The 60,948-nt window shown below is 32.2% G+C and overlaps 6 protein-coding genes across 16 annotated transcripts; 4 read left to right on the top strand and 2 right to left on the bottom strand.

Annotated features, from left to right (window-relative positions):
* The first annotated feature begins 509 nt into the window (after positions 1-509).
* On the top strand, positions 510-23,287 carry Far1 (fatty acyl-CoA reductase 1). Of its 6 annotated transcripts, XM_083102835.1 has the most exons (9): positions 511-698; positions 14,716-14,945; positions 17,699-17,756; positions 17,843-17,930; positions 18,014-18,256; positions 18,325-18,573; positions 19,747-20,096; positions 20,236-20,832; positions 21,243-23,287. In XM_083102835.1, exons 5-9 carry the CDS (start codon positions 18,044-18,046, stop codon positions 21,382-21,384), a joined length of 1,551 nt encoding a protein of 516 aa, XP_082958961.1. In that variant the 5' UTR covers positions 511-698; positions 14,716-14,945; positions 17,699-17,756; positions 17,843-17,930; positions 18,014-18,043; the 3' UTR covers positions 21,385-23,287. The 6 variants fall into 6 exon arrangements, with proteins under 6 accessions (XP_082958962.1, XP_082958965.1, XP_082958961.1 ...); XM_083102836.1 differs by lacking the exon at positions 17,699-17,756 and having other exon boundaries at positions 510-698; positions 18,026-18,256; XM_083102833.1 differs by lacking the exon at positions 17,699-17,756.
* A 1,689-nt stretch (positions 23,288-24,976) lies between these two features.
* On the top strand, positions 24,977-31,055 carry LOC145973445 (uncharacterized). Of its 4 annotated transcripts, none has more exons than XM_083102827.1 (5): positions 24,977-25,363; positions 26,506-26,980; positions 28,796-29,061; positions 29,141-29,491; positions 29,586-31,054. In XM_083102827.1, exons 2-5 carry the CDS (start codon positions 26,593-26,595, stop codon positions 30,204-30,206), a joined length of 1,626 nt encoding a protein of 541 aa, XP_082958953.1. In that variant the 5' UTR covers positions 24,977-25,363; positions 26,506-26,592; the 3' UTR covers positions 30,207-31,054. The 4 variants fall into 4 exon arrangements, with proteins under 4 accessions (XP_082958953.1, XP_082958955.1, XP_082958957.1 ...); XM_083102829.1 differs by lacking the exon at positions 24,977-25,363 and adding an exon at positions 25,834-25,911 and having other exon boundaries at positions 29,586-31,055; XM_083102831.1 differs by lacking the exon at positions 24,977-25,363 and adding an exon at positions 25,930-26,407 and having other exon boundaries at positions 29,586-31,055.
* Positions 31,056-31,865: 810 nt separating this feature from the next.
* Positions 31,866-37,581, top strand: LOC145973099 (CUE domain-containing protein 2). Its single transcript, XM_083102288.1, has 5 exons — positions 31,866-32,019; positions 32,560-32,649; positions 33,160-33,499; positions 33,563-33,736; positions 34,247-37,581. The coding sequence occupies exons 2-5, from the start codon at positions 32,561-32,563 to the stop codon at positions 34,505-34,507; spliced, it is 864 nt and encodes a 287-aa protein (XP_082958414.1). The 5' UTR covers positions 31,866-32,019; position 32,560; the 3' UTR covers positions 34,508-37,581.
* A 392-nt stretch (positions 37,582-37,973) lies between these two features.
* On the bottom strand, positions 37,974-43,403 carry Iswi (nucleosome-remodeling ATPase imitation SWI). The gene has a single exon (XM_083101927.1). It carries the CDS (start codon positions 43,196-43,198, stop codon positions 40,166-40,168), a length of 3,033 nt encoding a protein of 1,010 aa, XP_082958053.1. The 5' UTR covers positions 43,199-43,403; the 3' UTR covers positions 37,974-40,165.
* Positions 43,404-44,579: 1,176 nt separating this feature from the next.
* Positions 44,580-47,169, top strand: LOC145973004 (ropporin-1-like protein). The gene is made up of 5 exons (XM_083102107.1): positions 44,580-44,913; positions 45,861-46,119; positions 46,207-46,379; positions 46,452-46,697; positions 46,787-47,169. The coding sequence occupies exons 1-5, from the start codon at positions 44,658-44,660 to the stop codon at positions 46,918-46,920; spliced, it is 1,068 nt and encodes a 355-aa protein (XP_082958233.1). The 5' UTR covers positions 44,580-44,657; the 3' UTR covers positions 46,921-47,169.
* Positions 45,761-50,506, bottom strand: Gnptab (N-acetylglucosamine-1-phosphate transferase subunits alpha and beta). Of its 3 annotated transcripts, XM_083102105.1 has the most exons (8): positions 50,280-50,505; positions 49,516-49,937; positions 49,222-49,433; positions 48,858-49,106; positions 48,323-48,785; positions 48,039-48,210; positions 47,760-47,947; positions 45,761-47,628 (listed from the first exon to the last, which is right to left on the bottom strand). In XM_083102105.1, the coding sequence occupies exons 1-8, from the start codon at positions 50,430-50,432 to the stop codon at positions 47,319-47,321; spliced, it is 2,169 nt and encodes a 722-aa protein (XP_082958231.1). In that variant the 5' UTR covers positions 50,433-50,505; the 3' UTR covers positions 45,761-47,318. The 3 variants fall into 3 exon arrangements, with proteins under 3 accessions (XP_082958231.1, XP_082958230.1, XP_082958232.1); XM_083102104.1 differs by having other exon boundaries at positions 48,323-49,106; positions 50,280-50,506; XM_083102106.1 differs by lacking the exon at positions 50,280-50,505 and having other exon boundaries at positions 48,323-49,106; positions 49,671-49,907.
* Between the last annotated feature and the right edge of the window lie 10,442 nt (positions 50,507-60,948).

Below are 60,948 nucleotides of genomic sequence, written 5' to 3'. Positions count from 1 at the left end.
TATTCTGACGTTTCCCAGCAAACACCAAGTAACATTTATATAACTGTTAGTTGTAATTTCCCACTCAGCAATATAACTGTTACATGTTATATAACTGTTACATAACATGTAACAGTTATATTGTTGAGTGGGAAATTATAACTAACATTTATATAACTGTTATTTAGTATTAATTAATTAATTTATAGTAATAATAAATAATAATTTATAATTATTTAGTATAAGGTAATTAAATATATTATTTAGTATAAGTTAATTAAATTAATTATTTAATTTATTTATTTATAATAATGTATGTACATAGTTTATACATATAATCATAGTAGACAATAAGCAAACGACTCGTGTAATTTTGAAATCTACGGGACAACCCCCCCCGCGGCAAATGCCCAACCCCGATAGAGAGCAAGAGGAAAGAGAGGCCGCAGGCACGCGCGCGCGTGCGAAATGACACGAGATGCGCAGAGTCGAGGCGAGCTTATTCGCGCGCAGCGCGGTCGGTCCGCAGTTGGCCGCCCTGAGAGGGTATCTGGCAGTTCACCGAAGATGGCGGACTCGATTGGCATGCGAGGGGCATTTACGGAAAAGCGGCGAGCACGCGAAAAATCGGCGATTCTGTGTTAAAGCGACACTGTCAGCGTCATCCGCGCCCGGAGTGCGCGTCACGAGGCAGGAGGAGATTCCCTCGATCGGCTGAGGTAAGCGCGACATTGATTTTCACGGGATGCAAGACGGATGCGGAAGGCCGCTGTCGGCGCGGCGCCCGCTGCTAGGCTGGCCGCGCCTACTCTGTCATCGACTACTTCTTTCCCCCTGTACGTCTCTCTCGCCGTCTAATCCACGAGGTCCCGAGCACGTCTCTCTCGCCGCCGAATATCGCCATCCTCGGGATCCCGGGTTCATCGGTGCTCGCGTGCGAGCGCGACCCTCTCTGTCGGCCGAGCTCCCGGAGAGAAAAACTCGGAGCACTCGACGGGGTGGTCCGCTTTAAAAATCGACCGAGGTTGCGACGAGAGAGAGAGAGGCGCGAGTCTCTCCTCGCTTGCACGAGGAGAATATCGTCGAGCGGCTGACAGTTGGAAGTTTATCGGGGATTTTACCTCTTACGATCATAATGAGTCGCTCCGAGCTTGAACCCTGGGCGGAGCAGCCTCCCGAGTCACGCCGAAAATTCGCCTCGCCCTGGCTCGGTCTCCTTTCCCTTATCTCGCGTTTCGCGTAACAGACAAAACAGAAGTATCGCTTCGATTCGACGCCTTATCTCGATGCGACATCTTATCTAGATACACTCTCTCCTTGCATTTTGGTACTTATTACTTGCTGTCGTCTCGCAAAATTCATCGTTCGCTCTCGATCTCGTTGATTGTCGCGTTTCAAGCGTGATATTTAATTGTACCGAAAAATTATACCGACCCACACACGCTTCTTTTTTTCTAGCGCGTAATTATACGCTGCACTTGTCCCAGCAAACACCAAGTAACATTTATATAACTGTTAGTTGTAATTTCCCACTCAGCAATATAACGGTTACATATATGTATATAACTGTTACATAACATGTAACAGTTATATCGTTGAATGGGAAATTATAACTAACAGTTATATAACTGTTATTTGGTGTTTGCTGGGGTGGAAATGGTTAAATCGCGTCACGCACACCTCGCGAGCCGTTTATTCTTTCCAGTTACATGCTTGCTTATGTAGTTGCTCGCAATTTTACAATTAAGCACCACGGGTCTTTTTATCTCGAGCCAGTAAGTCTGCGGAGAAACCTGATCGATACATACTGCGTCACTTCCACGTTACCACCGCATGCCGAAATCTCGAGATTCGACTTGCATTTGGGATAAATTTCCGTCTTAATGTTTGCGTCCGTACGAATTTTCCCGAATCGCGTTTACGCCAATGAATCGGTTGATACGTCTTGGGAGATGAGGTTTCTCGAGTTGATGCGTTGGCTTTAAAGTAATCTAATCGACACTAACGTGAGAATGAACAATTTTCACGTGATTTCCGACTCATCCAGTCGTGCACACTATCGCTATGATCATTTCGCACTATTTTTCCGACTATTATATTATTAATAAACTGCGGGATATAATCTTGACACTGTAGAAAAAGATCTTGAAAAAGTAAGACTTTATATTATAAATAATTTTGTGACTATAGAATATATAGAACAAGCAAGAGAAAAAAACAAAATTCATCTACGACAATTGGAGTTTTATTTATTTCAGATAAAAATTTTACTCCGCTCTTTTTACGAAATTCCTTTTTTTGTAAAGTGAATGAATAAAATCAAGCTTATGATAGATAAATAGATAGAAAATTAAATTATTTATTTTTTATTAAAATTATTTTAATATTTTATAATATTAATTTTTATTATAAAATTAAATTATTAATTATAAATTTTTTTATAGATTGCACATAAGCTATTAAATTATCAGAAATCCTGTGTGATACTTTTAATAGTTTATTAATTCTCGTGCATAATCGCAAGTATGAAAAAAATTTTACTCCGCTCTTGTGAAACTTGTTTTATAAAGTATGGATAAAATAAAGTTTACGATAGACGATAAATTTTTTTATAGATTGCATAAATTATTACAAACTCTGCGTAATACTTTTAATGATACTTTTAATAATTTACCAATTTCTGTGTATCGCGAAAAAAACCACATATCTCAGACTTAACTCATTATAGATATTTGCACCCGACAATTGAAAATATATCCAGTGATGTATATATTAATAATTATGATACATTATACTATATTTATACAGTTTAAAATTCATATAAGTTTACTTTATAACTGTTTGCATTACAATGAAACTCAATCACAGCAAAGTCATCTGGAAGTTTTTGATGATATATATATATATATATATATATATATATATATATATATATATATATCATCATCAAAAACTTCCAGATGACTTTGCTGTGATTGAGTTTCATTGTAATGCAAACAGTTATAAAGTAAACTTATATGAATTTTAAAATAATGATATAATACAGGAGTTCCCCGATATTACATGTTATATTACATGTTACATTATTTTATTTCTAATTATATTGCGAAAAATAAAAAGATCTTTTTGATGATGTATAGTACAAATCATAAAAATGTGACTCATGTAATCTTATAATCTACTGCAAAGATATGCAAAAATTTCAAGGTAAATTTCATTATAATATAAAAATTATAAATTGTATACAATTAAATTTATAGAAATCACAAAATTGAATTAAAGATGTTAACGAACATAAGAGTCCTTAAATACTCTTTGGATATTCATTCATTTAATAGTAAAGTAAATAATTCTTCGTATAATATTATCTCATGGATTGATATCAATTTTTTTCGATGAACGATTTCGAAATTATTATGGATTAATGTTGTTTACATTTTCAATAATTAATGAGATTCATTCTATATACTTGTACTTGTATGATATTCAAGCACATTTTAATTTATTATTGATTATTACATCATATTTTTTGTACTTTTTTTCTTACTACAATTAATTAATTAAAATACGTCTCGTATGGTACTACAAAATATTGAAATTTAAGAAGATTTAGAACAATTGAGATTGCAAAAATAAAATGAAGAGGTATCGAAAAAAATTATTTAATGATTTTCTGGCGAGAGTAAACTTGCGTCAATATATCTTTTATTTGGATGTTAATTCATGATGTATGAATTAAAGTTTATTCACTGATGAAGCTGAATTTATATGCTTGCAGCTACATTAGTAATTATAACTATTTAATTTAATTTTTGTGTGACTTTATGTTTGAGCGAATGAAAATTTTTATGAATTTACCATTAAATCAGGATGATTTTCGATCAACGAACATTTATGAACAACAAAGATATTCTAAAGGAGCCTCTAATATATGCTGCGTTTTCCATCTAAGATTGAAATAGAATAACTTGTTACTTATCTTAAAACAGCAATCACATCACAATTTTTATGGAAATATCATTCGTATCACAAAAAATAAATATGTTAGTTCATGCATGATGAATTATTAGCACATTTTCAATTAGACAATATTTAAATGAAATTTTCTAGAAAATGGATTGGGTGAAATAGATTCATAGCAGACTTTCAATTTTCCGAATCTTTTATATATTCCTGTTCTTCGATTATTTTTTATTAAAAGATTTAATTAAATTATTATTCATCAAAGATTCTCAGGAACTTGAGAATTGAATGATTCTAAGGAATTTGACATTATTAAGGATTGGAAGGACATTTAGGATATTCTTGAATGTGCGTAAATTTACATTTTGAATTATTCATAATTTGTTGAAAAAAGTGGCAGTAGATTATACTACATTCTGTTAATCTTACATTAAATATAGTGAACGAAAACAACTATCAAATCAACTTTTACAAAATTAGTCGAATCGACAATCATAATGGAATATTTAAACACGATATATTTAACTTAAGAATAGCTATTTTCAAGATTTTATCTTGTGACAAGTTTTACGAAAAATTATTCTGACAATCAAGGATATATTAAAATAAATGGCCGATAGTTGGAACATTTACTAAAAATGTATCTATACGTCTGTACGTCACATAATTAATGATGTTTTGAATTCTTAAAATATCAGTTAATCTGTATAATTATTATTGCCTTATCTATGCAAAAAGTAAATATTCTACTAAAAATGTATCTATACGTCACATAATTAATGATGTTTTGAATTCTTAAAATATCAGTTAATCTGTATAATTATTATTACCTTATTATTACCTTATCTATGCAAAAAGTAAATATTCAAAAGCAATTAATTTAGGGACCTAGGTCTTCTAAGATTATTTGTTTCTTTCTAGGATTTGTTCTTATTTGTTTCTTAATGAGTTTTATTACTAAATTACTATAAATATTTTATATATGTGTGTAGAACAATATATCACAAATCAAAATAAAAGATTGTAATTATAAATGGCAATTGTGTTTTGGCGAAGAAAAATTGTCTGCAAATTGGTCAGAGAATCTATTAAAAAAATATTAGATAGTTTTAGTTTTCACTTTATATATTTTTTTAACTTTGAAAATAATATGACTGTACTTCGTAGTGACATGTATCAAATATTTGAAAAAAAGCAATTGAGTTTTCTTAATTCACTCAATTTTTGGCGCTGTAAAAAAGGTTCAAAAATATATAAATATGAAAAATATATTATACAAATAGTGTGCAATATTACCTCTTTCGATAAACTAGGGATTTTTATAAATTGGCAATTTATCATATTAGAAAGATTAATATCGTCTAATGATAAAAAATATTTACTAAAATAAAATTAAAATAAAATTTACTAAAATAAAATTAAAATAAAATTTGCTAAAATAAAATTAAAATAAAATTTATTAAAATAAAATTATGCTTCATAATGTGTTCTTTATAGTTTCTGACATATTCTCACATTGCAGCAGTCATATTATTTCCAAAATATAAAAATTTAAAAAAATATATATAAAGTGACCTAAAAATCGGATGTTTTTTAAATAATAGATTCTTTGATTGGATTCAATTTGGAAGCGATTTTTCTTCAGCATATGTCATTCAGTGCAAGTTTCTAGTTTTTGTCATCATGTACATCTTTGTAATTAAATCTTAAATTAAAATTCTATTAAGGCAAATTTTATTTGAAATTAGAAATAGTTTTGTTAATTTTTTAACTTTTTACAAAGTTTCATTTGCGAAAAATCTTTTTTCTTCAATTGTTTATAATTCAAAAATTACCATATTTCGATATTTTTGATGAGGGAAAATCGTTTCCACTTGGCCATAGATTGTTATTGAAAGATCACGATATAGTTTTGGGATGCCTGCATATCTTCTAATAGAAATTTATATCTTATTGTGTACTGTTTTTTTGGAAAAGATAAGAAATCTAAATAGAACAAAAACAAAATAGTAAATATAAAATGTAAGACTTGTAAAAATTTAATTGCATACCAAGTGATACATTAATAAAAGAACATTCGGCGTTAGCGTGATTTTATATAACACAAACAAATGCGTTAAGAAATTAATTATGATGTTTTAATATGAAGTCTCAATGGCCGTATTCTCAGCACAACTCGTTTGCGTAACGCATGTGTTATGTCAAGCGTTATGTAGATTGTATTTATGGAATAGGAAAATTAAGTATGCGTAAAATCTTGTTTATGTTATAAAAAATTACAAAATAGATTCACTGTTTACGGCAATCATGAAATTAAAATAAAAAAAATTTATAATTAAAAATATTTGCAAAGAAATGTAACAGTTTTTTCTTGAATCACATACACATAAACGAAGGACGCACTTTTCTTATCACTGTACACGATAAAAAACATTTTACATTTCTGTCGAAATTTTCTCGTGTAAAAATTTTTGTGTTAAAGTTTTAACATTGTTGTTGCATTATTTTGACTTTTCTGCGTTAATATTCATCTAAGAGTTAAAACACAATTAATATGTAATGAATTTTTGATGATATATTTTATATGTTAAAGTGAACAGATAAGTTGTGCTACTTTTCTGTCTATAACAGTTCCCACATCTGTTAAATCGACATGTTTCTTATTTATCGTAAAGAGATTAAAAAACAACAACTTTTTTAAACAACTACTTCTAAAAAAACATAAGAATAAATATTTTATTTTAATTAAATTTAACATTATAAATATGCTAATTTAACATAAATTTTACTTCCAGATAACGTTCAAGTGTTACATTTTTGTGTTCATTTTTCACATATTACTTGGATTATTTATTTACATATTTACCTTGTATTAAATTAACATTAAAATTAGAGTGGATAAATTGGGACATGTGAAACATGTTAAATTTTTAACACAAAATTTTTTGCTGTGTAGTATTAATAAATGGTTCTAAATTTGAGTAATTATTATGAGATCATAATTTAATTAATTGTCTCGAAACATTTGAATATTCTTATTCTGATTATATTTCTTTCATATGTGTATATAAATTTCTATAGTTTAAATTGCATAATTTGTAACAATACATCGTAAAATTTAATTATATAATTATTAGCGATAGGTACATACAGCGATAGATGGATATATTTTGTGATAACGGTGAAAAATTTATCAACTGATTAGATTGTAACAATGTTAATTGATAAAAATTAATGAATTGCGATTCAATTATTATCATACATTTCAATAATAACTCGGCAATAGCGATATTAATTATAAGTTACGTTAATCTTGATATTAGTCTTGATTTTTGATGATTAGATTATTATGTTAATACTGACATCCTGATTTTTTTTATAAGAGAAAAAGAGAATATGTTTCCGTTAGCTTTAAATAAAAAAAAAACACACAGAAATATAACATAAAAGTCGCTTTTTATCTCAAATATATTCCCGAAGACTTTACCATTTTTATCACACAATAAATTTACTATTGACATCAATCCAAAAATCTTTAATTATGAAAAAATAAGAAAGAATGATTTGTGACGAACAATTACTCGATTTATGAAAGTACTTTCCGGAATTGTTTAAACTTGATTGATGAAATAATTTAACATGCGTAAATCACGAATAATATTATATATCAATAACTTGAATAATGCAAAAGCGAAGGAATAAACTACTCGCTGCATTAAATACATATTTATTTTACGATCAACAAGTCATGGTCACTTTTTTCGGCATTCTTTTATATAAAAATGAAAAATCTGTCTGCATACGTGGTAATTCGATAGACACATCGTGGTGTGAGGCGCGGTACGGGATCGACTTCAGTAGTGGGAGAAAACGTTCCGTTCTATCGAGTGGATAGGTATAAGGAACTTGAGTTAGTTTCAGATGCGCTCAGTACATGTTTCGTTAGTCGTCCGTTAATCTTCGAAGGAAGCCAATTCATCTCGTTTTTACTCATCGCTAAGGGAAAGATATGTGAGTCTTCTTCTCTATCCTGATCTCGATAACGTTCTTCAGATGCCCGGTTAATCGAGAAAAATGATGGCTTTACGAGGCCGAATAGGTAAGCGAAAATTCTATTCGAGAAAATACATCGTATTAATGACGTTTGGGAGAAATTTAGAATGCTTTTCGATTAATAGAGCGCGAATAAACCTTCCACAGAAATTTATTGACGCGTAGATAAGACGATAAATATTTTTTCAATTATTACACACAACACACACATGTCGTAGAGCCTATTGTCATAACAAATAACAAGTGAAGGACTCTTTTCTTATTGCCTCTTAATATATTGTTACTCGAATGATCGATCACATGATTCTTTTACGCGAAAAAAAATGCACGATAATCTTTTTTTCTTCAAGATTATCCCGTGCGTTCTGCATGTGTATGTGTCATGTGCTGATTATCGGTCACAAAACTTGCGATAGCATGTTTGTGATTTGAGATTAACTTGGGTCGTGCGACATATATTATCGTTATGGTATTAAACACTTATCATATTTACTTACGGAAGTTAAAAGTGAGAGTACTACATTTTGTTGCTGAGAAATTTACAACTCATTAGGTCACTCAAAACTTGTTTCTCTACAATGCTCTCTGTGAATGAATTGGAGATATACATTTTTAAAGTTTAATGTACTATTGATATTATTCATGATATACGCTAAGCGTGATATTCTTGAAATATCTCTTTTTTCACCGCATTTGATATAGGGGTGTCCTAGACCACCCGTACACCCCTTTTCTTTCAAAAACTAAGCATTTTAGAGAAAAACGTTTCCGACAAAAATTGTATGGTTTTGAGGGGAACATAAGATGGTGTCATTGGTTTGACCTTGGATGGCATCGTTAAGGTGAGGTCAAGGACACCTTTAATTTCTTAAATGGAACCACCTATTTTTTATTGCATATTCTTATAGCTCATGTCGAGAGCTTTCCAAAACACTATAATTAAGTATTTTTCCCTCAAGTACTTATTGAGTTATGAGGCTTGAAATAATTTCTTAATTTTACATAAACCGTAAAATATCTAGTAAAATATTCATTTTTCGATTATCTTACCTTAATACTTTTATGTACAAAATAATGAGAGGAATCAATTGGTGTAAAGAAAACACATAGTTGTTTTTAAGAAAAAATATGTAATTGTTAATTGCAAATTACATATTTTTTCTTCAAAACAACTATGTTTTCTTTACACCAGTTGATTCCTCTCATTATTTTGTACATAAAAGTATTAAGGTAAGATAATCGAAAAATGAATATTTTACTAGATATTTTATGGTTTATGTAAAATTAAGAAATTATTTCAAGCCTTATAACTCGAAAAGTACTTGGTGAAAAAATACTTTATTATAGTGTTTTGGGAAGCTCTCGACATAAGCTATAAGAATATGCAATAAAAAATAGGTGGTTCCATTTAAGAAATTAAAAGTGTCCTTGACCTCACCTTAACGATGCCATCCAAGGTCAAACCAATGACACCATCTTATGTTCCCCTCAAAACCATACAATTTTTGTCGGAAACGTTTTTCTCTAAAATGCTTAGTTTTTGAAAGAAAAGGGGTGTTCTAGGGGTGTTCTAGTGAAAACGGGTGATCTAGGACACCCTGTATAATGTATTTACCTATTGCGATCGAAACTCTTGAAGGAAATTATATATTTTCTTTGTGATTTGTTCTTGAAATCTCTAAGTTTATTTATCGAATATACAAACATAACACACACACACATATTTATGTACATATATTCCTTTATTCCTATGAGAGTCACTCTTCCGCGAAATTATATCTACAAAAAGATACAAAATACTTGATTTATAAATTATGCATATACAGGGTGTCAGGGCAATCTCTTCCCAAAAAAAGCCCCCAAAAAATTGGTGTAAAGAAAACACATAATTGTTTCGAAGAAAAAATATGTAATTTGCAATTAACAATTACATTTTTTTTTCCGAAACACAATTGTGTGTTTTCTTTACACCAATTGATTCCTCTCATTATTTTGTACATAAAAGTATTAAGGTAAGATAATCGAAAAATGAATATTTTACTAGATATTTTATGGTTTATATAAAAATTAAGAAATTATTTCAAGCCTCATAACTCGAAAAGTACTCAATGAAAAAATACTTTGTCATTGTGTTTTGAAAAGCTCTCGAGATAAGCTACAAGAGCTTTTTTTTGAGAAGAGATTGCCCTAACATCCTGTTTATATTCATTTTAATGGTTTAATTGAATCAATTTTCGCATACATTCACTCTATATACTCTTTTGTTTTATACGTGCGTCCGCAATAATTAAAATTAATTCGTATAAAATCAATCAATTAATTGAGGAATAAAATCATGAATACATAATGATGCATTGTGAGTTATATTTATAGAAATATGCAAAGCCGTTTTTACTTTTGTAAATTTATTCGAAAGCGTTGTATATTTATAATTCCAAGTTGTAAATACAACTTGGAATTATAAATATACAACGCTTTCGAATAAATAATTAAGTAAATGATCAATTGAATGAATTTTTCGAGAAAGAATACAGAAGTAATTTGCGTGGAACGCAAATATACGTGTTGGAATTCTATACGTGCAAGAATTTTATACGTGTAAAGAAAAGAAGGACAATGAAATTCAGCACAGTATATGATGTGCAAATAGAATTAGTAATAAAAATAAAATGTTAATTGGCTGTGTCTCCAGCGCATAAAATATATATATTTTGTATCGAAATTTTCGAACCTAACTGGAAACGTGTCCTTCTTTTCTTTAGATTTTAATTATCGAAATTTTATATAAACATAAAATTTTACATGTACATGTGATTCCATTTGACACTTCGATATCTGCACTCAAAAGAAATGCTCTTGCAACTATTGCAACAATTTTCTAGGTACAAAAAATTGAAGTAGATTAATAAAAAATTAACCGAAGTAGATTAATAATTAACAAATGTTGCATGCATTTTGCACTTGATCAATCTAAATGACAGAGACAAACTTTGGAATTGCTAGTGAAATTTCGAAAGAAAATCTTGCTAGCCATGTTAAGGCTAATCATACTCATTACAAACATTCATACTCGTTAAAGTTTAACTGTGAAACACAGAAAAATCGTTTTTCACAGAAGAATCATTCCAGCTGTAATATAATAATTCACATTTATGCAATGCAATGATTAATATGGATATTAATGGGGTCATGAATTTGCAAGAAAACATTATTAAAATTTGTTGCTATAAATTCTACGTGTCCTAAACAATATTTTAGGACAGGCAAATTGTTATTATCATGAAAATCTATCTGTAACAACGAAACACTTTTTTGCAACGGAGAATGGCGCAATAAAGAATCGGTTCGCGATGCATTATTTAGCATCGGATCGCTCTACCACTCGTCCATGTCAATTAGATAAGAATGTCTTTCTAGTCGCGTCTTTCAGCCACGCTCTGATGCGTGGCATGCTTTTCGGAAGTCAATGTCCCGCTGACATACTTTGAGATGCAGCAAGCGGATGGAAGGCGTGCTATTGGCCGTTATTAAATGCGCGTTGCAACCGTGTTTTACTATCACGCGGTACAGGTATCCATAAGCAAACCTGTATATATTACGCAAAATTTCGCGTTTTCCAGAATTGAACAAGTTTCGATATACCTGAATCACCTCTCGGTCTACTTGTTATCAAAGAGTTATAAAGTAAAAAAGGCGCGTGGCGCGATAATTTTTCACACTTCTGGTATAACCAGAATAATCTTCTCGCCTCGAGTTTCAACATAATCGCCAAGAGATTTATAATACCTCCCGTCTTTCGACGCTCGCTTGTGGAAACTGTACAGTTTTCCCGCGTTGTAACTGTCAATGATAATAATGAGCGTATTCAGCAGAAAAAACCGTTCAGTAGCCACCCAACACAAAAAATTGCAGCAACATTGCTGCAATGTTGTAATATTGCCGCAATATTCTGAGTTTGCTGGGATAGCAATCAAATGTAATTGACTCTCCATACGGTACAGACCATTGTTGTTACATTGCAGCAATATTGCAATGTTGCTGCAATATTGCTGCAATGTAACAACAATGTCGACGAGAGAAATTACTTTAGACCCATACAGCACAGACCATTGTTGTTACATTGCAGCAATATTGCAATGATGCTGCAATGTAACAACAATAGTCTGTGCTGTATGGGTCTGAAGTAATTTCTCTCGTCAACATTGTTGATGTTGGAGTAATCGATGCTAGAAATAACAGTCAATCATCGATTATTCATTAACAATAACCGGTTTTTTTTCTGTCGAATACGCCCAATGAAAAAAATTTGCCAATTTCGTTGGCGAAAAGTTTCTAGCTCGTTTATCGCTCTTGCTTTTATTTCTGTTCTTGCAACTTTTCTGTTCTTTTGGTAAAAGGCGAATTCCGCAATCACGTATATACCGGTTTCCGCTTATTCACGCGGGGTGCCCGAGTTACGTGAGCGAAATATAAGGTACTTATCATCGGGCCATCAGGGAGGACACCGGAAAGCGGTGAGAGTAATGGCCGAAATAAAAGGGAAGAGTGAGGGAAGGAAGGACGTTTTCGCGGTCGCGGTTGCAATCATGACCATGGTCACGATCACGCTCGCGCTTGTCGGATTCGTCATGTAACGGGTTTATACGTATATACGTGTAACGGACTCCCCGGACGCTCGGTTTCTCCCGGTCGCTTCGTCTCGGAGTCAGAACAGTGACCTAGAATCCTCTCGTCCGTATCCGTTTCTATGTCTATGCTATACGAGTATGTTTATATATTTATATTATAGCACTTGTCCCTAACTACTTCAGCGGTTATCGATACGCCCGATCGAATTTGGATCTTGTCCTGTTAACGATTGCGAGAGAAAAGTGAACGGGATTGTCGAGGCGATTTGCAATACCAAAATGTCAAATCGTAAATCGGGATAAATGTATTATAGTTATATATTCTTTCCACAATTTTATTGACGTTTAAATATCACTTAACTTAATAAAATATTAGAATTGTAAATTTCTTGAAAAATTAACGAAGCAGTATTTCTTCTCCTTTTCTCGAATCATAATGTCTACGGTGTTACAACGGTAGCGCGTGTTCAAAACTCCGATGGTTACGTAAATGTCGCATTGTGAACCTCCGCATGCTAGTAAATTGTCGACAATTAATCGCACGTAGCGTGATGTCGACTGCGAAGAAATCGTGGATTATAAATGTATATTCACTTTTTTTTTTCAACCATAATTTCACGACGATTTTTTTAGTCAAACCACTTCATTACATCCTGCTATTTATTATTACAGTTCTTGTAAAAAATTTTTTATTGAATTTTTAATTCTTTTTATTCTCTCTTTCCTCATAAGGGAGGGGAAATGCAGTTACTAAGCAATTTATATAAATACTAACGCTACGTAAGATAATTTTGCATCATATCGCACCATGTTCGATATGCGAGAAGATAACAAATATTTCTCGCTCGTTCGTGGATTAATATACTTTGGGGCTGGTCAGAAATTCTGAAAGCAACAATATAATTTTGTCAATTCATTCCTTTTCATAGCCATAAAGCCGAATAGCCTCGTAACCCGTTTATGGTACGTTTATCACATTGTTCGCAAATCAGTTGGCAAGGCTTATATGCTCTTTCATACAGATTATCGATCTTTTGTTCTCTTTTATTACATCGCTTTAAAAAAACCAGCGCCCGATAAAATTATAAAAAGTTATTTTGTATATATTTTATTTACATTTATACCTTCTTTTATTATAATTAGTTTCTTCCCATATTTTAGACACATCAAAACAGATTTCAACGTTATAAAACTATGTGTGTGTGTGTGTGCGCGCACGCGCGCGCGTGTGTGTATTAATAATTACAATTACTGTATAACTTTGAAGTAATTCTTTATCATTAAAATATGGAAACAGCTAACTAATAAAAAAATTATGAATGAAAATAAGACATGTATAGATATTTTATACAAAAGTATAAAAAAATACACAAAAGTAATATATATTTATATATATATATTTTTTTTAAATGTAATATACTTTTTTCCATTCGATGATAACATGTTATAAAATGTTCTCAAAATTAATGAAAATGTCTAAATACGATACATCCGAGAATTGGAAGTCAAGTATTATTGATCTTCACTGCATGTTGGATGTGTCTAAATGAAATAAAGGTAGAATTCACTTTAGATGATCTATCTTTCGTACGAAATTCGAGGCAGAATATTCTATTTATAATTTTATACATTTTGTGTAATATGTCTCCGCTCAAGATAATTCGATGAAAGTATAATAGAATACTAAACAAAATATATACATCACAACATACACATATAAATGTATTAAGATATTTTCGATACACAAAATTATCAATAAAATTCTATCTTGATTTTTATATCAATTATAGATATGTCGTCTGAAATGAGTTCAAGTTTTATCAAAACCAAATAACACATATCCGAATATTACAAAAATATTTTTTGTAATAAAAAAGACAGAGGAACGCAAAATTTTATTACTTTTATTATTAAAAGTATTTTAACGTTAAACACAAACGTGTCGCGAAAAGAATTGAGATGTTTCTACTAACTTTTATATTAATCACGATATAAATCTGTATATTAATCGACATTGTATCTGTATATTAATCGACATTTGCGTAATTCTCAGGATTTTAAGAAAACTTTTTGTATTTTGTGCACTGTTCAGAGACAAGTTCATAACTATAAAAGACACGAAATGAATCCGGATGTTGGATTTAATTGTAAGCCGCTTGGAAGATCACGGTACGGTGTATACGTGTGTGAAAAAAGGACGACGCACCTATCGCAGACGTTCTATCATCGTTTTTGAGAGCCATTCTTGCCGCTTCATTTTTCAAGGATCGAATAATAGAAGAATAATCATTAAAAGAGAATTGGTCACATCGCATAATAAAGGTAACTAATAAATATCCTAGGTAACGTAACTGAAAATACATAAATAAGCGTACGTGTCGTATTCTCTATGGATTACATAATTTTTTTTGTTTTTGCCTAATCTTAGGTTTCGCTTTTATTCTTTAGAACGCGAGAGAAAGCAAAAGGTGAACAAAATTAAACTTAAAAAAGCAACATAAATATTCATTATTTATATTTCAAAGATAGCTTGTATCAAAACGAAATCTTAAAATCACCACACACATACACATATACAAAATTATATTTTAAAAGTATATTTTAAAGTATAATTTTCAACTAATTGGACATGTAACGATGTGCGCGTACTTTGTTCCTGATTAAAGGTACATTTCGCGAATACTAAATAAGTATATATTATTAATACACTATATTATATTATATTATATACTTATATTGCATTATATATATATATATATATATATATATATATATACAGGGTGTCCCAGGTATCTTCCGTCCAAAAAAAAAGGCAGATTCTCTGGCCAATTAAAAAACGATTTTTCCTCAGCGAAAATGTCGAGGGAGATCATTATTTTTTGCATATTCCCAATTTTTGTCATCATGTATCTTTCTAACTAAGCCTTAAATTAAAATTCTATTAAAGTAAACTCTACCTAAAATTAACTAAAGAATGTGACTTTATTAATATTTTATTCCCATAAGCCTTAGTTTGCGAAAAACCCTTTATTTTCAATCGTTTATAACTCGAAAACTATTAGTGCCGCGACATTTTCGCTGAGGAAAAATCGTTTTTAAATTGGCCAGAGAATCTGCCTTTTTTTTTGGACGGAAGATACCTGGGACACCCTGTATATGTATATATGTATGTGTGTGTGTGTATGTGTGTGTGTGTTTTATATAATTTATCACATTATCACATGACAAATATGTATAGTCCGGAAATAATGAAAAAGAAGAATATTTTATCAACATCCTGCTGAATCATAATAAAAATAATATTATGATAGCGGATTCTCATATGGATCTGAAGATATTACATTTTAGAGAGATATTGATTTTCGCACAAGTTTTTCGATACAGTATTCTAAGTTTTTAAATAGAAGATTTTATTTGCTTATTTTTAATTACATTTTTAATATATTATTTAATATATTTTTTAATATATTATATTTTCATGAAAAGTATTATTTTATTTTATTCAAACTCTTCTACTTTCAATCAAAATTTCTACCGCCCGTGTGCGATGCACACTTCGTACGCGCGGTCAAGACAGCTATAACTGATAACTTAATAATTTAAACAATTAAGTTAAAAATTAACAACAATAACGAGCTGAAATTGCATATCATATTTTCAGTTTAAAAGTATATAATAGTATCCGCAAGTACATACGTATGTTAATTAATACAATTATTATTAACATAAATTAATAATATTAGTTTATTAATATAATTATTTAACACACATATATAATATTAATTATTATTATAATTATTATGTTAATTTTCATAGTTTAATTGATATTAATTTTTATTATTATTATTATTATTATACTTAATTATTGTTATTTTAGTTCGTTATGTGTAGAAGCTGTACAATAGCAATTATTATTAGGAAAAAAAATTATTAATTATTAATTAAAATAAAAAAAATTTTAATTTTTAATATGTTATCTTATTATATCTTATGATTATTATACTTGTAAAAACTTTGAAAATCGATTTAAAACTTTGAAAGTCGATTCTGCTTGCGAATACCATCGCTGAAATATATAGAATAGCAATGATAATATTGCAAGAAAAAAACAAATAAGTGGATTAACATTTAGTATTAATTATTATAAATAATTATTATAAATATATTTTTATTGCTTTTATCGATGTAAATTTTTTTTCAAATAATTTAATATATTTCAAATATTTTTATAGCGTCATAATAATAAAAGCACGTTCATATACATTCGTATAATGCAATCGAACTATATAAAATATATTAATTAAATATTTTTAATTACGTGAAAATAAATTAGAGAATTGAAAAATCTAATTTAATGTGAAAAATCAAGATTTTATGATAATTTTAGAGTTAGAAACGCTTAAAATTAAATATTTATTAATATTAAATATTTGTACACTCCTGACCATAATTATGAATTAAAAATGATGTCCGCCAACAAAATTGATTTTCAAAGTTTTAAATTCTTACATATACATAAATAGTAATCACATATAATTTTATGAATAAACACAAAAAATTGAAACATTTTTGCAAGATAAAATAACAATGCAAAGATGCTACTTATGAATATCGACCAAAAGCAAAAAAATTTTTTAGATTGGCTATTGTATCTTTCATTAATGTATATTCATTGCAGTGTCACAGAATCAGTCTCAGAATACCTGTCATTAGTGATCTTATTTTTGCGTTCGCAGATGACTTTTCAAAATAATTAAAAATTCATTTCACAATATTTCCAGATCCATTTTGATATCGTGTTACAATCTGAGAATTAGATAAATAGTTTATAATTTGAGATACGTACATAATCTGTTAGGTACATAGATAGACAAACTCTATACGAAGTTAGAAAAATAAAAATCTTCGTATTACAACAATCATCCTTTGAGAAATGACATTTATTTATTTATTTACGTATTTATACGTCTTGATATAACAATTCTTAAAATAAAATTAATATTAATATTAATATCAATTAATTAAAGTAGAACCAACATTGTAATATTAAAATTACAAATTAAACATCAATCTAGAGAAAACGTACTTAATCGTTTACCATCGGGGGGGGGGGGGATCATCTACAATTTCCTTGTAAGCATTACATTCTATAATTTAATCGATTTCATCAATTTATAATCGTATTCTAATATATATGATTTTGGATATAAAAAATATAGAAGCACAAGGAAGCATAAGGAAGCAAAAAGACATAGGAGAATCCGAGGCATATTTCCTACCGGAAAGTAATTTCGTCAAGAAATTCGGGTAAGATATATTAATAATTTATTTGAATAATTAAATAAATTAATAAATATATTTGTCTATACTAAACTTTTTTTAATCCCTAGTACTTTTTAAAGGACGCGTTCATTCTTGATATGGCCACGATGGCTGGAGGGAAGTACACATCCGTGAAGGACTTTTACAGAGATAGATCGATTTTTATAACCGGAGGCACGGGTTTCATGGGTAAAGTTCTCGTCGAGAAACTACTGAGATCGTGTCCGGATATCAAGAACATTTATCTTCTGATGAGACCCAAGAAAGGCCAAAATGTTCAAGAGAGGTTGCAAGAACTCTTAAACGCACCGGTAATTATTTATCCTTATTTTTGCGTTTTTGCAATTTCGAAAAATTTAAATCATATTTCTTTCGTCAGTTATTTGAAAAATTACGACGGGATTCTCCGGGTGAGCTGTCGAAGATCATACCTGTGGCTGGTGATGTCACGGAACCGGAATTGGGCATCTCAGCAAACGATCAGGATATGCTGATACGATCGGTATCGGTCGTTTTTCATTCAGCGGCCACCGTTAAATTCGACGAGGCATTGAAACTCTCAGTCACCATAAATATGTTGGGCACCAAAAGATTAGTTCAATTGTGCCATCGAATGCGTAACGTGGAGGTAAGAGAAGACATATTTTCTTCATCTTTAGTCGAATCGCAACGTCGAGCCGAGATTGATTTACAGATCTTATAAATCAAAGTCGCTTAAGAGACTTGCATTGTCCATCAATCTTATACTTTACGAAAGATTACAGCGTCTTTTTTCTACGGAAGGTTACATCTCTACTGCATCGAAAGATACATTCTCGAGAATCTTTTGAATACTTCGTTTCGTTTGCTCATGGCATACGACGTCGATTTTTAATTAATCAACAGCTCTCTAATTCTGTCCAAGTTTCTGATTAAAAAATAGTGAATACATTCAGTTTGTATCTACATATTGTGAAAGGTAAATAGAGCCGGTTTATATACGGGTGTATTTGTATTTTGTGCACTTTTATTATATCGCGTTATTCAATTTTAAAGCATTCATCAATCGCCTAATCAATATTCCTGTTACGTGCTCTTTTTTTAAATTATAATTTAAAATTAGTCGGATTATGTAAGTACGTATATATTACATGTACAGCGCGCATAGATAAAGAAACATACACAATTTAAAAAAGCGTGCAAAAAACTAACGTACGTTCAACTCGTAAATAATGATATTCAATACATATTTTATTTTTGATAATTTATGAGTAAATTATGAGTAATTATGAGCAATTATTCAATCTATTTATTGATAATATTGCATTGAAAAATCTATTTCGATAATCTAGGTATATTATAGAATATAAAAACTATATACTTCATACACACACACACACACACACACACACACACACACACACACACACACACACACACACACACACACACACACACACACACACAATGATAGAAAATTTACAAATAATATATCTAATTAATTATAAAAATTATATATAAAAATTATATATTATTTTAATAAATTAAATTATAAAAAATAAGCTTATGTGATATATTTGATCCTTAAATAAAGATAAGATTAACGTTCACTTTTTCACTTGTTTCTAAACGTCTTCACTTTTATAACTTTTTTCGTGTACACACTAGATCTTTATACACATAATAGTTATTAGGAGTGCACGTTTAATCTGGTTTAATCGACGCACTGAAATGAAAGTCGAAAAACATTTACAATTGCAATTCGTGTTTCTCATAATTTATAATGAAAATAAACGCGATAAACGCAAGTTTTTAATCGCAGGCTCTCATTCACGTCTCGACGGCATATTGCAATTGCGATCGACATGATGTCGCCGAGGAGATTTATCCGGTGGCAAAGGAACCCGAACAAGTGATCGCTCTGACACAGTGGATGGACGATAAGATGGTTGAAGATTTGACTCCAAGTCTGATCGCTGGCCGACCGAATACATATACATTTACCAAAGCGTTGGCCGAGCGAATGCTTCAGCGGGAAAGAGGTTCTTTACCGGTGGCGATTGTCAGGCCATCGATCGTGTTGTCATCGTACAGAGAACCAGTTGCCGGTTGGGTAGACAATTGCAACGGGCCTACCGGGATTATTGCTGCTGCCGGAAAAGGCTTCTTCAGGTAACCTAAGGATCATAATTAATGATAATGCAATACACATCGTTATTTTGGTTCTAATATTGCAATCTGAGTAATTTCAATAATTTTCACAAATAGCACATATGATCGCTCCTATAAATCTTCACAATCTCGTTTATAGAACTATGCTGTGTCACAAGGACAAAGTGGCGGATTTGGTGCCTGTCGACATAGTGATAAATCTTATGATTTGCGCGGCATGGAGGACTGCCACGCATCGCACCGACACTATCTCGATTTACAACTGTTGCACCGGTCAGCAAAATCCAATAACTTGGAAGGAGTTTGTTGATCTGTCATTCAAATATAGCCGGCTACATCCGGCAAACGATGCGCTCTGGTATCCGGACGGTCGTTGTCACAGCTCCTTTATCCTAAATAAATTGTGCGTGACGCTTCAGCACACGCTACCCGCGCACATTTTAGATACCTTCGCACGTCTGAAGGGTTCGCGACCGATAATGGTCCGTGTACAGGCGAAACTATCCAAGGCTACCAAGTGTCTAGAGTACTTTAGCACGAAACAATGGAACTTTAGGGACGACAACGTGCGACGACTCGGTGAACAACTCAGTCCGGAGGATCGGGAAATATTTATGTTCGATGTCAAGCAGATCAATTGGCCGTCATACTTGGAACATTACATCTTGGGAATACGACAGTTTATTTTGAAGGAGAGTCCGGATACACTGCCAGCTGCTCGTTCACACATTACAAAGTAAGACATCTTTTTTTTTGCAAGTCAATGCAATTTCTCTATAGAAATCTCTTTCCTAAAATCTGTTGAGAGAGAAGTAAAGCAATATTAAAAAATCTTTCCAGACATTAGTACAATATTAATTTTCTCATTAGAATCTAACATGTTTATATTTTTAGAATTTAGAATTTACATCTTATAATACGTACTTATTTTTCTATACTTTTTTTCTCTTCTATTTTTTAAATAGTTTTTAAGTAATTATATGTTAATGTCCAGTAATTTACTTGTATTATTCTGCCATCATGTATTATATTTACATGTTTACAGAAAGCATAAGGACTTTTCTATCTATCTGTTTATTTCTCCACCTATTTATTAAGGAAAAAAATTCTGTCAATTTGATACGCTCTTACTTATGTCTGTTACAGACTATACTGGCTTCACAGGGCCATGCAATTCGGGATGCTGATAATAATGCTACGCGTTTTGCTATTACGCAGCGCTGCGACGCGAGGAGCTTTCTTTTCGATGCTGTCTATCGTACTTCGCATATGCCGCTTGATTGTTTGACGGCTCAGAATAGGCCCGGTCGATGATCGCGATCAGCCGATGAACACGAAGCGACCGCTATCTATGGAGCGTTATTTAAACGTACGATTTGTTGTTCGACCTCGTTGCTCAGTCTCCTCAACGATAAAGCGCTACCCTCATACCACCCATCGATTGGCCTTCTCGATATTAATCGTTGACGAGTAACATCATCGGTTATAAATATTCGATTCATGACAAAGCCGCGATTCGATCGCGCGCGACCGAATAAGATCTTCGTAATAAAATTATCTCCCGACGAGTACAAGTTCTTCAATTTTGCATATATCACAATAATAATTATTATTACTATTCTTATTCTTATTATTATTACATTACCAGTGTTATATTGTCCCGTGTAAACCGTCGCAAAATCAAATCGTCGGTTTCTATATAGTAGTGTGATCGTCATTGCGTGTCCCATTATGCTATAGAATGAAAAATAAACGCGCATCACCACGATTATTCCGTTATAGCGTCATCGTACATCGATACTTTGCACAACGTCAATTTCTAATAAATAAAAGCCAAGTTGTATCGGCATACGATTGTTGTTAAAGCGAGCTCGGTACGTCGTTAGACTAGCCAGTCGGTTTTCGGCAAATGGTAAGAGATGCTCGCTAATAACCATACATGTACACCTACTCACAAACACACACATACGTTCTCGCAACACGACGCATTGGGAATCCGTCGTGCCTTTATATCGTTGGTATCTGACATTCTTTTCCTTTTTTACTCTGTGATGTAAGATACTTAGATAGATATTTTGCTACAACCACGCGAAGACTCTGTGGTTATGCGTACAGAGATGAAAATTGCAATTGAGGTTTTAGAAATAGTAAGAAGGCCGATCACACACATGTAAAAAGAGTATCATGATAAGGGTATACGTTAGTTAGAACAAATAATATAGTGTGTTTTTTTTAGAACTGCCACTAATACGCGCCAAAATCTTAGCCGTATACGTTACGTGTCTTGTCCAGAACAACGAGAGGTCGGAGCGCGCAAATATTCTTACAAACTTGTCGAAAAGCTATCACATTCTATCTTAATGAAATTCTCTCTATGTATCTTACACATATTGTTGTCACAGGATTGACAATTTTGAAGGCATTGGCAACTCTTATCGGCCGGATCCTACTAAAAACGATAAAAACGCAAAAAATCAAAATCCCCGAATTAATTAATTGCTTAAAAATTCACGTGCGATTAAAACTTATTCTTAATTAATCGAGATCAAACGATAGTAGGTTATTTAGATATACAAGTCGCGATAATCATTCGAACATTCCCATACAGCACAGAACATTGCAGTAATATTGCGGCAATATTGCAATGTTGCTGCAATGTTACAACAATATTAATAATATTGCTGCAATATTCGGTGCTGTATGGGTTCATGCTCCATCCGTTGCCCGTGTCTTTAAAATGATTATGATATTACGCTTTGTATTATTTATTAAAATAGTTTTTTTTTTACATATGTATCGATTTTTTTCGCATGAAATAATTTATTACTTTAATCGGAGTGGGCTCTCCCCCCTTGCTCCACTCTCCTTATATGTTCTACGAGCATATCGATGAAATGTTGTCGGGCTTCGGGAATGAGAGAGATACACTTGAAGTAGAGATAAGCGTAAATGTAACAGAAATATCCACGTTAATTAGCAACGTAAGAAAATGACAAATAACTTTAATTTTGCGCCAAGAGTAAAAGAGGAGTAGTGCTACGAAGGTCACCATCTGCTAGTCTCGTCTGTATTGTTACTCGGTTACACAGTGCATATAAAAAAAAACAATATTTAATATATAATTAATTTAATTAATATTATACTCTATGCTACTATAAAAATTACATTAAAAATGATGAGTCATTACACGAGCCAGTTCTTCGTTGTTTTCCTGCTCGATATCCTTTCATATCTGACACATAAATTTTTATTAAATGTAGCGAATATATTGATGATCCTTGTCTTCACGCATCAAAATACCGACATAGAGAGACGGATGAAATCGATATTTATTTATTAATATCCATGTGTGTCGCTATTTATAATTGGAGAGAGCTCGCGATGCATCTCTCTCTCTCTCTCTCTTATGGCGTTTGATTTTTATATCGCAAATTTTTTAATATTTTTCAAAACAAATGTACTATGTATATGTATTTGTATATATATATATATATATATATATATGTTAGATTCTTTTTCCGATGAATCCGCACGAGATATTTTAATTTCATTTTATTATTATGATTATATTATTTATTACTTATTATTTTATTATAAGTTAACTTATACTTATATTATATTATTATTTTATACTTATATTTATACTTATTTTATTGTTAATTTATATTGTTCGTGATTACTAAACAAATTAATTGAATAAATGTAACAAATTATAAATGATTTTATTTTAATGAAGGTACTCTTTTTTAAATATTTTTCAAAACAAAATTATCAGTATTTTATATATTTTATACATTTACGTTATATTACGTATATATATTTATATTATATACTTTTCTCAACGAATGTATTTTTCTCATTATTAATTATAATCTATAATATTGTTAATCTATGTTATTCGTCATTGCTAATAAAAAAGTAACCATATTTTATTGATAAATAAAATAAAATTAATAATAGAATTAATATAATGGAGATGTAATAAATTAAATATAACGCATGGGCGCTCTCCTTTTTTCCGAATTTTGAAATGAAACGTTCCCCTCGCGATATATGAAACGGAGCGTGAATGACGAGATGGTTCAGTTCCAAAAATACGACGCTCTCGTTTGACGTTTCTGCTTATCAGAAGTTAAAGAGCCGAGGGTCCATTGTTGCACGCGCCTCTAAGAACCCGGCAAACACCAAGTAACATTTATATAACTGTTAGTTGTAATTTCCCACTCAACAATATAACTGTTACATGTTATGTAACAGTTATATTGTTGAGTGGGAAATTACAACTAACAGTTATATAACTGTTATTTGGTGTTTGCTGGGAAGTCTTACCGAATACGATACGAATGAGGATTCCGTATCGAGGCGAACGACTCTTTTATTCTCATCTTTTCCCAACGCAATATCATTTTTCTTTATTACATCGCGCTCGACCTCTGCTCCAAGCCCACAGCACAGACCATTGTTGTTACATTGCGGCAATATTGCCGCAATGTAACAACAATATTGCGGCAATATTGCAGCAATGTAACAACAATGGTCCGTGCTGTACGGGAGGGAACGAAAGAGCGAGTGGATTCCGATCGATCGGAATTGTCGGTCGACTGTTTTCGGAGCCGGATATCGTCAAGTCGGTTAGTAAATCTCCCGTGTAGCGGACATGTAGCCGGGAGATGCGAAAGCGAGAGCGAAAACGAGAGAGACAGGGAGAGAGCGCGAGCGAGAGAGAGGGAGAGAGAGAGAGAGAAAGAGGGAGCGCGAGCGAGAGAGAGAGAAAGCGAGAGAGACGCACGCGCGCGATAGCGACGCGGCCCGGCGACGAGACGGATACTATGCGTCGACGACCGGCGACGCCGTCGCACATGCGCGTCCTGACGCGCCCCTGTTCGTTCACCGATTTCGATTTTAGTCACTCCCGGGTTCGGCTTCGGAGAAAATCGTCTCTCGGCCCGGCGTAACGCGCGGCCACCGCCCGAATTCGTTCGCGACGTTAACGATCTCGCGGCGTTTAACGATACGGAAACGAGCGAGGGGTAGCGCGTGTCCGACGATCTCTCCGTCTCCGTGGGCTCCTCTTCCTCTCGGGAGGATATATATCGTAGAGGAAGAGACGTAGACGTAGACGAAAGGGAGAGTCCATCGCGTGGATGCTCTGACAGATCGCGTTCTGGCGATTCCGCTCGTCGTCGCGTCCGATCCGGAGTAACCGATCCGATTTAACGCGCCTCGGTTATCTCGACGTCGAGAGCAGACGAGGGGGTACTCGTGAGGTAAGAGTCGAAACGCGAGCGACGACCACGACGCTTCCTCCGCGACGGGAAAATCGATCGAACGTCTGGTGCGCCACGAGAATCGCACTGTCGGCGAGGATCGGTAGAGGGAAAAAAAAAAAAAAAAAGAACGACGTGAAAAGAAAAACATGTGCCCTCGAATCCGCGCGCGAATAGACACCCGCTTCCACGACCGCCCTGGCTCGATGTGATCGCGCGCACTTGCCACCGTCGCCGTTTTATAGCCGGTCGGTCTCTCGCGCGATCTCTTCCGCGAACGATAAACTCCCGTAGGCGAGTGCACGCGATGGAGTGGGTGCGCGAAACGCGCGCAGAGAGGGAATCCGGTCCCCTCTCCCGGGCGGGGGAGGGCGAGGGGAATGCGTTTGGCTCGCGTGGGCGTAGGAAAAAAATCAAGTGTAATTGTGCACGAGCGAGATCGCGCGAAAACGCAGCTGTCAAACCATGCTTTTCCTCGATACACGAGGAAGGGAAAAAAAGATGGCGCGTATGCACGAGAGAGCAACCAGTAGCGTAGCGAGTCTTATGTATTATCATTTTTTTTGTATCCCCCTCTCTTCGAGATGTATATATTTAGAGATACCTCTGTTCTTGTCGCGCAATTTTTTCCCCGGCATTCGAGCATCGATAAAATCGGCGAAAGAACGAAGATGCATCGAGGAATTATGTATTTGAATATAAAAGGATTTTTTCTAGACAAATAAGATTTTATTGATTTTATTTTATGCTCGGGGCTGCGTTTTTGTAATAACGATTCTTGCGTTGTGGTACATAAGTTTGTGGATATTTACTCTTCGAGATAATTCAGGATGAATTTTGCCCTGATAAAGATTCAATTCGTTGTTAATTTCGGTGTAAAATAAACGAGAGAATCTGGAATGTAGTCGCCTCTCTCATACTTGACAGAGAAGCATGTTCCTAAGAAAATACAGCGGCAATAATCGTCGTTAAAGCGATCGAGCACGTGCGCGAAACTTAACCGCGCGCGAACAGCTGATTTTGACAGTCCTCATCGGCGAGAACGTAACGCTCGATAATTTGTAAAATTATTAAGAAAAATGAATACTAAGAATAATAATGCGATTCGGTTTTAATCTTCCGGTATCTCTTTCGTTCCACAGAGCGAGAACAACATCCACATCGATTAATTTTCGCGGGAAAAAACGGTCGCGACGACCTCTACGGACGACATCAGGGAGAGTCTCGCGATGAAGCAGGAACCGGAGGACGAGGAGGACTGCTACTTCGACGAGTCGAGTATGCCGTCGACGTCGCCGCCGCCGACGGCCCTGCTCCCACCACCACCGCCCCCGCCCGCGCCGCCCACGTCGTCGTCGTCCGCGTCGTCGTCCTCCGGCCGGCATGTCACGCACCGAGTGCGCTCCCACGCGCGCAGTTTGCGCGCCATGGCGAATCCCAGCGCTGTCTGGGCGCACTTCGACCTGTGCGCTAACGATCCGCTACGCGCACAGTGCCGTATCTGCGGGGCGGTCGTGGTCAGGGGCGGCGCGAACCCGCGTCAATGTGGCACCACGAATCTGCATCGGCACCTCAGGGTACATCACGGCGGCAGGCTGATCGGCAGACGATACCACGGTAAAATTTTTTGGTAATTTCGGAGTAGGTTTTTTTTTTACGATTTTGTGTATATACAGGGTGTCCCATTTTAAAGTTTACTACATCTCGCAAACTAATAATTTTAGAGAAAAATGTTTCAGACAAAAGTTGTTTGACTCAAAGGGGGACATAAGATGATGCCATTGGTTTGATCTTGGATAATTGTTTGAAGGTCACATGAAAATCACCTTTAATTTTTTAAACGGAACCCCCTATTTTTTATTGCTTATTCTTATAGCTCATCTCGAGAGCTTTCCAAAACACTATAATTAAGTTAATTTTCATTGAGTATTTTCCGAGTTATGAGGCTTGAAATCATTTCTTAATTTTACATAAACTGTAAAATATCTTGTAAAATATTCATTTTTCGATTATCTCACCTTAATACTTTTATGTATAAAATAATGAGAAGAATCAATTGGTGTAAAGAAAACACATAAGTATATTGTTTCTAAGGAAAAATATGTAACTTACAATTAATAATTATATATTTTTTTCTTAGAAACAATTATGTGTTTTCTTTATACCAATTGATTCCTCTCATTATTTTGTACATAAAAGTATTAAGGTAAGATAATCGAAAAATGAATATTTTACTAGATATTTTATGGTTTATGTAAAATTAAGAAATTATTTCAAGTCTTACAACTCTAACAACAAAGTGTTTTGAAAAGCTCTCGAGGTAAGCTACAAGAATATGCAATGAAAAATGGGGGTTTCCATTTAAGAATTTGAAGGTGACCTTCAAACGACTGTCCAAGATCAAATCAATGACACCATCTTATGTCCCCCTTGAAACCATGCAACTTTTGTCTGAAACATTTTTCTCTAAAATCATTGATTTGCGAGATATAGCACTGTAAACTTTAAAATGGGACACCCTGTATAAAGAGTGAAACAAAAAGAAAGGTCCCTTTTTTACTTACTACTCATTTGCAAATTGGACTTATTGTGTTAAGAAATAAGCTAATGATTATTATTTGTTAATATAGTTTTCAAGAGAAGATTGAGGCGCTTGTCCCTTGGCACAGTTTGAAGATTCCCCCTTGGGTGAAGATCTGGCTCTTGATGTTTAAACCATTATTGAACAGCATTCTGTATCGCTACATCATCTCGAAATTGTTTTCCTTCAAAATGTTTTTTTAGCAGTCTAAACAAATGAAAATTGGAAGAAATCAGATCCAGGCTGTAGAGAGGACGTTTTAATGTTTCAAGCGTATGATTACAAAAGCTCCTGAATTTGATATGCAGAATAAGATCTGGTATTATTGAGAAAAAAGTCAGGAAAGAAGCCTGCGCTCCTTTCTAGAGAAGATTCTTTGATCATAGCAATACAGAATGCTATTCAAGAGTGATTCAAACATCAAGTCAGATTTTTACTGAAAAGAAATCTTCAAATTTGTGTCAAGGTAGGACAAGTATAATCTTCTCGAAAACTATATTGAAAAGTAATTATTAACTTCTATTTTAATACAATAAGTCTAAGTTGCGAATAAAAGTTGTAATAAAATAGGAAACCTTACTTTTTCATTTATTTTAATATGATGGATAAAATCTTTTACAATCAAGAAATCTAGGATTTATAAATGACATAATTTAAGTTAGAATTTTTTGTTTTTCTTCAATTAAAACTGTTCCATCAAAATTATAATTTCAAAAATAGAATTTGAAAATAATCACTGCCACTGTTGAAAACCATGTCAATAAGAAATTTCTCTTTGATTTACTTCTTTTGTAGTTTTCATTTGATTTATATGAGATACTTGCAATAATATATTTATTTTTTTGTTACAGTTTTACAGTCAACATCCCAAAGTAACACAACTGCTAAAACTATAAGGATAGCTACGCAGTCTCTAGTGAGACCTCATATTCGTAATATTGCGCCAGCGCCGCTGCCTCAGCAGCAACAACAGCAACAATCACGGCAACCAAAGACTCTTGTATTAAAAACTATTCCATTGAAAGTTAAGCAAGTTGCACCTACGACTATCAAAATGCCACCGCGACAAACTAGTCAAGGATTACCACATAATATCGTCCATCAACAACCTACAGAGGTATATCTTTGCGAATGTCGTATCTATTTTAAGAGGAAAATGCGGATTTTTATTAAATTTATTTACTTGTTGTTTTTAGGTTTGCTTGAGGTGGAATAGTTACCATAGTAATATGCAAAATAGCTTTCCATCATTGTTAGATACAGAACAGTTTGTCGATGTGACCCTAGCATGCGAAGGGCGATCTTTGAAATGCCACAAGATGATTTTATCTTCATGTAGCGACTATTTGGCAGATTTATTACGGGAGAATCCGTGTCAACATCCTATTATTTTAATGAAGGATCTGAAATTTTGGGAAGTGGAAGCCTTGGTTAAATTCATGTATCGTGGAGAAGTTAATGTCGCTCATGATAAACTGCCACAACTGTTGAATGCCGCCGAAGCATTGCAAGTGAAAGGACTAGCTGGTCCAAGTCCTTCATCCCAAGTAAGTTTATTAATACAATTTGTTATATATAATTGTTTTCTAATATTTTTCAAAAAAACAATCTTCAAATTAATTTGTATTCTTTTATCGACAGAACACAAAACCACCATTACTTATACCTCAATCGAAACCATTATCGTCTCAACTTGTAGTTCCTAGAAATATTGCGGAATCCAAAGAAAATAAAACATCATCTCCAAAAGTATCTACGTCTTCTAGCCCTAAACGTGCACAAAAGCGACAACAATCCGAATCCATAGAGCCAAGACCTTTCACCAAAATACGTTTACAGCGACCTATTACACCATCATCGCCGTGTGCAACCGTGAAAATGGAGCCTTTAGATATACCTCTTAGTCCGACGGAGATATTTTCAGAGAATAATGAAGATGTTACACCTTCTTCGGATTTTGAAAAACTTATGAGTTTGCACGAGGAGGATGACCCAGGTGGCGAGGAAGTGAATGAGAGTGATGAGAGATTACATTTTTGTGAACTGCCAGGTCCGCCGGATTTAAACGATAACGAAGACCAAATGGAATTTGTACCTACTGATTTCCTAGAACAACAACAAGAAATTGTCGAAGAACCAGAATCGGGTTGTAACAGAGACAGTATTAAAAAAGACTCTATCGATTATGCTTCCGTTGATGTCGGGGAAGACAATGAAATTCAGAACGCGATACAGCCGTTAAAGGAAAAAAAGGCGGCATAGTAAGATGTAAGAATATCTTCATGTAATGGATCACGTGCTACAAATTTCGACTTGTATAAGAATATCTGCGATTTGATTTCTTTAAAATACGAGACATTTTTACGACAATAAAATTGTCAGGTTTATTAAGATAATTTATCAGACAACATATGTAATTCAATTATTGAAACAAAGAAAATGTTATTTGTTGGAATCTATGTAACGAAAGTGCTTGACAAACAAGTTGACCTTTTATTTAATGTTTTATGTATCGGACTCTAATAAAAGACAAATATTTTATCATTTAGTAAATATAGCATTTACATTAAACATATTTCTACTAGTCCAGTGCATCTTTTTTCACAGCATATATATATTTATTTAAATATCTTTTACATATAACTTTATATATACATATATATATACATGCATATATATGTATATATACACACGCAATATAAACATCTGACTAGCAACGCATTTATAAGGATTAATAATGCTATTTGCTGTTATATCGAAATATATATTCGGTTGTCTCGTAAGTGGATGTGTGATCAATTTCATTTTATATAAAAACATGAATTTTAGACTCTAGAATTGTGTTGTAACTTATTTCAGCTATAAAAATATCAAATTGTAATTATTTATACATTGAATATGTATCAAATAAGCTGTATCATTGTCGCTGGTGCGCGCATTGTAAAGTCATATGTGATTGGAATATTGTAAGTGTAAATTGTAACATGTGAAGATACATCTCGTAAATAAATATAGCTATTACAACACACAACTTCAAATGTATAACAATCTCCATTGTAGATAAAGCTTTACGTTAAATCTCTGTGAAATATGAATCAATTTTTATATACACACAAGTTAAAATAAAAGGTTTCCTTATCATAATCCATAAATGTAAAGAGTATTTTTGACATAATTGATCGCGAGAATAAAATAATGATCGCATAAAATTTGGAACTGTGATCTTTAAAAATTATTTTAAATTTTTTGTAACTTTGTATGTTTTGCGATATCGCAGAATTCATAATTTTTTCTCCCTTTCAATTTGATTTTCTCTTTTTATTGTGTTATTACATATGTATCCCAGCAAACACCAAGTAACAGTTATATAATTGTTAGTTATAATTTCCTACTCAACAATATAATTGTTATCTAACACTTAACAGTTATATAACATGTAACAGTTATATTGTTGAGTAGGAAATTATAACTAACAGTTATATAACTGTTACTTGGTGTTTGCTGGGATATAATATACAATATTATATACATATATACACTGTATATGTATACTACATGTCCTTGCATTATATACAGGATGTCCTAAAAGCATCGAATTATATAATTATGTATTAATAATTTTAATAATTTAAGTTTCAATAATAAATAATAATAATTTATAATATTTAAAATTTATAATATTTAATTTAATTAATATTTAAATATAATAATTAATATTTAAATATAATAATTATTACTTAAATATTTAAATAATTTAATTTTAGTCATTTTAACAGATTGAATTTTAAAAAACTGGCCAATTTGGAGACAATTTTTCTTCGGCAAAATCCGAGAGATGGTATTATGGGACACACTATATTATAATAATACAGCAAACATACTATACTATGCGATAGATTCGTGCGAAATGTGTTAGGAGGCGCCACGTGTTCGCCCCTCTCCCTGTCAACTGTCAAATCGACGAGCGTTGTTTGTATACGGAATTTATCTCGCGATTTAGCGTCGTCACGAGGGAGAAAGAGAAAGAGAGAGAGACTCCCGATCGAGATCGAGTTGTGTAGCTTTAGGGCATCAGGTTCGTATACTCGTATAACGCCTCTCTTTCGCCGAAAGCGAGGCGGATCTCGCTCGCAAGACCGGCCCCGTCATCAGCATCCCTGATCATCCACCACAGCCACCACAACCGCAACTTTCTGTCACTTCTCGGCTTTACCCTACCCCCCTCTGTTTCCATCCATATACATACATGATCTGCCGGGCGAGTGAATTCCTCGCGCGATCGACCGATCCTGGATCCTGGGATCCTGATCCCGAAGGAATCGTCGCGACTTCTCGTTCGCGCAAGGGTTACGAACTAGAGACCTGCTGCCCTCTCTTGTTTCCCTTAACCTATATTAAAGGATCAATGACTGAATGTTATATACGCGCGAAGGACGTGTGTCAGCGCTTGTCAGATCGCGAGCGAGCGAGACACGCATGAGTTGATCGTGCCTCTCGAAGGCTTTATTTTTCGCGAGATCGCCCACTTTGATGGGAACGGCGAGCGATTAGAGCGTGTCGATATTAGATGAATTTCCAAAGGATCGCGTTTGGATTAACGGTTTAACAATTGCAGGATGAGCCGTACGATGGATGAGAAGGAGGAATTAGTGAAGAAGGCCTTATTTAGTTTCGTTAGGAAACAGGTGCCCACTGCTCAATTGAGGTACAAGCTCAAACTTTGATTTTCCGAAATATTTCTTATTTCTTGTCTTTCATGGAAAAATATACCAGGGTGGATCGAAAAGTAAGATTCACTGGTTATATTTTATTGTGATTTTTAGTTAACATTTGTGCACAAATTGGATTTATTGTGTTAAAAATATAAGCTAATGATTACCTTTTAATGTAATCTTTGAGAGGAGATTGATACACTTGTCCTCTCTTGACAAGAATTTAAAGATTCTTCTTCAGTAAAAATCTAGTTTTTGATGTTTAAATTAATCATCAAATCAACATCAAGGCTTTTACCAAGAGGGAATCTTCCAATTCATATTAAAGAGAATGCATCAATCTTCTCAAAGACTATATTGAAAAATAATTATTAGCTTCCATTTTAACACAATAAGTTCAATAAGTTGTAATAAAATAAAGAATCTTACTTTTTGATTTATCCTAGTATAAATTGATAAATCTTCTTTTTACTTTTACATTAATTAAACGTTTTTTGTTTTAGCTTAATAGACGACATTGTACTAAGTTATGTAGTGAGTATGGTAGAAGAAAGTGCGTTGGAGGAAAATTTAGATGTGGATGGATTGTGCGAGATGGTATCCGCTTGCCTTCCCGAGTTTTCCACTATCGAAAAAGAGGCTGTATCAAAATGGTTGCTGGACGTGGAAAGTAAATTGAAACAAGAAAGTAAAGATAGTGAAAATTGTCAATCTCACAGCGATCCATTGAATCACATCAGCCTCTCCGCTCTTTTGCCAGCTGGTACGCAAAGAATGCGCATTCATCATCTGTCAGAAACGAGCGATGCCGGCAGTGATTCTAGCGGAGAATATTTTTCGGAGGTAAGAAAAGCATCACTTTAAACGCCTTCACAAATCTATATAAATTTCTTTGTATCATTATAGGAATCTTCTTGGCATCAGGTTGCTCTGTTGCAAGAGATGTTTCCAGCAGCGAGCACCGCTGAAGCCAGGCATTGTTTGGCGGTGGCCGGGGGTGATATAGCAAAAGCCGCGCAACTGGCGTTACATCGTCAGGAAGCAGGTCAAAGTATCGTGAGCAATCTTACGTTTTTAACGGTAAGATGTTTCAATTCTTTTAATTGTTATCTTTTTAATATAAGAGGGTGTCTACTCAAATTATGTAAAAAAATTCTCTAAAAGTTTTTTGATCTTTTAGGATATTTTTGTTCAAAATTCCAGATAACGACAATATTTTAAAAATCTTTTGCAACTTCTAAAAATTTTCTATAGCATGCGTTTTCTAATACTTTTACAAAGGAAAACCATAGAGCCACTTAAGTTTCCAGTGCTAGACTTGCAAATATATTGAAAAAAAGTGAACAGGTTTCAAGTGAGATAAATATTTTTCATTCTTTTATCATTAAAAAAATTACAATAAAGAATATATATTGCATTCAATTTTTTTTTTAATTTTTTGAATCCCAGAGAATAATATAAAATTCCATGAGAATTCCCTGATTTTTCCAAGTATAAAAAAAATTCCTGAGATTTCCAGGCATAGACACCCTGCAATATCTCCTGCATGTACATCGAAATTACCAATATGCGTAATTTCAATCATTTCAGCCCAATGGTCGTAATAAAGCGAGATTGAACGACGAAGAGCTGAAATCTCGTATCATAGCACGATATAGTTACGTCGACAGAGACGATGATTGTCGTGAACATCGTCCAGTAGCGCCAAAAACAGAGCCCAAGAAACTGGTACGATATCTCGATAATAAGATCGTAAGTGTAAAGGGTGAACGTTACACGGAAGTGCGAAGGGGTGGCGAGGACGAAGATGGTAACGAAGGTGGTAGAAAGAGAGGTCATTGCCGTCCGTAACCAGTCCCTTTGCCTCCACCCCCTGATCCACCCCCTTGGAGGCATCTGATTTTCGATTGAATTTTAGGTCTTTTCCATCTTACTCGTATAGGAATATAGACAAAATATCGAATTTAAACAGACGTAGCATTTTTGACGTTTAATTTCTATATAATGCAGCCTATGCAACTCTTGGAATCTCTCACATGTTTCAACATTAATTTGTTGATTAATTTACTGCTGTATTATATATATGACTATAGTTTTTTACGTTATTAGTTCAAGTGGACTCGATTAATCATTTAATGAAATACCCGTTTTTTCATTTCTGTGTATAGATCATATTTCTTCGATCGAGCGTGCAATGGCCGTTAAGATATTTATATCTATAATTAGAATATATATAATATTACACAAATGCATTAGTTATTTTGTTCTGTTAATATCAATGGTATTATCAAAATTGCAAAAAGAATAATTTTAATTTTGACATATAATGTATATTGATCACAATTATTTTTTATTTATGTACTTCTAAAGTCTTAAAGTCGAATTTATCTTTTCGAATAAAATACTTATTCGGCTCGTTATTAATTTTATGTATATTAAGATTGTAAAAAAGATATACGCCTGATTTAGAAAATAATTATTTGTAAGTTGTTATGTAAAAAACAATTCTTACGTATGTTTTATTATTTAAGCTGGCTATTGTAAACTCGGCACTTGACTTAATATCCATTCCTCTTATTCTATTCTGATAGGAATCATGTTGTATTTTTCAAGTTTATTTATTTTATATAAATGTAAGAATCCTCTTCAAATTATACGAAGTTCTTCATCAGAAACAGTACATCTGTGTAATTCTCTTAAATGTAAAGATATGAAAAAAAATAATTAGTATAAGTTTCAGAAACAAATATGATGTAGAAAATATTTTTCCCTCGAGAACAGAATGTGCCAAAATTATAGTACATAATCGAGAAAAATTGTAGAATTCATCTCGACAATGATCATTAATATATAAATAAGAAAGTATATTTCATTTATAATAAAATAAACTAAAATTATTTAAGTTGTTAAAGAAATTATATATGAAGTATACATATCAAGAGTAATTTATTTTTTCATAAAATATATATTTTTTTTATATATATTTATTAGCAGTTTTTTTTAAATATAGTAGTAGAAAATTGCCGAGATGAATTTGATACTATTGATAATACAAGATTATATTAGACTTTCATTTAAATATAAGAAGCATATGTTATTAACTTTCTAATAACTTTTATCAAAAATAAAACCTGTGAAAAAATTTTATTTCATATTTTTTGTTTATTGTATTATTTGTCTGTCACTTGTGTGCCACAATTTTGGATGCATTCTTATTCTTATTTTAGCTTTTTTACGATCTATAACTTTATTCTAAACCTATAAAGCTATTTTATCTAATTTAAATTAACCATTAAAATGTTAAAAATGTGTAAATTTTAAATTACGTGTATAATGCTCTTTTTGTATCTTCAATCTTGGAAAATTATTTAGGTATTCTGTTTCTGGTGAACCACTTTGTATATAGCGTTAAATAGAATTATTTAATTATATTAGTGCTTTGTAAATGTATATGAAAATCTTTCTAATATCTCACTTATATATTTAAAATGCTTTACTTATATTATGTAAATTTTGTGAAAAATATTGTTTCTTATGCCTGCATTACTAGCAAAGTATGATTAGTGTGAAAAGTGATTTATGAAAATATACCTGAAATGTATTTAGTCAAATAGCAGCGTTCATGTCATGTAACAAATTAATCCTTTTTCAACTGCATTCTAGTAAAATGTATTATATATTAGATGATATATAAAAAAGCAAGAATTTTTATCCGCACGTTTACTCATTCAAAAATAATTGTTCAAGCACAATTTAGTAAGTCAATATTATCTTAATAATATGTAAAGAAGAATTTTCGCGAACAAAAGCACGAATAATTGTTTATCGAATAATCAAAATCGGAAAGATATAAATTGTAAAAATCATTTGCAAGTGCAGGTGTACCATCATACATACACTGTGTCAAATGAATTAGACATACAAATATATTAATATTGCAAAAATAATTACGAAATTGTAGATTTCGAACATATTGTAGTCATATTTAGTTGAAGGCGAAAATAATCACCTTTTTAGGCGGGATAAAAAGTCTGCTTAAAATTGCGCCATAATATTCGCCAGTATTATTATTCTATTATTATGCTGCTATCTTGCAGACTTCAAATGTAGTCATATAAACGTAATCATTAAAACGTTAGGTCATGTATAGAATGATGTAAACTCGATACTTATTTCAAAATCTATATCTTGTATGCGTAGAAAAGTGAGATAGTAATTACTTCCAAAAGCAGTGAAACACAATTCAAACCAAAGTATCTATTTGTTCTACATCTATTTGTTAAGCCTTTTTTTCTTTGCTTTAATATTAATGAACAATGTAGTCGTATACTCTTTACGAATCAAAAATAGCGATTTGTGTATGTATCGTTTCTTTAAAAAGATTGAAATTGACAGGAAATTTTAATTTTATAAAATAATTTGTTTAACAATTATAAATGTGTTTCAGAAACTTTTTGTCTTGTTTTAAAAAAATCACGTATACAACTATCAATCTTTTTATCATGATTGAATTTATTTTTTAAACCCAATATATATATATATACATATATATATGTGTGTATATATATATATATATATATATATATATATATATATATATATATATCCAATATATGAATTTCTAATATTATTACTGATAATTGTGCACTCACATTGTGTGAATATAAATATATTTGCCGAGAACTAAATATACTCTATCGTCGATCCATAGATTCCAAAAATAATTTGATAAAATCGTTTCAGAAATATGATAAATGAAAAAAAAAGATTGATGTTACAAACAATAAGGATTATTTTAATTTTAAGCGAAGTCTCCGTAATGTCCTTTAATGTAATATAAAAATAAGCACTTTGGCTATTAATTTTTAACTCATTTGATGTGAACTGTTGAAGTTGTGTGAAAGTAAAATGTAATTATATAATTATATTTGTCTTTTAATATACTAATATATATATATATATATATATATATATATATATATATATATATATATATATATGTATATACACATATACATAGATATATATCATCACATGCCTAGACAATTAATAACGTTTATAAGATCGATTAATTCTTTCTCTTTACCAATTGATTATCATTTACAATATAATGTATAAAACCTATATAAAATTTTCAGCAATATTTTTCTTCTTTATAACTTTCTAGATCGGGGAAGGCAAACAAATTCTGGAAAATATATAAGGTGTGTAAAATTAGGATATTGTGTTTTGTAACGGTGAATAGAACTTTGAGGCCTTAAAGTTCAAAAGAAAAATCAGATTTCCCTTTTGACTTGTAAATTTACACAATGTGCGATATATTTTTCGATCTGTATTGTATGCAAAGGAAAGACATTTTATATTTGGTAAATTTCCATACATATGTTCGATCCATTAATCGATTTATCATTATTTTTCCATTATTTGTTAACAAAAATAATATAAGTGTTTCAGCAATCCATTCTACTTCTTTCTTCTTTCTATCTTTTTAATTAAAAACATAAATTATACATGACATTCTCTCATCTCATTATCTCTTTCACTTATTAATAAATATGAGATGATTATTAGATACATTAATATTTTTATTACTTATATATTCTTCGCAATACGTTCTTGCATTTATATTTAAGTCGAAGCATTACGCTTATTGCTCAGTTTTTGTGTGTGTGGCACGTGATAAATAAATATTCTCAAAATTAATTTCATATTTGACTCATGCATACCTCAAATATAAAGATATTTATAAAGTAATTTTGAATGATTCAAGAGTAAAACGATTTTAATGAATATTATATCTCATAAGAGAGAAGTATTAAAGTGAAATATGTATGCGTAATATAACTAATTTAAAACTTTTATCCTTGTAAGAGATTCATTAAGATTTATTTATTATTAAATATTCAAACTATAAATTTTTCTTGTTCATGTACATATATGTACTTATACATTTGTATACTTGGATATAAAACTCCCACAACTAGATGTTTCTACATTTATCTAGAAATGTGATTTAATTGGGATCGTAGAGCTGCAGTTCTGGACGATGAAATAGTAATCTTTGTCATTAAGAGAGATAGCATCTGTGAAAATATATAATGCTTAAGAATACTTTCTCAGAAGAAAATTAATATTTGTGTAAATTCGAAACTAGATTTTATTAATGCTGTGAAATTATCAATAACCATGTTACGATGGGATTTTTTGATTAGCAAGAGCTTTAAAGTAGCGTGTTTTTTTTATATATCACATCATTCACACAGATACCGAAATATATAAGAGAAGATGTATTATATTTATTTTTCCAGATCTGTCTCAAAAGCTGCATCATACATTTCCAAAAAGAGATGCTGCTATCTCTCATAATGATAAAGATTACTATTTCATCATCCAGAACTGCAGCTCTACGACTCGAATTAAATCACATTTCTAGATAAATGAAACATCTAGATGTGAGAGTTTTATATCCAAGTATACAAATGTATAAGCACATATATGTACATGAACAAGAAAAATTTATAGTTTGAATGTTTAATAATAAATAAATCTTAATGAAAATCTCTTACAGGGATAAAAATTTTAAATTAGTTATATTATGCATACATATTTCACTTTAATACTTCTCTCTTATGAGATATAATATTTATTAAAATCGCTTTAGTTAAATCATTCACCTTATAAATTTGAGTTATGCAGAAGATTAATACGATCCTTTTCTTGTATCGATGAATGTTAGTATTCATGTCAATTCAAATCTTGCATTAACTTACAGCGTTCCATTGATAAACTATATCCTATTTATATATTATAATATGTACTGCGCTGTGAAATTGTAACATGCAATCATTAAATAAATATCTTAAGGTATCATTGTGGTATAATGCAATTGGTGTCTGCAGATCCATTTAGTCAAATATTATAATATACAGATATGATAGATATGATATTTCAATATATTATAATACATAGATATAGTTTATTAATGGAATGCTATAAGTTAAAGCAAGATTCAAATTGATAAGAATACTAACATTTATCGAAACGAGAAAAGGATGGTATTAACGACTCTTTTACCTAGTTTTTGACAAGTCTGGAAAAATAAATAATACATCTCTTATATTTCAGTATCTGTGTGAATGATGATGTGATATATGAAAACACACTCACGCTATTTTAAATTTTTGCTAATTTATCAGAAAGTCCATCTTAATGTGGCTATTGATAATTTCGCAACATTAATAAAATCTAGTTTCGAACTTATGCGAATATTAATTACGACGAATTATAAACATTAAACGTGAAGCTTGATGATGTCGTTATTTAAAAATGTATCCTATTGTAATGATATATGTAATAGGCGTCATATATATATCGCTGTGAAAATTTGTAGATTTGTAAATATAGAAAAATTGTCTGGTGAATACACTGCGTGTTTCTCAACCACGTCGTAAAAAAAAAAGTAGTTCCAAGAGTCTAGAGGGGGAAGATAAACTCGTCGCGCACACGAGTTTATTTTTTCTTTTTTCGCGGTTTGTCTTGAGGCGCCGGCAGGTTCTCCTGTTTCCGCTTCGAGGTCGGTTTCGTCCCCAAATTGCCGCCTTTCTTTCTCCTCTCTTGTCTCTCGCGTTCCTCCAGCTCCTGATTCTCGCGCTCTATCAGAGTTATCAGGGTGTTGCAGCGACGTTGTAGCTCCAACGCCGTGCGCGACTTGACAAACCAATCGAAGCGGAATTGGGGCGCCGATCTCACCGTAGCTCGTAGCTCCTCGTACACGTTCTCTTTGTCGAAGCCGAGTTTGTGTAGCATACAAACGAGAAATCTGTCCTCCTCCTCGGTGTAATTCTTACCCTTGTTCGTGCCATAAGCTATCCTGAGCTGATGAAAGGGCGCGCGGTATCTGGCCATCTTGGCGTCCAGAGCCTTCTTGATGCCGGCGCGTCTCTGGATCTTGGCCTCGCCCCGCTCGATCTGCGCCATCACGCGGTCTATATCCTGGAGCTCGTGGCAACGTTCCCAGAAAACGGCCGAATACTCCATTACCTCCTCCGGCGTTTTCCCCTCGACCTCCTTCGCGATGTTCTCGATATCGTCGCGGCCATACTTCTCGTTCGCTTTGATGAACTGATTGAAATCCCGTTTGGTCCAGTTGGTGAAGCCTTGAAGGAGCAGCTTCTCCTTCTCGGCGATCTCCTCGTCGGTGAGTGGCTGAGCGTCATCGATCTTACGCTGTTCTTCCTTCTGTATCCGGGCGGCGTCCGATCCGAGTTCGGGGTTCTTTGGGACTTTGTAGCCGACCGTCTGCCTGAAATAATAAATCTCCTGATCCAGCAGTTCGAATAATCGCGGTGGAAAAAATTGGAAATCTTGCACTATCGGTTGCTTCGGCGGCCTCGGTGCTTTCGGTGCCTTCGGTTCCGACACTCTCAATGCTTCTCTGAAATAAGCGTCGACCGCGTAATTGGCTTTACGCTCGCGCTTCGGCGGCTCTATCCAATTGCCTATCCCGAGGATCTTCTGCTTCTCGCGGTAATCCTCGCCTTCGAACTGATACACGGAATCAGTGGGTGCGTCGACAGTGAAATTCCGCAGTGAGGATTCACCCAGACTCTCCAGTTTCTGCTTCATCTCCTCTGTCTTGGCTTCACCCTTTTGCAATATAGTGTCTATGTCCTCGTCGGTGATTGCGCTGTCCTTGGATGCGAACACCTCGTTCGCGCCGTGCCTGATCATGTTGAGCATCTCGTCCTTGTTCAATGCTGTCTGCTTGGCGTCGACCAGTCGTCCCTGCTGAATAACGAGCTTGTCCAAGCGTAGCTTTACCTCGGCCCGCTCCACGATCTTCTCCTCCACCGTGTTCTCTGTGATAAATCTGAAGACCCGCACTTGCTTCTGCTGGCCTATACGATGCGCGCGGTCCATCGCTTGCAGATCCATTTGTGGATTCCAATCGGAATCGTAAATGATGACCACGTCGGCGGTTGCCAAGTTGATACCTAGGCCACCAGCGCGAGTCGACAACATGAAAATGAACTTCTCGCTGCCGGGTGCGTTGTACTCGTTGATTTGTCGCTGACGATCCTCGTGAGCGGTGTTGCCGTCTAACCGACAATACTGAAAACATCTCCAGTGACAATAGTCCTCCAGGATATCGAGCATTCTCGTCATCTGACTGAATACCAAAACTCGGGATTCTTGCTGCTGTAATTTCGGCAATAACTTATCAAGAATTACCATTTTGCCACAATTATAAACGAGATGCTCATCAGTAGTGTACGGTGGTCCGGGCTCAGCACCGTCAAACAAATACGGATGATTGCAGCACTTACGCAGTTGCATCAAAATGTTCTGCAATCTCATTTTCTCTATTTTTCCTGCGCCGTTCACAATATCTATGTCCTTCATCAATACTTTAGTATACCATTCTCTTTGCATTTTACTTAGACCAATGTACACTTTGATCTCTTTCTTGGGTTTGAGTCCCTTTTCCACTTCAGATTTTAAACGCCTCAGGAGGAACGGCCTAAGGACTGCGTGTAGCCTCTCGACCAAAGAATTATCGCCTAGAAAACTATTTGTATTAAACCATGAGTCAAAATCGTCCGAACTATTGAATACATCTGGCAGAAGAAAATTCAATAGGGACCACAGTTCGTGAAGATTATTTTGCAGCGGTGTGCCTGTTAATAGAAGTCGATTAGTGGTTTTGAACTCCCTGAGGATCTCCGACAGCTTGGACTTTTCGTTCTTTATTCTGTGAGCTTCATCTATCACCATATAACGCCAGTTGAACTTTTTGAATACTGATTTCTCCTTGATGACCATCTCGTAGGATGTTACACATACATCCCATTCGCCAGGCATCATTACATCTCTGATAAAGGTATTTCTAGTCTCTGCGTCTCCGATGAGACACACAGCTCTGAGGCTGGGACACCACTTCTTAAACTCATTCATCCAATTAGCCAGCGTCGACTTGGGAACGATGACGATGTGAGGACCAGGAATGTTTCGAAAGTGTTTCATGTATCCAAGAAGGGAGATGGTCTGTAGCGTCTTACCCAGACCCATCTCGTCCGCCAGAATACCGTTTATACCATGCTCGTAGAGCGATATCATCCAATTTAAACCGCGTATCTGATAATCGCGTAACTCTCCGGACTTGATGTAATGCGGAGAGGATTCGAAGCGCGTGGTAGGCGCCACGCTGGCGTTACTCTCGGCCAACAACTCCTCATCCTCCTCCTGTTCGGTCTTACGATGCCTGTGGTCGCCAGAGTCGGATTTAGGTTGATTCTCCGGTTGGTGTTTTCTAGGCCTGCCGGCCTTGATCTTCAACGGGCTGCCAGCCTTGTCCTTCTGATTGTTCGTCATAAAGTGCGAGAAGATCTCGGTCTGCTTCAGCAGGTAGTCGAACCGCTTGCTGCGATCCGTCTCGAGTTTCGTCTCGAAGTCACCGCCCCTCGACGATGTGGTCTCCGCCGAGGATCCGTTCGAGTTGTCCCCGGTATCGCCGGTGTCCGCGTTCTCGTCTGCCTTAGACATCTTGCTCAGCTGGACTACCTACGACGTAGGCTCGTCTTTCCGGAAATGAAACCTTCGCCTTCGCAAATATTAGGTATCTCAGCGACTTGTACCTGACGATCAACTTGTTGGCCTGTCTCGGTTAGATCGTTGTCGACGCACCGCGTCTACAGCATCAAACACCGCCGTGGATCGCCATTTACCGCCATATTGCGCTTATCCCTCCAAAATTACTAGAGTAACTGCACTCGGATCGCGGACGTTATCAATTTGCACAAGGTTCGCGTTCGACATACCGATTGGCTGTTGACTAGGAAGTTACTAGAGTATTGATGGGGACCCTATTTAGATAACCAATCGAAATAAATCTTTATCTTAAAGTACCTTTTCATACATAGATGTCTCTTCCATCGCGACATCTGCATATTCTGTCGATATGATATATTTTCTGATCTTTGATTGATTGTCATAATAATATTGTTGATAAATATCATTTTTTTGTGATATTAGACATAATTTTATTTTGCAAAACCTTTATTTTTGCACAAAAAAATATTAAATAAATGTATTCTTATTTTTTAAATTCAAAATGAAGAGGTCAAATTAAACATTTATCATTTTGAATTCGCGAATATATATCGCAATTTTTACTTTTATAAATAAACTAATTTTAATAAATAAAAAAATATTATATATACTTATTCAATATTATTATTATTAAATATAACAGTATATGTGTATTTATTTTAAATAAATGAATAAATATAAAATTCTATATATGTAATTAAAATACAAATACAAAAATAAATTAAAGTACAAAGAACACATTAAATATATAATAATAATAATAATTTATTGATATAAAACAATTTAAAATATAAGTAATTTAATTCTAATTCTCTTAATAAAAAAATATAAGTAATTCAATTATTAAAGAATATAAATCCCAGCAAACACCAAATAACATTTATGTAATTGTTAGTTGTAATTTCCCACTCAACAATATAACTGTAACGTGTTATGTAACTGTTATATAACATGTAACAGTTATATTGTGAGTGGGAAATTATAATTAACAATTATATAACTGTTATTTGGTGTTTGCTGGGATATATCTAGATAAACTTTAATTTTTCAATACACAAAATATTTTAATAGCAACTGTCGCGAGATGAATTAAAGGATGGGTCATGCAAAACCCTTATAATTTATTCCAGCTTTAAAAGAAAAAATAATATTTATTATTAATAATTTTCCAATTTTCGGAGTCAATCTTGTCGAAAATGAAGTATCGTATGCGAAGAAATTATTCTATACTTTTGACCTCTTTTTTATTTGTAAAATAATTACAGTTGTCTTAACAATACCCTAAATACGTATATGTATTCGCACTTTTGGCGCCAAGTCGTCATCGACGTTTCCTGGACGACCAAGGTATCGCGGTGGCACAACAATAAAGGCATTTCGAACAACGTAAAGAATGTCTTTCGTCGAGCAGCCGTTTTTCGGACGCGAAATCGCGGTGCCAGCCAAGCTGCCGATGATCCTGAAGCAATTTTGCAAAGCCGCGATACGCACGCAGCCTCACGATCTTCTCAGGTGGTCCGGCTCGTATTTTCGCGCACTGGCTGACGGCGAAGAGCCCCCGGTCAAGTCGCGACTCGAGTACCCACCGCCGAGTACAGCCTCCGGTTTGACGTTGGGATTTCTCAGAGTACTGCTTCGACAATTTGGAAGTATGATGCGAAGTGTCTCGATAATTTTATATACCGGATGTGTTTTTTTAATGACAGATTCTCTGGCTAATTTGGAGACGATTTTTCCTCGACAAAAATGATGAAACATAATTTTTCAATAATTAATTAATAATTTTTTAAAATTAATCAATAATTTTTAAGCGATTGAAAGGGAAAGTTGCTTTTCGTAAATTAAATTTTTAAATTAGAAAGTTAAAAGATTAACAAAATTATATTCTTTGCTTAATTTTGGAGATGAAATTTAATAGAAATTTAATAAAATTTTAATTTCAGTTATCGAGGTGCAAAAATTGTAAATTTGCCAAAAATGATGATTTTTCTCGACATTTTCGTCGAGGAAAAATTTTCAAATTTCTTTGAGAATTTATCACAAAAATGATTTTATCTATCAAAAGATGAATACTTTGTATATTTTTTTCTAATCTAAATAAGTTGCTAAGAAAATAACAAATAATGCTAGAAACTGTAAAAGAAGAAATTATGAGACAAAATTTTGATTTGATGGAGATTTTTTTATTGTTAGATAAACGATACGATATTAATTTTTCTAATATGATAAATCGTCAACTTATAAAAATATATCTAGCTTACCGAAAGAGGCAATATTATGCACTATATATTTGTGCAATATTTTCCAACCCTTTTTACAAGCGATCGAGCGAATTAAGCGTAAAAACTCAATAATCTTTTTTTTTTAAATATTTGATATAAGTCATTATTGGTCACTGCATCTTGCAGTTGAGATACAATTGTCGTTTATAATTATAATAAAATTTTTTATTGTTTATGATATATAAATATAGGATATTTATTGATGATTATGTGATTATTGCTATGTAAATATATTTATTATATATATAATAAGTAAAACAAATTTAATTAATTCTCTATATAATTAAGACTCTATTAACTATAAATTCCTTCAGATTACAACAAGACATTACCCATTGAGATAGTTTTACACCGTTGGGATTGTCTCTGCTTGGATCGTAAGGATTTCGACGCGATCGTAACAATCGGAAAATTTCAACGCACATGTCAAGTGAAAAAGTTTCTGGCTATAGCGGTGGGCCTTCTTGGAGCTAGTCTCACCGAGACAATGATCCTGATTTGTCAATTATTCACCCATGAACCGGATGGAGGATCCGCGATGATCCCGCTCACTTTATTCATGGAGACATACGAGTAAGAATTTAGTGCGCCAATTTAGTTTCTAATTTCAGCTATTAATTTAATATGCCATCGTTTGAATAATGTTCGGAACAATATTAGATATTTAGCAGGACTCGTTTGTGACGGTAGCGAGAAAAGTGCACGCGATCGAGATGCGACAGAACGTAAAGACAGCTCTGTAGATCGTACCTCCATAAATAGTCAAGATACCGACGTGGACATTAATTTGGATTCGGAATTAATATCCAAAGATGAGATTGTCTCATCGAAAAGTACGATTATCGACTATGATATTTTCTTCCATTTTATCATGTAATTTATCTATTAAAATCCCTTTTTTGTAGCCGACTTGTCAATAGAACCAATGGTAAATAGTTCGTTCGAGAAGGAACTTGATAACGAAGAAAAGGAAACTGATATTTCTTTGGCTAGTCGAAGAGACGACGATTTCACCAGCAATGATTGTTCAAAAAATAAAAATAATACAATCGATAAGAAATTCTGTGGAATTGATAATGTTAATAGCGATGGAAGTCTAGTTTTTGAAGTTGAAAAAGACGGAGAGATTACGTGTCATTTAAATGTACCAGGTAGTTTTGTGTCTTTATATGTATAGTGGGGCTTATATGTATAGTGGGGGGCTTGTCGAAGTTTGTCTTGATACGAAATCAAAATATAGGTATAGGATCTCGATTACCAGCTGAGCGAATCGCAAGTGTAGCGACGTGGATGCTCGAGTGCGCAAAACTTCAAGAGGGCATGGTGGGACCGCGAAATATTCGCCACATAAATTGTCCATCTTTACACGAATAATTATCATGGTCTTGTACATTCCATCATTTTATAACAATAGATATGGAGAATACAACTGTAACAAAAAAAGAAAAATAATGTACATAAGTGTGGCACGTTTGTAATCTTCAGATACATTTATTACTTGTGTATTTTTTAACATATTCTATTATAGTTTTCAGCCTTTTATTAAAATGTAATTATATAAAAGAGTATTTATTCCATATCACAGAGAAATACAGTTATCTAGTTTTAGAAAATGTCAAATGGAAGTCCTTATCCTACAGATCTTTCTACAAATATTATTCTTTTAATTAATTATGTTAATGTATATATATATATATATATATATATATAGTTATCAGTTTTCCGTTAAAAAACTTTACATTCGCATATGGTTTAGATTTATTATTAATTCTTCACACAAGAAATGTAGATAACTCTCGAGTTCTGCATAATCTACGTATATGATGATAGAATATGTGATAAAATGTAAAGGAAAGAAGCAATGCCACAAGGCATAATAATAAATTCCTAGCTTTTGCACGATTCCCTCGCCACTCAAGAAGCTCGTGTCTATGAGAGAAACGATTTCGATACTGCGCTGGCAATTCAAAACTACTTCGCAACGGATATAACGAACGATAGAAATCATTCAACAAGGCACGAACGACTTCATTCTCGGAATGCCTAATAGGGTCCATATCGTCATTCAAGCAAATAAATTTTCTGAAAAAATAATTACATGAAAATCATTTCTATATGTGTTTAACATATATTATACATATACATATATATGTATATATATATATATATATATATATATATATATATATATAAAACGAGATATATACACATACTTGGGATCTCTCCGAATTTCATCCAGCAATTGTACCGTTGAAGAAACATTGCTGGTCAACATCTCAAAAATTTCATTTTTTCCAGCTTTTATTATTTCATGTGAATACCGGCTACTTTCACCGAATTTCGATTGCATTTTTCTAGACACTGATTCACAATTCAATATTAATTCCTTAGAAACTATTGGCTGCAAAAAAATAGAAAAAAAAATTGTAATTTTGTTTACTGTTCAATCACATTCAATATTGAACAATTATTTTAAAATGCTCTATACTTACGAGAGTAGAATCTAGGTATCTTTCTCCAGGTGGGACATCAATAATTTCTGATAAAACAGTGTCATGAGAACAATTTGTTATCGCATTTTCAAATTCCATGACCAGATTATAATCTAGCGGTAATGGATATAATCTTGATAAAAGCGTTCTTATCTCCCTATCTGACCAAGTTCTAAAAACATTGATTTACTAAATAAGCTAAATAAATAATTACTAAATAACTTAATTTACTTAATAACTTTAATAATTATAACTTTGTTAATTAATGACATGCTGTTTCTTACCGTGATTTGTCAGTGTCAAACATATCAAATATTTCTCCGATGGGTACTTTTCGTTTTTCACTGGACAAAAAGTAGAAGTAAGAAAATGCGAATTGCATGTCTTCGGAATCTCTCACCTTATGATTAGACGTTTTTTTAAACTCAAGCTTGAATTTCTCTTGCATGTCATTTACAATCCATTTATCTATTAAATGTGGCATATGCGCTGGTACTTTTCTTCGTTCGAGACCATAAGCGACATTATATATCTTATTAACATATAATAAAGATTCCGCGTAAATATCAAGTCCTCGTATATTGTGTTTCCATTGATTCGAATATGCGAATTTACCGAACTTAACAGAATTGTTGGATGGTGCGAGATTTATGTCATTATGGTAGCGTCTCAATTGTTCAACATGCTTAGCAGTTTTGTTTAAAAGATTTCTGCGTAAAAGTTTAGAATATACAGGCTGAAGAACACCTGCAGATTTATAGATTTTTTTATCATTAGATTTTACATATACATTACTTCGCACATACAATTCCACATTACCATTATTTCTGAAATCATCAAGTGTGTCAATGGGCTTAACAGTATTGAGATTATACAAAGGCAACATTTGAACTGTAGACACTGGCATATCATTCCGTAATAAATCAACGACATTTTTGTCATGTAAGATATTAATTAATTCATTATTATTGTTCTCACGAGAATCTTCCAAATATTTGTATAAATCATCGCTTTTTTCTTTTATAGTCTCGCTATCAATAGGGACAGTGGTTGTTTGACAATCTCCACCTACATTATTGTTAGGACAATTATTTAGATAATATATATTATAGTTACATATATATATGTATATTATATTTATATACACAACTCACACAACAATGTTATAAAATTATTTAATCACCATCAAACTCGCATAATGTAGTGTTACAAGCGTGATCACAGGATCCATCGCCGACCCATGCCCATGGACATATGTCAGAGCAATCTGGAACCCACCATGCCAAGTACACTTTTTGTCCACCTGCTTGAGTTATAAAATCTTCCGGCCATACCTCGGCACCTAACATGACGTCATCGTTAAAATATAGAAACTTGTCAGAGATTCCAGGTATTCTAAAAGAATACAAAAATGTTGTTGCATATTTGTATATATTTCATCATATAATAATATGGATTCATATATATTTCCAAGCACCTATGAATATGACTTTCAATAGCGGGACTAGAAAAAGTTGGTAAATCACTTTTATTTAAAAAAATATCTTCATGACTGACTAGAGTCATCCGAGGATTATCCATATCGAGCCAACTTGGTATTTGGCCATTGGTAACGATATAAACATGCCTCACCCAGGGTGCATACATTTCCAATGATCGCAACGAATAGCGTAATTCGTCTTTATCACTAAATCTCGATGCTGCAGTGCTAAGATCCATAATGGGAACATGCTTCTGAAGATTTTCTAAAAACACTGGATCGGAACCATTTACCCATGTATAAACCACATCTATAGGGACATGTTGGCACAATTTCTTCTGGAAGGATTTTCCTAAGATATTGTCATTGAAAGAATGAAATACTGCCTCGTATTTTTCCTTGCTCCATGTCAACCATACCTAAAGCAAGACCTCTATTCATCAAATACTTCAACATGCAAAACATTGACATTAATTATCATTTATTATATATATGTATGTATGGTATATATATATATATATATATATATATATATATATATATATATATATATAACATACATATAACATATATATATAACATATATATATGTATGATGTAGTTGTTATATATATATATATAACAATTATATCGGATTATAATATTAAGGAGTAACCAAACATTTTTCAATGAACAATAACAAAAACTAAAAAAAGTTTAAAATAATTTTTATGAATTGTACGATCTATCATGTGCATAAAAAAAATAATCATTATTCTAACCTCTCCAAAATGTACTATGCCAATGAATATGCAGGTAAATGCCACCAATATCACAAGCAGGGAATATTTATATGAAAGTAAATCGTAACAACGTCGCTGTATCAACTTCCATGTGCTCATTATATTAATAAAAATATTTGATGCAATTAACATTGCCCGACTTTATCAACTCTCAAAACCATCTTTAGGTAATCCCTGAAAGCGATACACCCTCACGTGGACATGAAACTACGAAGCCAATGTCCACGAATGTTCTCAGAGGGTAACATATAATGTGCACAATCTCTGGTTTTGTTCCGTGCTATGTGCACGAAACGCCGGTGTAGCACTAGTGCTATATCAAGATGCTATAGCAAGACGCTTATGTATATATTTAAATTAGTAGTAAATAAATTATTCAAACACGAAAGATACTGTAATCTTCCAGTGTAATGTTAATATAAAGATGAAATAAATATATATATTTTTATTTACAAAACACAAAATAACTACTGTGGGATGAAAACATTTTTAACCATATTCCTATAAATCTTCTTAATTAGCAGTAAACTAATCTTTGATATTTATTAATCATTTTTTTAATTATTTAAAAATTTAATTATTAATACATGTATAGAATTTGCTAAATTAATCACTGATTTTTCTGAAGATTTTATAATTAAGATTCCAAAAATATAGATGTTGCAAAATTTTAAATGTCCCTTTCTTTAATTCTTGAATTTCTCTTTCTTGAATTCTTTATATAAAATATATAAAGAATTCATATGTTCCATTCTAATATATAGTCAACATTATTTATATATTTTTATTATAATTTTCATACCAGCATAATATTTTTATGCTTAATACTTTATATAATACAATGTACTAAATTATAAAATTTAATATAATTACAAAATAGTATTATTATTAATAAATAGATTGTATGCACACTGTTTTTTAGTTTCTAATTAATTCCTTTGTGTTAACATCATAAGGATTATCATCATTTGTCATGCTTATTCCTTTTTATGGAGTCCATCGGAATACTTTTTATGGACATTTGTTCTCGAGTATAGATATCTCTATCTCTATATAAGCCTATCTCTAATTATATATATTTATATATATTTAATTATATATATTTTAATCAATGCCCTAATTACATTCCCTAACTTAATCTAATCACGTGGGAGCTTTTCTTCAGGCCAGTTGGCCCTACCTTTCGTTGATCCTGGCCACTTTCTCGCTCGATCTCTAATCAGAGATCGAGAAAAAGGAAATAAAAACTCCTTCTTTTGCCGATAATTACCGGCAAATGAGCGTAAATATTTCACGCTTATCGTAACGATCGTTCGATTTTACGATCGTTCGTTAAATATTTGAATATAACTTTATTTTAACTAAAATAAAGCCAAACTACAAATTTCTATATATTATATTAAATTGCTAACATGGCCATATGTTAAGTCATTTATTATCATATGTTACATGTTATGAATTAATAATTTAATGAATTAATCATTTGGCTTTATATTAAATTAAAGTAAAGTTTAACACTATATCTACAAACAAATTCTACGATTAATGAGCTAAGAAATTAGAATAAGTTAAGTGCGCGTTAGATTAGACAAAATCTTTACTTAATAAATTAGACAAAATCTTTACTAAAAAAATCTTTTCTTGATATTCTTTTTTAAATTAATACTTCAATATATTCTTGCAATAGATGCAAAGCATTTCAAAAGAATTTATTAAAATTTATTTAACTTAATTTATCTTAGCTCATCCAAGGCAACGGATTTATCTACAATCTATAATCTACATCTACATCTACAATCTCTACAAATCCGTTGCCTTAAAATTAAATAAAAGTTTTTCACTCACCGACACTGATGCGCAACAGCGGAGTTGTCAATATTGAAGCTACGTTGTCTATAACATACAAATATAACATTCAAATTATAATATCTTTTAAAATAATTAATATTTTATTATATTTCATTATAATTCAATTATTATTGTACGCAATTTTATATCCGAATTTTATATCCGATGCGTGCAATAATAAACAAATATATAAATCTGCAATAATTTTTTAAATTCTGAAAAGACTATTGTTTAAATAGCAACTTTTATAGGATTTATATAAAATCACTTTTTAAAATTTTTCTTGTTTAATCATTCAAATAAATGAGCCAAATTAATATGTATATGCAATATAATAATTAATATAAATAATAATATTCACCATCAGGTTGTTCCGCCGGTGCAGGATGCCTCTCCTAGGCCTGCTCCTCCTCTCAGATCATCAGGGTTGTTGCATCGATCTATAACATACAAAAGAAGATTCCAATGTAGCAGCGTTCAAAATAATTAATATTTCAAAAATTATTGTATACATTGAATTTTATATTCGATGAATATAATAATAGCAGATTAATAAAATAATTCTATAAATTTTAAAAAACATTACTAATAATTCTCTTATAACTTTATAAAAGTTTACACCTTTACAAGATTATAGCTTTAACTTAAAAATCTTTTTCTTTAATTCTCTCTTATTTAAATATAAATAAAAAAATATAAATAAAAACATCAAATTAATTGTTGCGATTAATTGTTTAATTAAAATTATAATAAATATATTTAATATTTAATATATAATTACAAATAAATAAATTGCTTACCGGAAGTTTGATCTGCCGGAGCCTGATGTCTCTCCTAGGCCTCCTCCTCCTCTCAGTCTTAGACGCGCGATACTTAACGGCACTCCCGCACACACGAGCGATATTTTTATATCGCTATTTTCGCTATTTTACGCGCGATACTGAACGGCACTCCCGCACTATTTCGGTACGATTAAAAATTTTATATTTGATCGCGCAATGTATATACTTAATATGTATATACTTTGAACGGCACTCCCGGTTTCGGTACGAGCGAAAATCCCATTTCACTTACGAGAATCAGCTTCGAGTCAACAGGTCGGGAATGCAACGATACAACGAGCAAGGACTAAGCCCAAACCGGAAAGAAGACGAAACGATTGACGAAAATAGAGGAAAATGAAGTTCACCAACTCTTTTTCGCGCATAATTATCCTATCTCGTATCGAACCTGGACTCGCTAAGTACGATTTCAGGTGCTCCGCCCGGACATATTATGCCTCCCGCGGTTGCTATATGCTACACCAGGCTAGTAGACGGCAAAAGAAGAGGATACCCACATTTTTTAAATGCTAACATTCAGCAATTTAGAAAATGAGGAGGCAACCCCTTTTATCGAGCGAAAATCGTGCCTAGGGGAATCCACTCGACTCCTCGACAGGGTTAACACACGCAGTGCGTGTGGCTGTAGACGAGCGAAGAGAAGGGACACATTGACGACCATTCCGAGCAATCGATCGAGTTCTAACTAATTCGGGCCGAATCACTTGACGAAGCACGAAGCACGAAGCGCGAGTGAACGTTGCAAAGCAATGTGTGTAAACTCGAAACATCCCAGTTAGTTGGCATGGGAAGTAGAGACTCGTGACAATAAATGAAATTGGGATTTTATATAAAAAAGGCCAAAAGTTCCGCGAAAACGCGACGACGCGAGAATACTACAACGCGAAAACGCGATAACGAAGCGCTTGCCATCCGCGGCACGTTGACGGCACCGATGACGCGAAAGGGTACTTAGCTTCCCATTCAGGCACCTTAAGATTTATCATAAATAGAAAAATTTAAGATAAACCTCAAGGCACCATCCAAGTACTAAGCCCTCCCACCGCGACAAGGTGTACCCCATGGGAGGGTTATATTATATATAATTTTATATATAATATAATACATAATTTGAAATTTATTTTGTAATATAGTACATAAATTTAAATTGGCAAATATAAACGATAAATAAGAATATAAAAGATAAAAGAAAATCTATTATATAAAGCAATGTTCAAAATAATTGATTTTAAAACTAATTATTGCGCCCAATTAATTTTTACTTTTAAATAGATATATTTTAATGTTGTAAATCGCGTAATTACAAAATAATTTATATTTCTAAGGTATAAGCTTTTAAAAATATGATAAATAAAAAAATTTCTATTTTTTTATACATGAAATATTTAAATAAATATATTAATATGAAATGTTTTATAAAACATAAGAAGTATCTGAAAATATTAATAAAAAATTTTATAAATGTTTTAATCATTTTAAAATAAAATGGAATATTTTTTACAAGTATATGTATTATATATGTTACAATTTAAAATCAATATTGAATCACTATCAAAGAAATAAAACGAAACATGTATGTGAAATATGTATATTTTGAATATATATTAATGATAAATAATTTATATATTGTTGCGTCCGCGGAACGATATATATCGAACGTGCGCGACACAATCGACATACGCTGACGCTCGTGCACTCATAACTAATAACGCGATTTAAGGTGCACAAGAATTTTAATAAACCGCGAGTAACATACAAGAATTCAGAATAATCGTAAAACGGATCACAAATAGACGCGCGTCCGCACAGCTTGACAGCTGGGCTCTCTGACAGTCGTTGTTTCTAACAACATCTTGACAACGCGCGAAAACGATCTTCTTCGAAAGAATTCAACGGGTGACGAATACATTCAGCGGGACGGGACGCAACAATATAATAAATAATGAATGTGATAAATAATTTATATCAATGACTTACATCATATCTTATTGGTCCATCCATTTCCTTCTTCTTTCTTTTGCTTTCTTCGCTTTTTCCTCGTGACACTTCAATCCTCGTTGCACTCATTTGAATTCCTCGTTGCACTTACACTCATTCACGAAAAGTTCCTCGTTGCACTTGCAATTGTGTTCAGAGAAAGAATTTGATAATATATGATACGTCTCACATCACTATTTCACTGCTCAAGAGTCACTGAGCGAATGATCGTAAGTCAGAAACACTACCGCGGTACTGTTTATATCGCCAAGGTTGACTATGTGAAGAAAGGATTTGATAATATGTGAAACATCTCCACGTCACTACTCAAGGTTACTGTGCGAATGATAATAAAGCCGTGTAACATGTTAACAATAGCGCGATACTGTTTATCAAGGTCGAACACGGTGTTATTGATAATTCTCTCGTTGCCGAAATATTTTCTATAATATAAAATATTTGCGTGAGGAATATTAAATTATAGAAGTATTTTAATTTATTGATTAAGATTAATTGATTATTTATTAAACTATTCATCATGAAGTCATTCGTTATGCTAATTATTTGCATCTATAATTCGATTGTTTTATTACATGTTCCCTCATAATCCAAATTATATTTAGATTGTCAAGTAGACCGATAAAGTAATACGGATGAAATATAGTTGACTTTAAGTATTAAAATAATAATTATTGTCCGTAAAGATCGAACAACGAACGAAATGATTATTTAATATTTTGGATTCCTATCATTTAATCGATCATCGATTAAATTGTATATTGTTTAATTAACAAGGATTGCGAAAATTTAAAGTATTGATCGAAATATATTTAATTCTAATATTGTTAAAGAAATGTTATAATAAGCATCGATGATCGAAAAATCATAACATATTTAATTCTTTTATGTATCCCCTTTTACAATTTTTTTTCTCCTTTTATGTATCCCCTGTTTCAATTTGTATTCATAGTAATGAATGATTGCGATTCGATAAAGATTTATCGTTGAGATATTGTTTCATGTCGTTGATTAATTTTTAATTAATTAATTTTTATTAATATTTATAGCAAATTATGTTTCGATACTAATCGTAATCGTGTTTAGTAAAAAAATTACAATATACGAAGCGTTTCTCACCACTACTTTATTACTCGAAAGTCACCGTGCGAATGATAACAAAACCATAACGTATAGCGCGCTACTGTTTATGTTTTATATTGCCAAAGTCGAACGCCGTGTTATCGATAATTCGTTGTCGAAATATTTTATATATTATTTTGTATATTATTTTATATATTTAAATATATATAAACGCGAAATATTAAATTGGAAGTATTTGAATTTATTGATTATAATTGATTATTTATTAAACAATTTATCACGGAGCCTTTCGTTATGCTAATTATTTGCATCTATAATTCGATTGTTTTACTTCGTGTTCTCTCATAATCCAAATTATATTTAGAATGTCAAGTAGAACGATAAAGTAACACGGATGAAATATATTTTTACTCTAAGATATTAGAATAATAATTATTATTCGTAAAGATCGCAAGGATCAAAGTGGCTATTTAATATTTCGGTGTATATATATACACGTACAGATTATATATTTTACTAGATGCAGTTTGCATATGCGCTCTAGTTATTAATTAAAAAAATACTTATTAAAAAATATTTATCCCAGAGGCGATTTATTCGTGGGCGATTTATTCGTGGGTTGTTTTTAGAAATATTTCATACCAGATGCGGTTTGCATGTGCGATCTGGTTATTAAAATATTTATTTCAGAGGCGATCTATTCGTGAGCTGATTATTTTTTTTTTTAATCCAGAGGAGATCTAATTCGTATGCTGGTGTAAAAAAACCTACTAATTCGTATGCTGGTGTAAAAAAACCTACAGGCGATTTAATTCGTGTGCTGGTTATTCAAAAAAATCCAGAGGCGATTTATTCGTGGGCTGGTTGTTTTTAAAAATATTTTATACCAGATGCGGTTTGCATGTGCGCTCTGGTTATTAAAATATTTATGTCAGAGGCGATCTATTCGTGAGCTGATTATTTTTTAAAAAAATCCAGAGGCGATTTAATTCGTGTGCTGGTTATTCAAAAAAAATCCAGAGGCGATCTAATTTAATTTGTATGCTGGTTATTTAAAAAAAAATTCGAGAAGCGATCTTAATTTGTGTGCTGGTTACTAAAAATGTTTTACATCAGATACGATTTGCATGTACATTCTGGTAGCGAAATTTAAACGAAATTTAATTCAGAGATCATAAAGACACTGCCTCAACTAAAAGGCATATTTGATAAGAATAAAAATCCAGATGAGATGAATCATTGGACCGATTTTTGCGTCATAAGAGATGATTCTTATTTTGAAAGCGTGCTATATTTCGATAATTCTTATATAATATATCTTATATAATATATCTTATATAATTGCAGCATGTCACATAGCGACAAAAGCTAACAAATTATTGGAGCAAATTATAGTGATTGCTGGCGATTTTTTTGTATGATACCAAGCTTCGAATGTACGATGCCTACCCGGCTGTACATATGATAAATTGGTGCCTAAAAAAAAAATTACTTTCATCGCCGTTGCCTACAAATAATATAATATTTAAAAGCTTTAACAACCTGATAGCATATGCTGTGAAATTTATGCTGCAGCTTTCGCTACACTACTATAAACTATAGCCTTAGAAGGAAATCCTTGTAAGGAAAAATATTTCAATAATGTGTAAAATGTATGAAGCAACATTTTTTTTTAAATTATAGCAGAAAATTAATTACCTTTTCCAAAATGGTAAATTATTCATATATCATATTTTACATTTATCATATCTGATCACAATATTCTAATGAATATCGTTAGAAAAAGACGCCTCATTCTGTATACATATAATAAAAAGGATATTTGCATATAACTTTCTACAAATTACAATTTATGTACGACGTTTGTTAAATCGATATAATCAAAAACTAACAATATAAAATGTATTATGCAAATTGTTTGATGTAATGTCGTATATTCATAAAATTTATAAGTAATATTTATAAATATTTTCACAATATATTTTTATTATATATATAAAGAGACATAGCTAATGAGAGCAATGATAGAATTGTATTTAAATATGTATGCAATAAAGACAGATCTATACTCTAAAATCGTTGCTTGTGCGAGACGATAGAGCAGTAGAAATGCAACATATTTTTTGTTTCAATATAAATACAATTAAACACAATACAAGAAAAGCTTGTATTTCACATTGCTCTTTTTAAAATATGTATGTCTTTCTACTCTAGATAATACTGTCGGTAACATAACTATAAGTGTTGGTAATGTACCGACGCTTTTAGTTATGTTAAAATGAGGGCGCCTACCTGTCGGAGTTCCGCCGCGACTCCGGCATCCTCTTAAATTGTATACATCGCGAAATATACATTTCGAGGTCTATCGTCGCGACGTAATTTTACATATTATTTAACATATGTATATGAAATTAAATATTAATCATATTAAATTATTCCTTAATGTACTTTTCAAATCAATCGCGTTTAGAAAAGGAATTTTGATGAAGCTTCTGGCATGACTTCGAATATAATTGCGCGAATGATAACAGAATCAAAGCATGTAAATATTAATGCGCTATATGTTGCCAAGATCGGACGCAATATTATTATTAATTTGCAAAAATATTTTGTATATTATAGCATACATATACGCGCGAAATATTAAATTAATTTAAAGAAATTTTTTAAATTATTAATTTATTATACGATTTATGTATCACGAATCTTTATATTAATCTGGACCTTGAGATTTGACTGTCAGACTAAAGAAACAATAACGAAATAAGCATATTTAGTCAAGTTAAGAATTTTCTTTCTTTGTATAATATCTACATATATGTCATGATTATTATATAAATAAGATATTTAAATAATTTTCTTTCTTAAGAAAGAGAAAGAGAGAAAGAGAAAAACGACTTGTAATATTAATTACAATTGCGAGAACTTCCTCAGATTATTTGTTATAAATATAAACGCCAAGCACAAATTATGTATGCAATCAAACAATACTTTTACAGATCCCTCTCATATAAAGTAAAGTGTCCAAAATAATTGATTTTGAGAAACTAATTATTACGCTCAAATCTATATTTTTATTTGTCCGTTGAACAGATATTTAATATCAATTGCACAATTATCGAAAAAGTTTTGTCTTGAGTATAACTTTTAAAAAGTTTAATGAATAAAAATTCTAATTCTTATATATAAAATATCTAAATAAATATATTATGAAAAATATTTTGTAACGTATTAATGTATCTATTAAATGTTAATATATCTTTAACGTATTCATGTATTTCGTATAAAAATATTTTATTTTATTTTATAATTTTAAGTATTTGAAATTAAAATGTGGACTGTATGTTATGTATATTATATGTGTCTTATATATTATATATACATACTATTATATATTATATTGTATGATAATTTAGAATAAATTACTATCCAGAAATGAAATGACAATGAAAAGAACGAACAATGTTTATTATGAAAATAATATATAAATAATAAAATTACTTACCGCATATGTGTATGTGTGTTTCGTACGTTGCCCAATGCTTTCCCAGATCTTTTTTTTCTTCCTTGTATATTTTTCGCTGTTTTCTTGTGGCACTCATCTGCGTAATACGATTAGTAGAATACGATTAATTACCATAGTTTAACACGTGGGACATTTTGCATGATATTTTCGATCGCGGAATAATCATATGAAATTCACACTTTATTATATCATAAAAGCAACATTTATATGAGATTAAAATTAATAATATAGCAGTAATAAGCAGAGTAAGTAGCACTAGTACTGTTGATGTATGTATATAGTATATATGCATAAAATATAAATCTCGTAAGATCAAAAATTAAAGTAATGAAAAATCGTGATATAACTATTATTAAATTAATAATCAATTTACTTGGTTTTTAGAAAAATTTAATCAAAAGTCTAATACTTGTTAATTATAATAATTATAGCGAATTATGTTGCAATATTTTAGTAACGATAGGGTTGGAAAAAGAATTCGATAATGTACGAAGCGTTTCGCACACCACTACTTTATTCGAGTGTCACCGTGCGAATGATGACAAGGTCGTAACATGTATACAATAGCGCGCTTGCTATACATTGCCAAACATGATATTATCGATAATTCTCTGCCGAAATATTTTACATATACACGCGGAATTTTAAATTAGATATATTTTATTTTATTAATTATAGAGGTATATTTTATTTTAAATTAATTATTAAACGATTGATCACGGAACCTTTTGTTATGCTAATTATTTGAATTTATTCGATTGTTTCACCGCGCTTTTCCGAAGTTAGTAGTTAGTTATTTTATTCTTCAGCTTTTGTGCCAAGAAGGGAACGCTTTTCCGAAGTTAAATTCTATAATATTTAGTTTTGCATTCTAAAAGACTGACTTACAGCGAGCTAAATAGATAAATAAATAAATAAATAAATTATGTTGAAGAGAAAAAGAAAACATATAAATAAATAAATAATAGTTTGAAAAGAGATAACATAATATTTTTATATAATAAATTATTATTAATTAAATTACTTATATTTTTATTTATATTATTTATAAATTTATATTATTTATATTATCAGAGAGAAGACTGAGAGGTGTCATGGCTCGCTTGATCTCTGAAAGCGATACGAGATATATATATATATATATATATATATATATATAAATTATATTTCATATTTTATTACATGCAAAATATTATAAAATCAATATAAACAAATGGTGCTGAAGAAAAATAATTGTAATATAACTTATATATATGTAGTATCTTTTTTTCCTTACATTTCAACACAATCAAATAAATAAGTTCTTTTATAGACACAAGATAATGCATATTTCACTTATACAATTTTTCTCATA

This window comes from Camponotus vicinus, unplaced genomic scaffold (genome assembly GCF_025532165.1).
Source record: "Camponotus vicinus isolate PSW18456_S1 unplaced genomic scaffold, iyCamVici1.0 SCAF_6, whole genome shotgun sequence".
NCBI lineage: Eukaryota > Metazoa > Arthropoda > Insecta > Hymenoptera > Formicidae > Camponotus > Camponotus vicinus.
The sequence above is the reverse complement of the archived record's forward strand: the minus strand, read 5'-3'. Positions and strand labels throughout refer to the sequence as shown.

What these genes read in the sequence shown, in the direction of transcription:
- Far1 (XM_083102839.1), top strand. Translation starts at nt 18,044, where the DNA reads ATGGCCACGATGGCTGGAGGGAAGTACACATCCGTGAAGGACTTTTAC. An exon ending in AAGAACTCTTAAACGCACCG is followed by an intron (nt 18,257 to 18,324) that starts GTAATTATTTAT and finishes TTCTTTCGTCAG; the next exon opens with TTATTTGAAAAATTACGACG. An exon ending in GCCGGAAAAGGCTTCTTCAG is followed by an intron (nt 20,097 to 20,235) that starts GTAACCTAAGGA and finishes TCTCGTTTATAG; the next exon opens with AACTATGCTGTGTCACAAGG.
- LOC145973445 (XM_083102829.1), top strand. Translation starts at nt 26,593, where the DNA reads ATGAAGCAGGAACCGGAGGACGAGGAGGACTGCTACTTCGACGAGTCG. An exon ending in TCCATCAACAACCTACAGAG is followed by an intron (nt 29,062 to 29,140) that starts GTATATCTTTGC and finishes TGTTGTTTTTAG; the next exon opens with GTTTGCTTGAGGTGGAATAG. An exon ending in GTCCAAGTCCTTCATCCCAA is followed by an intron (nt 29,492 to 29,585) that starts GTAAGTTTATTA and finishes TTTTATCGACAG; the next exon opens with AACACAAAACCACCATTACT.
- LOC145973099 (XM_083102288.1), top strand. Translation starts at nt 32,561, where the DNA reads ATGAGCCGTACGATGGATGAGAAGGAGGAATTAGTGAAGAAGGCCTTA. An exon ending in GCGGAGAATATTTTTCGGAG is followed by an intron (nt 33,500 to 33,562) that starts GTAAGAAAAGCA and finishes GTATCATTATAG; the next exon opens with GAATCTTCTTGGCATCAGGT. An exon ending in GCAATCTTACGTTTTTAACG is followed by an intron (nt 33,737 to 34,246) that starts GTAAGATGTTTC and finishes CAATCATTTCAG; the next exon opens with CCCAATGGTCGTAATAAAGC.
- Iswi (XM_083101927.1), bottom strand. Translation starts at nt 43,198, where the DNA reads ATGTCTAAGGCAGACGAGAACGCGGACACCGGCGATACCGGGGACAAC.
- LOC145973004 (XM_083102107.1), top strand. Translation starts at nt 44,658, where the DNA reads ATGTCTTTCGTCGAGCAGCCGTTTTTCGGACGCGAAATCGCGGTGCCA. An exon ending in TGAGATTGTCTCATCGAAAA is followed by an intron (nt 46,380 to 46,451) that starts GTACGATTATCG and finishes CCTTTTTTGTAG; the next exon opens with CCGACTTGTCAATAGAACCA. An exon ending in GTGTCATTTAAATGTACCAG is followed by an intron (nt 46,698 to 46,786) that starts GTAGTTTTGTGT and finishes ATCAAAATATAG; the next exon opens with GTATAGGATCTCGATTACCA.
- Gnptab (XM_083102104.1), bottom strand. Translation starts at nt 50,432, where the DNA reads ATGTTAATTGCATCAAATATTTTTATTAATATAATGAGCACATGGAAG. An exon ending in TTTGACACTGACAAATCACG is followed by an intron (nt 48,211 to 48,322) that starts GTAAGAAACAGC and finishes CAATGTTTTTAG; the next exon opens with AACTTGGTCAGATAGGGAGA. An exon ending in GAAATTCGGAGAGATCCCAA is followed by an intron (nt 47,629 to 47,759) that starts GTATGTGTATAT and finishes TTATTTTTTCAG; the next exon opens with AAAATTTATTTGCTTGAATG.